At 33.9% G+C, this 63,212-nt stretch overlaps 1 protein-coding gene across 1 annotated transcript; it reads right to left on the reverse strand.

The window, feature by feature from the left end:
- Positions 1–12,771: 12,771 nt before the first annotated feature.
- LOC123543111 (fibropellin-1-like) lies at positions 12,772–59,674 on the reverse strand. Its single transcript, XM_053531255.1, has 14 exons — positions 59,615–59,674; positions 59,083–59,170; positions 58,269–58,363; positions 57,508–57,576; positions 56,246–56,393; positions 55,475–55,597; positions 54,432–54,542; positions 53,922–54,035; positions 52,931–53,041; positions 47,344–47,454; positions 44,109–44,245; positions 21,303–21,399; positions 16,088–16,249; positions 12,772–13,428 (listed from the first exon to the last, which is right to left on the reverse strand). Exons 1-14 carry the CDS (start codon positions 59,672–59,674, stop codon positions 13,166–13,168), a joined length of 1,689 nt encoding a protein of 562 aa, XP_053387230.1. The 3' UTR covers positions 12,772–13,165.
- Positions 59,675–63,212: the final 3,538 nt, after the last annotated feature.

Raw genomic sequence — 63,212 nt, forward strand, 5'->3', positions numbered from 1 at the left:
ATAAATTTATGTTATTTTTTTCAGTAGGCACGCAAGAGCTATAACTTCTGCTTCTGTTATTTTAATCCAGTCCATATAATATAGCGTGTCTCAGTTAATCAATTTCACGCACGAGCAGTTCACGGATGTGGTCATTTTGGTCATTTTATATTTTAAACCAATTCATTCATTTACAAATAACTAAGCAGGCAAATCGACACTTCGTGTAACAAAATACCCACCCTCCTCACCTCAACAGTTTTTGAAAGAATTTCTGCTGCCGTGTTATATATTTTCAGCGCTAATACACCGGGTCATGCCACATACTGCCACGCCGATATACAGTGCCTTTTATGGGTAAAGACAATTATTCCTTTCAAGATGTCAAAATCTTGCAACAAAGTACTTGAAGGCTTCATTATGGATTCTGTGGATTTTGAACAGTTAAAAAGACACTCGTTATTTACAGAATATCAGAAACTTTCAGTCTGTATAATAAATACAACCTCTTTTCACGTGTTCTGCAGTAAACACGCGGGCAGCAGAAGAATTGTTTATTTTGCTGCAACATCTCGTCACCTTAAATGCTAAAATATCATTTTAAAGACTTTAGTTTTAATTGATAGTCGTGACTTTTGTTACCATCGTGGCTGATATATTACTGCATAAACATGATACAAACTATGGTCCAATTAACAAGTGCAGGAGTAGTAATATCTATTTGGCAGTTTTATTTTAACTAAAACAGTAACTGATGTCCGCCCGTTACATGTGAGCTTATAAATAAGAGTTATGATCCACAAAATTGGCTTGCCTTTAAATGACTTTTGGTACAGCGGCTGTATCGCAAAAAAAATGGAAGCTCACTTCCTGGGTTGGCCACTAGATCAGCATTAAATGTTTATCTTTCGACTGTCCTTCACTTATCATTGGTGTTAAGGGCGTGCGTTCTTAACCATTAGAGGGGGCCTAGACCTAAAGTGTCGGCCGTTCAACAGTGTTCCTCGAAGTGACTTTAGAACATGGATTTACATCTCTTCGGCCAATTGACCATAGATCCGTCGGAAGTTACAAGAAGGCATTGTACTTATAGGTATATATTTGTGGATCACTTTGCTTCAAACCTCCAACACCTGGGTCTGTCGAAACAGACATTACCCCCATGTTTGTTTTTGTTGAGTGTGCAGGTAAGTGCAGTCATTTGCTTGGATGGTTAATCACTGCGTGGCACATGATGCCCTAGCAACCAAGTCCGTTATACAAATAATACAATGATGGATAAAAATGTATTAATGCATCGAATACAAATGTTAATTTTGCAGTCACGATTTCAGTGTTATAATAATGTATTCTCTTGCACTTGCGTTGGATTCACATATTTGTTTCCCTTGAATACATTATTATTATATGAAAATTCGTTGAGCATCTGGCCTCAGATTTTCAGTAGCTGCATTTGCCTAGCACTATGCATTCTCCTTGCATTGTCTGGTACATGTGCGCTTATCATAAATAGAGCTTCAGCATCATGGCGTTGTCTATTTTGTTGCTATGCATTTCTGCCAGAAATCTATCATTTCATGCTTCATTTCATGATCTTATATGATATACCATTATATTTCATTATTTTTTTGTAATGATATTATACTAATAAAAGTCACGGCCTTATCCAATTCAATCATCATTTGTTATTTATTGTCAGAAGCGACAGACCGCTCTTGCTGATACATGGTTTAAATCAAGGTCACTTCCCACCATGGTTAAAACAACATACCTTTCAGACTGCGGGCGAGTCTGTCGTTGTTTAAATTCATGTCCTACTGATAAAATAATTATTACTTGTTGAACTTATAATTGATGGCACACTGATTTTACTGTTTTTAGCACAATTATGCTTATCAGATCGATAATTATGTAATGCAATGGATGCTTTATTATTAATTTTGGTAAGTCATGCATTAAGACAGTTTGAAAATATGTTGTTGGATTTAACGTCGCACCGACACATGATAGGTCATATGGCGACTTTCCAGCTTTAATGGTGGAGGAAGACCCCAGGTGCCTCTCCGTGCATTATTCCATCACGAGCGGGCACCTGGGTAGAACCAACGACCTTCCGTAAGCCAGCTGGATGGCTTCCTCACAAGAAGAATTCAACGCCCCGAGTGAGACTCGAACCCACATCGATGAAGGGCAAGTGATTTGAAGTCAGCGACCTTAACCACTCGGCCACGGAGGCCCCCAGTTTGAAAATAATACGAAAAGATTAGTAATACAATGTGCAAGTTATAATGTATAAGTTTAGTCAAGATTGTTGAGCAACACAAAATAAGAAAAATTTACACTCTTATGTGGAATCAGTTTACATGTCTATAAATGCATAAAGCGTCTCTGAAAATGCTACAAAATGTCAAGCATATACAGGTCCACAATGATGTAAAACAGGAACTAGCTTACAGAAAATATAAACTTTGTTATCGTAACATACTGTTAATGTGACAAGCCCGAAAGTGCTACTGGATTACCTATTTAGTACTTTTATGTATACCTTTAATGAATTGCAACACTAAAACACTTAAAAGGAATCATTATTATGTAGAAGATTAGAATTATTTGCTATATACACCATTTACTAAATTTATTGGACACAATGTGACCATGACATAATGTGACCATTCAGAGATGAATCCCTGGAACATTGTAAAAAATAAGCATAAATATTTAAAGTCACATGCAAAGCAAAATACATTATTGTGGTGCATTTCCAGTCGATTTCTACCAAAAACAAACCTGTTAAAATGTATGAAATGTGTTTTTTTAGAATTTTAAGCTCAATGTGACCACACTATTTCAAGAGAAAATCACCGCTTCGAAAATCTCTGCAGGGTAAATGGAAAAACAGCAACACTCACATAGCAAAATAATACATCGTTTGAACCGGAATGTTGCTCGCTGGAACATGGTCGGTAAAATATATTCAAATATTATGAAAAATTGCAGAAAAATATTTTAAAAAACTTCTAGTATAAGGGGGGGCAGTCATTAAGGTGGACAACATGTGATCATAAACAAAAGCCAAGTGATCACTCGCCCTGGTTAAATTGTCAAAACATTTTAACAGGCCAAATCTGCAGGTACTGTACTTCAACTACAACTGACAGGAATTCGTCACCTTAGCGCAAAAGGGAATAAGTCATTCTTTAAGTCAATGGAGTCATACGCTTTTTATACTTATTTATGTAAAAACATTAATAGCAGTTAATTTTCGGAGAAATTCTAGTATTTATATTTAACAGATTTTTTAATTAGAATTCATATGAATAATAAGTTGTTAGCGGTACAACCCAGCCCCGTTTGAAATATTGCACTTATAATTGTCATGCCACTATAACATGTGTCATGGCATTGGAAATACAAGACTGCGTCATATAATCAGCGATATCTGAAAATGTTTTATGTCACGTCGAAACAGTTTAGATCAAAGCTTCAATAATAGTGAAAGAGCCAAATTGCCTACGTTCACTATTTCTGATACGGACGAACACTTCGGTAGAACAACCGACCTTTCGCCAGCCGCCTGATAGCTTCGCATATGACAATGCAAGCTTGACTCGAACCAAAAGAGGTGTGTGGTATTTCGAAGGTACCTAATTTAACCTCTCTGCCACGGAGGAACGCCGTAAATCAATACGTTTTAATGTACTAAGAGATTACCTTTTTAAGTTTTATTATCGAGTAATTGTGAAAAGTAGATACGGATGTACGCATTTGGTTATATTCATACGTAATGTATCTAGCAGATTTCAACCATTTACGATGCCTTCAGATACAACGAATATAAGCAAATATGTAAGAATAAAGAAAAAAAAATTTCGTTGGGCCATCTCGTCAAACAAGTATCATGACACATTCAGCAAAAATGTTTATTTTTCATAGATCTAGACTATACATGGAGATGCAAAGAAAGAAAGACATTCCTTTACCAGTTTAATCCTTTCACTGCCAACGGAAAATTCAAAAGATGCCAAAGTGACGTTGATGACGTCGAAAGCCGTTAGGGAATCCTGATGTCAGAGGTTATGTTCATAGTAATTGATGCCTTAATTAATGTGTTTTACATTGTGTATATAATGTTGTTTCGTTCTATTTTTTTTTGGCGGGGGGGGGGGTTATTTTTCCTTTTTTTTTATTTAACGTCACACCGACACATGATAGGTCATACGGCGACTTTCCAGCTTTAATGGTGGAGGAAGACCCCAGGTGCCCCTCCGTGCATTATGTAATCACGAGCGGGCACCTGGGTAGAACCACCGACCTTCCGTAAGCCAGCTGGATGGCTTCCTCACATGAAGAATTCAACGCCCCGAGTGAGGCTCGAACCCACATCGATGAGGGGCAAGTGATTTGAAGTCAGCGACCTTAACCACTCGGCCACGGAGGCCCCCGGGGTGGGGGTTAGAAAATGAAACTTTCATAAAGCCAAACATATAGAAGATATATCTTTTTTTCAGGGTAAAATTAAAATATCTTCCACGAGCGAACACCAAATGCAAACGATATTTTCAAGAGTGGCTTAGTTTCCGAAAATGTTTCAAGCCCGTTTCTAGATATAAAGAACACATTCCTCTTCTGTAAGAGTGATATTAGATTTCGAAACAAACCTTTATTTTTCAGTTCTTACATCAAAAATAACATAATATGTTTAAAAGATATTTGGGATACTGGTCGTTATAATTTTATAGGTACAGATAATTTATTAGATATATTAAAAGATAGGCGGAACTGGATTGCCGAAAGGCAAATTATCAAATCAAGTATTCCAAAAATATATATTAATGCTTTAAAAAGACAGGAATGTAATTCGGAGAAATCTCCTATTTACTTAGAAGGCCGTATATTAAAGACAAGGTCAAGAACCGTAAGAAAGCCTGAAAACATCAAATTAAAATAAATATCTCAAGTCTGGATTAATAAGGCAGGCAAACTTTAAGTTGATTTTAACTGGGAGAGTGCAATTTGCATAATTTTATCATGGAGAAAAATATGGGCCCAAATTCAAAACTCATTTTTCTCTTGTAAAGCAATACAATTTCAATGGAAATTTATTCATAATGTTGTTTTTACTGAACAAAAACTTTGTCATATGAATCGGTCTGTCGGGAAATGTTGTATATGTAAATCAAGCAGAGAAACCTTAGTCCATTTATTTTGATAATGCACCTTTCTAAGAAACATTTGAAAATCTACTGAACAAAAACTAAATACATTGTAATAAAACTTTCAATTGTAAATCTGCGATACTTTTGAAGACACTTACACCAGCAGATTGATTAACACTGTATTCTTTGAAACAAAATGGGCTACTTGGAAATACCGCAATAACTGTAAACATAATGATATATGACAGCCAATGCATTACTTTTTTAGAAATTTGGTTATAAAAGATCAAATTGAGTATAAATGTAAAACCAGGGATAAGCCTGTCGCAGACTTTCTCAAATTTTTCTGTTGTAAATGATTATAAAATCACTTATACGTTATGCTAATGAAGGGACGCAACTCCAAAAGTTTCAATACAGATACAGTTATGTTTCGTTTTTCACAAGTCAATGATTATTATTTGCTTCGTATTGATTACATCTATTTATTTTCCTATAGTTAGAACGATAAATGATAGATATCTTTTTATTGAAAAATAATTGTTATATAATTGCTCAAATGCTCAATTGCAATTAACTTGTGTACAGAAGTACACAGAATTACGGACGTACACTTATTCACATTTCAACGATACGTTATTGTAATTATCATAACAATTAATTGTTTGTGTTTATTCTTATTTTTACACGTTTCATTGTAAGGCTGATAGGAGGATCCTCCTCTACCCATATCAAGCTAATGACAAGGAAAATAAATGGGGTTACCCGTTCACTGGGGGCCTGATAAAAAGAGTGACTTAGCCACGAGTGATACGGTTTTCATGATTGAACGATATTTTGATATTTACTTGTAAACTTTTTTTTTATTTCATGTTAATATACCCATTTTATAGTTTCTTACCGCTGAAATTATATTTGATTTATTTTAATACCAATATATTTCACTCTAATATTTCGATAATTCAAAACTAGCAGTTAATTCCGTATGGTCAGCAGTTTCTCGGGTCGTGGGTTCGTTTTTGGGTAAATCATATACAGTCGAATACCGTTACCTCGATATTCAAGGGACTGTAAAAATTGCATCGACGTATCCGAAGTTCGACGTAACGATATCGACTATCTGGGACTACTTTGTACTTGTGTCAGACGTCTATATTGTCATTATATCCAATGCTTTTTTAAAATAATATAAAACGTAAATACGGTTTTAATTTCATTTACAAATAAAACATCTTAATTAAATACATACATACAACTTTTTTATTTCTTCAAAATATGCATTTAAACATTACCATTTTTATTCCTTCCCTTAACAAGCCTGAATGCAGCGGTAATGTTCCTAGTTGAGTAGTCATTTTGACAGTGCTTTGATAGCGAAAATTTGCCAGTTAAATACGAATATTGTTACTCAATATCCTAAATGGCAGATTTTTACTCCGTCAAACAGAAAATATTTCATCAAAATTAGTTGTTACATCGGAAAACAGCTTTCTTGCTTGCATGGTGTTTTATAAGAGTAATTATTGAGAATAAATGCAAACTTCCAGACATTTAAATTGGATTAAAGATTAAATAACAAACAAAACAAACACACAAACTATTTTGAATATGATTAATACATCGCCGGACAACAATAGGTTGATTTTCACACCTTACAAATAATACGGATATTTTTGACATGCTGTGATATCGACGAAACTAGGTGTAAAAACAGTACAGGTAAGTGGACGGGACTGAAAAATCTCATCGAGCTAAACAAAATATCGAGCTAAGCATATCGAGGTAACGATAAATAATTACTTTAAGATAAATAGGGAAAAATCGGGACCGACTCAAATACATCGTGCTAACCGGAGTATCGAGCTAACCGATATCGAGGTAACGATATTCAACTGTATAATATTATAACTGTCAGCTTCAACATGCATATTCCGATCACTCTCAATAATATGGAAAAGTACAGACAATGTTTCCCTTTTGTGAGATATCCGAGGACATAAAACTTGACAATTTACAGAAAACAGAACAGATGCGAATGCCGATAACTCATATATCTGATCCGTTGAATAAAATATATTTCGTCGGGATATTTGTATGGCGAATAAGAAAAAAAGGTTCGGACAACACAGTCAGGACATTTTGTTTGCAGTGCATCGTAAGTTGATCGGATTTTACGTTCAATACTAGTTTATAATAACGTTTTTTTTTGTTTGTTTTTTTAAATGCTAATTTCAATACATTTGTTGTGGCAGCGGTGTAATTTACAGAGACATATTGCCACATTTGACATCCCCTATCACGAAATATGTCACCGAAACTCATTCAAAATATGTCCGCTGCTTTTTCGGATGTTTAGAATTTTGAATAACTTCTATCTCCGTATTAGTTGTGCATTTGAAAATCTCACCTTAAGGTTATTTCAACGTTCGTCACAGATCATTAGTATTTTAAGAATGATATACATGCAGATAATTAATTCTGTTTACCATCATATTTTTATTGCGCGTCTAAAGAGAGAGCTTTTTTCTACACTGTACATACTGCACTGATCTTTTTGTTAGGAATACTGTTTGGAACTATCTCAATCGTTTAAATTTTACTTTGTACCAAGAAAAGCACTTTCTGATTTTCGAAACTATTTACATAAATCTGGAGGCAAGCCCCTCAAAAGCATACAATATATTGAAAACATTTATAGTTATGACACTAAATATATAATTATTGTAATTAGCATTAACACCTCCATTGCAATCATTGTCAACATAATATCAAATATGACATTCTTAGCTAAATAAAAAGATACCAACAAGAGTAATTACTTTCAACATACACAGTACTGATATTAAAACTATTTTTATGATTTTATGTAATGTTATTTTCCAGAAGCGACCTAGTTACAATTGTAACATTAATGTTTTTGATGGGTTTTATCGATATTTTTCAGCAGTATTTTAGTTACATACGGTGTTTCTTTACCAGTACTCCCCCGATGTTCAGCCGATCACCACATGGAGCATACGTCTCGCCCATGATCCGAGCTCCTCATCTGAATATAAATATAGAGCTAACCGGACGAGCATAATGTAAAGTAAATACATGCCATTGTTCTCGCCACAAAAAGCAGATATGGCATTTTTTTTTCTTTTTAATATGTCTGAAAAGGAAGAAGCTTAAATGCTTTCATGTTACAATAAATGATAATTGAATATTTTAGACATGCTTTTAGGGAATTATTCCGGTTAAAAACAGTGACGGGCTTGAATGTATTTCAGACACGTTGAGCAAGTTATGTGTCGTATCTCTTCATAAGTTTTGCATACCTACACGAAATATTTCTCAATTAAGCAATCGAGCATTTTATATTATCAGCATCTTTCACTGGATGAAAGTGCGGATGGTAATATCTATATCTCTCGGGCAACTGCCCGGTTGAATGTGTGGATGGAAATATATGGCTCTCGGATAACTGTTTAGGCGGTAACGAGGCTCGGATACCTGGTTCGAGGGTTACTGTTTAGGCGGTAAAGAAGCTACTGTCAGGTTACCGCAAAACAGTTACCTGTGAGCCAAAAATTTCAATCCACACCTTCAACTAGTGATAGATTCTTCTTCCTGCATGCCGTTTTCTTCAATTGATAGCAGAAATTAGATAAACGAATGTTTTTCTATTAAGCACTATTTTATTGTAGTAGCGTATGAACTTACGCATTCATTCATAAATTGCAGCACGTGAGTCAGGTGTAATACTATAGGATCATTTACTGGTTGAATTTGCTGATGGAAATATCAGGCTCGATGGCAGCTGGTTAGGCGGTAACGATGGTCTGCCGACTTACCGCGAAACAGTTACCCGAGAGCCAGATATTCCCATCCTCACCTTCATATAGTGATAGACTCTTTCTCTTGAATACCGTATTCATAAACTTAAGTCTTATAGAAGAAATAAAATAAAGTAAAACAAATACTTTTCTTTTGAGCGTCATTTATTATACTGGCGTATCAATTTACGCATTCGTTCATAAATTTCATCGGCAAAAACACGAGAAAATCTTGTCTGGCATACAAGAAGAGTTTTTTAGCCCCGACAAAACACGGAAAATTCCTGTCTGATATGCAAGAAGTGACTTTCAAGCACCGGTAAAAAACCAGTAAACCCTGTCTAGCATGCTTATAAAGGCATTCCGTACAGCATGTGACTTCCCTACGTTTGCAAGTAAAAGTTCACGAACTGTGCTGTTACATTTATTTTTATCACTATAACCTGAAAGTAAAGAACTACTCTTTTAATCTTAACCCAGCAAAGTGAGTACAAGTTTCCCTCTACACGGGATTCACGTGGTCAAATTGTGAATGACCGTTGTCTAAAAATGTATACGTTACTTGTTTGTATTTCAAGAAAGAGTCATGAAAGGGAAGTGAATCACAAAAACTAATACGATAAAACTATGTTCCGTCATATTAAAAAAGCTTGAAAGGACTTTGGACACTTTCTATATGAATTTGCCTACTCCAAAAGTGAAAAATAAACAACCAAGAAGTAAGTATTTAATTACATATACCGTCAAAATACATATTTGAAATTATTTCTTAAAGTCAAATTTTTCAATATTTGTTTCATAAAATGGTAACTTTTGCTCTAAATAGAATTATGTACCTTGTTATACACATATAAAAGCTATTTTGCTTTAAAGAACATTGTTTCCAACCCCCCCCCCCCCCCCCCCCGTGCATCAAAACCATATTTGGCCAGCATATGTAGATATTAATTATACACATTTTCTGTGACTATTGTGTTGATGCAAGGGGTGGAACAGTACTTTTAAACAAACAATATAACTACAGGGTGTTCCCAAATGTATAATAACCAATTCTTTTTATATTCATTTTTAATAACTTGATAGTCACATATTTTTACATCTGTTTGTAACTCAAATACTATACAAATGTTTGAAAGGGCACATATAGGCATGTTATACATGCATAATAGTGAGAGAAGCAAATACTGTGAATTCATTATTAATCGTTGGGTTAAATTTTCATTGGCTTATCCTGGTTGTTTGTTGCACTAGATTGGAAAATGTGTGCGGTAATGTATGTCCTCCTTGCGGCGCGCACGCCACTAGCGATGAGGATTTAATTTGTTTTCCATTTTGTTTTTATTATTTTTTGTATGTCTTTCATATATCTTTCATTTCTTTATTTCTTCATCTTCTTCCGTGTATTTATATTTATTTCTTTTAGACACATACTACATGTGACACGCATTCATTACTTCATGTTCTTCCTTCTGTGAAAACTGAATTGAAGATTGTTCTTTGCGGCGGACTAGGCGTAAACAACACAACAAAAAAGAGACAATATGTGCACAGCAGTTAATCTGATCCTGACTATAGTCTATCCAACAGAAATTACGCTTGGCATTGATATGCCTGTGATGCTTAGGTCAAGAACAATAGCTTTTTGGCAGGTCATATCAGTGACGGTTTCACATTCAGTGTGATGCCACAAAAGTGGTGTGTCAAGTTGTTTTCCATGCAGATGGCATATACAAATACGGCTAGACGTAAAAACGAACTAAACGGTCCAGCCGTGTTTCCGGTGGAATTTTTATGCAGCGACCTGCTTTTACTTTAGCCCTACAAATGACACATTTCTAATATGTTTTGCACACAACTTCAGCCCTGAATAGACAACATTATCTATAGATGGGTTGTTGTCAGACTTATCCCGATTTAACTGTTTCCGATCCAGCAAGCCTCAGGAAGAACTGTCTTTTCGGATACATTTTTATCACATGTTTAAGCAAAATAAGCCTTACCATGAGAAAACCAACATAGTGGCTTTGCGACCAGCATGTTGATATAGAAAGTTTGATTGGAAACTACAATCTGTGCACTTTACCATGGTATCGAGAAATAAAATTCTTCGTTTAAAATATTAGATACAAATGTTTAGAAATGCGCCCTGATTTTGGATATTAAACTATTGACATACACAAATGGCAACGTACAGTTGATACAGTACTGGAATCCTAAAATAATCTTCTCCAAAAATGTAATGTCTATAAAAAAAAGTCTTATTACATACTTGTCTTTTAGTTTACTAAGTATGCCATATTAATAGGTTTTTACACTAATTTAATCATTATCTAAATCATAAGTCTAGAATCTAATGTTAGTAATTATTATGTATTCATGAGACAATATCTATGAAAGTAACATTAACTTTTCAGTATTTGTTTCGTAAATAAAGATGTGATATGAAAACGCCAATGCGTATAAATGATATTTGTTTTCAGGATACGGTAAGAAGTAATTAACTGGTATTACTACCAATGAATAATAGGCGTAAGTAAGTAGGTAAGTAAGTAAGTAACGACTGTATTTCTACAGGCTACACATATCCAACAGTGCAAGCGTGATATATATTTTTAAAAATGAAAATAAAAACAAATAATATTAAAAGGAATATGTAGTGTATGTAAACAATAACCGTTAATTTCTTATATACTTTATACCATTCCAATACAAGGTTTGTACATTATCTAAATATTGAAAGACAAAAGAATAATTATACGAGGGGCGTTCAATAAATAATGCTACTCCGTATGTAGTTCTGTAACTGGTGGTTATTTTTAAATGCGGTTTTCGGCACATTATTAAGCAATGTATTGGAAACAAAAAGCCATAAAAATGATATAAATCGGTAGATTCAAAGTAAAAATATAATCATTTGAGTGAGGTGTGCTCAGATATACTGGACATTTTATGTCCAAAATATTGAGATTGTAATATGCAATTCCTTGAATCTACTATTCAAAAACTAGAACTGTATTTCAATTTTCAGTCTAAGCAACTAAATCAAACCATCATCTATACATATACATTTGAAAATTAAAATTTAAAAAAAAAATTATAACAGTATTAGATGGAGTGTGTATTGCTTTACTCGGAAATAATGATGAGTACAATAAGCCTCTGCAATTTTGTCAGGCGTGATGTTCAACTTTTTTTTTTTGTATTTTAAGTTGATACTAATTTCTTAATTCTCGATTGCGAAACAAGTACTTACAACTTTGATAAATCGCTCTGGAGACTCATTCCAGGGCCCAGTTGTTCGAAACTTTAACCGGCTGTTAAACTAACGGCCTGTTAAATTTTGATTAAAAATATAAGGCATGATGGGAACCACTAGCAGGATGTTTTAATTTTACTACAAAGACAAATCTTAAATTATAATGTGTTTCACTAAGTCTTCTAAGATGTCGAAATGTAACTCTTAAAGTTAACCGACCGTTACCTTAATCGCCTGTTAAAGTTTCGAACAACTGGGCCGAGATGAATCAACCTCGAGGTGGGATATTTTAGCTGTGCTGTAAAATAAAAAAAAAACGCAATAAGTAGTTAAAAACAAACTGAAACTATTCGCAAATTGCTGTAGAAAACGATAGAATTTTGTGTTTTTTCAAGTTATTCTATTTTTCTGAGACCCTGGTTACCCAGGTCAAACTTTTTTTTTTTTTTGCTATGGTCCAGTATACATGAGTACACCTCACTCAAATGTTTATATTTTTACTTTGAATCTACCGATTTTTATCATTTTTATGGCCTTTTGTTGGTGTAAACATATTTATTTTTCCAATATGTACATTTAGATAATTAGTCAGATACTTAAATTTTGGATTGGACCGGAAGCCAGGAGGTTTATTGAAGTCCTCTCTATCTTTCCAATAAATTGCTCAATAATGTGCCGAAAACCGCATTTAAAAAATAACAACCGGTTTCGGATCAACATACTGAGTAAAATTATTTACTGAACGTCGCTAGTAAGCCAATGTACATGTTATCTAGAGGTTTCATGCACTCGGAATCAAGACTTATTAGTACAAAAACATTCTTTCCCAATCTGAAATATACTTAGAACGCGTGGTTTCACTTGCGTCGAATGTATGTCGTAAATAATCAAGTGTTAATGTCCTAAAGGCTTCGGAAATGATAACTGCTTCTGAGTAAAATTTCAAAATGTGGATTTCAAACTCGCCGGAACATCATTTTAACGGCTTTTAGAGATAAATGACCTTGAAAATCATAGTAGACCATTCCGCGCCATGTGTCGCCTGATCGATCTGTTCCTGGTGTTACATAGTCTCCATTCAGATTGGCGTAGACGCAATAGGTGTACCACCACCCACCATGGCGCAATACAGCGCAACTTCCAGAAGGAAATGAATCACGGTCAACGTCGTAGGTTGAAAACTGTTCCCGATTATTATACGACAACCCAAAGCCATCACCTGTTGTTACAAAGGGAAGAAAGAACGGGTGATAAAATTAATCATAGCTAAACACTTTTGAAATGTTGATTAGGTCACTAGAATGTGATAGTGTAAATTGCATTTGGTTGTTGTTGGTGGTAGTTGTGGTGGTGGTGTTCAGAAAGCCACATTTAAAATTCAGATGTATCATTTTTACTTTGTAATGATCTATATTTTCATGTGCTACCTTCTACAGATAAAGATGTTATAAATATTATTATTATTATTATTATTATTATTATTATCTTATATCATGATTATTATTATTAATATTATTATAAAGATGTAAATATTTCGAGAATCCTATGTTACTTATTATATCAGAGTCACTACAGATAAAACTATAGCAGAAAACGTCGTAGTCAAGTTACAAAAACGAACCCAATAGTTTATTGAAATTCGATGGAAATTTTACTGTTTAAGATAGATTTGAATATGAATGGTGTATCATTTTGAAGGTCTCAAAAGCTTTTAATAAGGGTGATTTTAAATTAATTAGGTGTCATAAACGTGGTCTCTGGGACTTTTGATTGAAACTCCTGGAAGAGTTTCGAATTTGCTGTGTTTCACTGCTAATTAAAACACCGTGTCTAACGTATACGTCGCATTTACGGCGGGTGCGCTACATACACGGTATATTATACGTTCCATAACCGGCATTTCCTGTTGATTTTGTCAACATCCTGCATGGTGAGGTAAGAAAAGCTACTATATTCAGTTGCTATAAAGATAACGCCCTTTTTATATGGCGTAAATCTGTAGACGCGCCGTTTCATGGGGCGTACACCGCTAATTTTGGCATAAATCTCCTCTAAAACATGAATTTACGCCATGATATATATCTTTATTTGTAACTTGTTATACTATTCTCGCGTTTAACAGGTGAAAAGTCAACAGAATGATTTTGAGAGACAGAAAAGGAACCTGAAAATGAGCGTCCGAGTTTGAAACCGACTTCACACGTCAGTTTACTCGAATGTTTGAAGAAACTAGCTAATAACTGGCCAAAACCATATTACCATGGGGAGCGTGAATGATCTGCAGCTCGTACTTTATATATCGCTTCTTTAAACACGTTGAACTTCAATGAAAATAAGTAGTTTTTCTTACCTCACCATACAGAATGTTGACAAAATCAACAGGAAATGCCGGTAATGGAACGTATAATATACCGTGTATGTAGCGTATCCGCCGTAAATGCGACATATACGTTAGACACGGTAAGAAAAAACGTACACACGTTAGGACTGATATTTTGATAGATAACATACATTATTTCATACATTTTGGGCGGACGGATAGCTCAGTGGTTTGCACACTGGCCTTCCAATCTTGAGGTCGGGAGTTCGATCCCCGGCAGCTACTCGGGAATTTTCAGAAACGCTTTTCAGTGTTTCCCACCCAGCTAGAGGTGTACAGGTCAAGAACCCAAGCAATCCTTGCGTGTATCAGTGCTATACACTGGGCACGTTAAAGAACCAGGCTGTCTATTTGCAACGAGCTAGGCTAAGTTAGCCGGGCAAGCCTATATCTGATATCTGATTTCCGATCTCTCTGTCGTGAGGGCTTTGTCTCACTCTGTCCCTCTGGTCAGATCGCTCTGTGTTTGTACTGTACTAGTAGACGATGAATTATGCGCCCTGTGTGGCTGCATTTGAACTATGTAAAGCGCCTTTTAACGTGATATTGATCATGAAAAGGGCGCTATATAAATCTGGTATATTAATTTATTAATTATTCCACGCCTATATATTTTAACCAATCGGAAGCTTTTCTTTCTATCACGTGACAATAAAACAGAAACCAGTATTGTACTGTGTGTCACATTTTCTTAAATATATAAAGTAACATCCGAAGTCTACAGTCCACAAACTCCGTATCTTTTTCATATTGGACTCCAGTCCAAAATATCCATATCTTTTTCATATTGGACAGGACAACTCTTCCGATTCCTTATCGATTCCTTATAGGGAGATTTGGAATTACTTCCCCTGTATATAGCGACAGCAGTAATATTTGAAATAAAATGCGATAACTTTCTTATTTTGGAACGAAACATGTTAGTGTAAACACTCAATTTCTTAGTCACAGCGTTTACTATCCAATTATCATGGTTTCGGTTCGAAATTTCACGAAAAGTTGTTTTCGAAATTTTTTGCACCATTGGTAGATCAAAATGTATGTTTTATCAGAGAAGAACGTATTTTAAAGTAATGTGTGTTGTTTGCGAGTTAAAATGTATGATGTTTTGTTTTCTACATCTATCTTTTATATTATGGTGTGAAATAAAGAGGTAATTTAACAGTGTTGAGTACAATACTGAATTCAATTGGACTTGTACACAGCAGTAATAACCCATATTTGAACTCGGCATTTGCCTCGTCCAGATATGGATTACTACTGCTGTATGCTCGTCCAATAGAATTCAGTATTGTACTCAACACTGTTAAATGACCTCATATAATTATGTGCTATGATAAAATGTTCCGTGTGATGGTATGCATTTGGTGCAGCATAATGTATATAAATTGTATATTTTTCTTTTAGTGTAAGATCGAAGAATCCTTTACTCACTGAAACGAGATGCAAAAGAAATTCACGACTGGTGTAACCAAAATGTCAAACTGAAATTAATTACCTGCGGTACCCTTTCCAGGATCAATGTGGAGAGTATAGTTTGAACCCTCGTCAAGGTAAAAGTTCTGGAATGTTTCGAAAGCAGTTGTGCCATCAGCCGCCGTTAGATCCAGTCTTAATTCAGTTTTACCTTGAGATGTCATTTCCTGGACATTTTTAAGACCTGCATGATAAAGAAAATACCCTCATATTGTAAAATGAGTTCTGTACATAACTGTTAATACAAGCATTGTGTCTCTGTAAAAATTGGGTCAACGACGAAAAACCGTCACAGGATAATAGTTGTTGGGTCACTGTTGGCCCAACAATGATCAATAAGCATTTTATATACAGCTGCTGGGCAAACGTTGAACCAACTGTAAATTTCGGTCAGAGATATTTGCATTGGCCCAATATTGATTTTCAGTGAAAGTTTTACACAGAGAAAACATAGTTGGCCCAACGTTGGCCCATCAGAAGTGATAATATAATAATTATATATTTTACAATTCATTGTTTTATTACAAACCCCTAGAGGTAATCACGTTGTGTATGTGAAACATTTAATTAAATACTTTTCTGCGCCAATTCGTAATCATAGTTTGGACAAATTAAACTTGATACTTATCTGCAGCCGTAATGATATTTTTCACTTGTTCAAATCTACTACCTGAAGAGTCTAATTTGTGGAAAAAAATATTGAGAAGAAGAAAAAACGATAACAAATATTTAATAAATACATATTCTATCATATTTTTTTTACGATAAACCTGTCGAATATTCCAGAACATGAACTCGAGTTATGTAAGAAATCCTTGAATTAGGGTTAATTTTACTCTCTAGGCGAGCTTTCTCGCTGCATAGACATGTTAAGTAAAGGGTGAAAATAATAATAAGTAAAAGAAACTATTGTACATGTAATAGATCTAGATTTAACAAAAGTCCTGTCCACTAGCTATAAAATGTAATTAGATTTTTTTTTAAATATTTTTGCTAAAGATGTGGAATCTTATAACGAATTTCTTTTTACAGCCTTTATGCATGTAGTATCCATGTAACTTGAACATATGTTGAATACTTTTATTTAAAACTTGTGGATGGCACTAGAGTTGAGTATTTAATTCTGTAAATAAAGTAACTCATATTCTCGTTAATTGTAACACGTTTTTCTCGATTAAAGGCAAAAATAAATTTCATACATTTTACGCAAGTTTATCTCCGGGGTTTATTTGCATTTGTATAGTTATTGTTAGGCCAACGGTGTACCAACCGTTGGACCAACGTTGCGCCGCTTAGCTCAGTAGGTAAGAGCATTGGTCTACGGATCACGGGGTCGTGAGTTCGATCCTCGGGCGGGGCGTATGTTCTCCGTGATTATTTGATAAACGACATTGTGTCTAAAATCATTACTAGTAGCCCTCCACCTCTGATTCATGTGGAGAAGTTGGCAGTTACTTGCGGAGAACAGTTTTGTACTGGTACAGAATCCAGGAACACTGGTTAGGATAACTGCCCGCCGTAACATGACTGAAATACTGTTGAAAAACGGCGTTAAACCCAAAAAAAAAAACACGTTGCGCCAATTAGCAAATTGGGCCAACGGAGGGTCTGCTATCTGGGTTAATTGTCGGCAACAGGTTCTTTCATTGCTTATAGGTCATCAGAGACATTTTCAAACAATAGTCAAAAGATATTATTGCGTGGAATATCCTGTTATAATGAGACTGATAAAATGATATTAATTTATGAAGTTTCTATGTTGCCTACTGACTGTGTCAAAGTCAAAATAACTTACTGAACAAGTTCAGCAAAAGAAAACGTTGCACTCTGTAGGCTAGCAAAATATGAATATTATAAAATCAACGAATACAGTATAATTTGATATCAAGTATATGTTGCTCACTTAGAAAATGTGTTACTAACAGTTTGATCAAAAAACAACAAAACAAGAGGAATTCTTCAAGATCGTCATTAAGGTACTCAGGTATTCAATCCGTAATGACAACTGACACATTTGTATTCTCCGTAAATGTATGTGATTTTGTCATTATCCAGAAAGCCGAATACGCGTTGAATTCTGTTAACGTGCGGATAATGCCGAAGTTTAACGAGATTATGCAATCACAAAGAAGTACGAGTCTACTACTTTAAAACGAGTGAAGGCCTGCGTTCAAAATGATCATGTATAATTGAGGAGAATTTGCAAGTCAGCAAAATGATTAAAAATTACAAGAGGGTCATGATGACCCTGGATCGCTCACCAGAGAAATATGAGCTACATGTTTCAAATGTCAAACTGATGATTTTTAGAAATTTTTTGGAAGATTTTCCGATGTACAATCAAATAACCCCTGGGGCGGGGTAAATTTTACCCTGGAGGTCATGATTTGAACACATTTTGTAGAAGTCTACTGGGCAATGTTACATATCAAATATCTAAGATCTAAGACTTCTGGTTTATTTTTAGCAAATTTATTAAGTTTTCCCTATGTACAATCAAGTAACCCCTGAGGCTGGGTCAATTTGACCCAGGGGGTCATGATTTGAACAAAGAATGTAGAGGTCTACTAGGCAATGCTACATGTCAAATATCTAAGCTCTAGGGCTTCTGGTTTATTTTTAGAAAATTTTTGAAGATTTTCCTATGTAAAATCAAGTGACCCCTGGGGCGGGGTCAATTTGACCTTGGGCGTCATGATTTGAACAAATTTTGTAGAGGTTCACTAGGCAATGCTACATGTCAAATATCTAAGCTCTAGGCCTTCTGGTTTATTTTTAGAAATTTTTTGCAGATTTTCCTATGTAAAATCAAGTGGCCCCTGGGGTGGGGTCAATTTGACCTCTGGCGTCATGATTTGAATAAATTTTGTAGAGGTCTACTAAGCAATGCTACGTGTCAAATATCTAAGCTCTAGGCCTTCTGGTTTATTTTTAGAAAATTTTTGAAGATTTTTCTATGTACAATCAAGTAACCCCATGGGGTGGGGTCAATTTGACCCTGAGGATCATGATTTGAATAAATTTTGTAGAGGTCCACTAGGCAATGCTACATGTCAAATATCTAAGCTCTAGGCCTTCTGGTTTATTTTTAGAAAAAAACTGAAGATTTTCCTATGTAAAATCAAGTGACCCCTGAGGTGGGGTCAATTTGACCCCGGGGGTCATGATTTTAACAAATTTTATAGAAGTCCATTAGGCAATACTACATGTCAAATATCTAAGCTCTAGGCCTTCTGGTTTTTTGGGGTTTTTTTAATTTGAAGACTTTCCTATAGAAATCTATGCAAAATCAAGTGACCCCTGAGGCGGGGCCAATTTTGACCCCGGGGTCATGATTTGAACAACTTTAGTCGAGGTCCACTAGGTAATGCTACATGTCAAATATCTAAGCTCTAGGGCTTCTGGTTTTTTAGAAGAAGATTTTTTAAGATTTTCCTATGTAAAATCAAGTGACCCCTGGGGCGGGGCCAATTTTGACCCCGGGGTCATGATTTGAACAACATTGATAGAGGTCCACTAGGCAATGCTTCACACCAAATATTGAAGCTCTAGGACTTCTGGTTTTTGAGAAGAAGATTTTTATTTTTTTTCCTTTCGGTTGCCATCGCAACCAGAGTTCTGCATGGAATTCAATTCTTTGAACAATATTTAAAGCAGATCATCCAAGGAAATCCCTGTGAAGTTTCATCAAAATTGGCCTGTTGGTTTAGGAGGAGATGTTGTTTAAAGGAAAGTGTGGACGGACGACGGACGTACAACGGACGGACGGACGGACGCCGGACGGTAAGCGATCACAATACCTCACCCTGAGCACTTTGTGCTCAGGTGAGCTAAAATAAACGAAAATCGCATATATGAATAAAACAGTGTTAAATGAGTATCGTTTAGGCAGTGGACGCGTGATGACACTCCGTAAGATAGGCTTTACGATATTTTTCGTTCGTAAATATAGCTCAACGTACACATAATTTCCGTAAAAACCAAAGATTTCCGAAAAAAAAAGCATATGGAGATTTTCGGTTTGACATTATGAATAAACATGTACTGCTTATTTATATATTTTCGGAAGTTTTGCCGAAAGATTCTTAGAATAAAGTAATGGCTTATTTAGGGTATGCATGCGCCCACCATTTAAATGGAAGGGAATCAGAAAGCGCTATGTACTCCTGGCCGTAAATGTGTATGTTTTCATGTGTGTGTTCGTGCGTTCTTGTCCGGTCTAGAACTTTGTCATGTTTATTTGGATTTCAAAATAGCTTGGTAGAAATGATAAAATTAACAAGAAAATGTGTCATGTACAAGATCTTAGTTTAAAGGTATAGGTCATTATTAGAGGTCACGGATCTAAAATAATTTGTTAGTTATAGATGTAAATAAAGACATACACGCAACATACAGGTATGCGCTCCGGTGTAATAAAATGTAAAAGAAATCTGGAAACTTTATAGAACTATCTTACGGTTTTTTAACATCAATGTCGTGACGCAACGACATAGTGACACAATGATCATATCTACCAATGTATCGCTCACACAAACCTCTGACTGAAAGGTCAAGGTCACACTTTGACGTATTATTTCTGGTTCAGTAGAAACTTTCTCTACGCATGAATGTATTCTTAAATAAACTGATACAAGCATCTGATGTATCTGATTAATATGTCGCATACAAGACACAGACCCTTACTTGAATGGTCATGGTCACATTTCGAGACCTCAGATTCTTTTTTAGACTATAACTAGTGTATACATAGATGGATATATTCAAACGATTTGGCAAAATCTTTAACATAACATTGTAATGTTTTGCGTTTGCTCGAAGTTCACTGTCACTGACTCTGTAAGGTCAAAGACTTTACGTCATTTTTTTCTTTTTCTTGTCCGGACTTTAACATTTGTACGCACGAATTGGTTGGTCCTGTCTAGAACTTCTCTATACACATGATAGATATTCAAATAACTTGGCATAAACATTCAGTTTAGCAAGACGACATGTTCCTTACAAGTCATAAAAGCCTTGCTAAAAGGTAAAAGTCACCTAAACCGGGTTTAATCTTAATATTTTGTTGTCAAAGTGCCATTACTCACAGAAAATAAACAAGTTTATATTACCAAACATATGAGGGGCATCCGACATTTCAGTTTATTTTTGACCTATTTCACTACGTTCTCACAAAAGTTTTATATAGAGTATACAAATTTGTACACATGGAGATCGCTTAAAGTGATAAAGCTTACCTAGCCAAAACTCTGTTTCCCACTTTCCGAACCCTGTCTCATATTCCGTAAAATTTCTGTAGAAATCAATACTTCCATTAAAGCGATATTGGAAAACCTGTAAATTGAACGAAAATCATAGTTGTAAGTTTCCGATTTTTCTCAATAGCACATTTCACACCATTTAAGCAAATTTCTTAAATAACTGCTTGCATGTACACCTTTATACAAATTGAACGATCATTTGCGGGTTAAAATTAGTTTAAATTATAACCCCCATCAGATAAAATCTCTTTCCTTTTGGTTGTTTTAGATAAATTTCTTTCCAGCATTTAAGCAATAATGTTTAATTGTCCCTGCAATTTTTTTCTTCACAATTCCTGACCGGTCCATTACTCCGTCATCTATGGAGGGATTTTAAAATTTGGCACAAATGTTACCCATAATGAGACAAAGAATTAAGCGCAAGACCCAGCTCAAAGGTCAATTTCACACGTTTAGAGGTTATCATTGTCTGGTCCAAATCGTAACTCTGCCATTCATGAAGGAATTTTGAAATTGTCTGGCACATATGTTTCCCATGATGAGACGATGTGCCATTCACAAGGCTCAGACTCCTAGCTACAAGATCAAGGTCACACTTAGAGGTCAAACTTAACACTGTCTGTTTTGTGCCCTGACCATTTTCCCATAATTAGGCAATATGTCGTGCACAAGCTAAGAAGTCACTGCCACACTAGGAGGTCACAGGTTACGAGCATCAAATTCATGCCCGGTCCGCAACTTTACCATTCATCAAGGGATCTCAAAATCACCTGGCACAAATGTACCCAGGAATGGGACGACGTGTCGCGTACAAGACCTCGCCCCTGTCTTTAAAGATCATGTGATATTTAGAGGCCAAAGAAAATAGGTCATTATTTGGTCCGGTCAATAGCTTTACTTTACAGCGACGGACATTTAAGTAACTTGGCATAAGAAATAACTATAACAAATTTATTTGCCACATGTACGACCAAGAGCAAGGTCACATTTGAAGATAGAAATATTTGATAATTTTTGGTCTGTTCTGTCACTTTTTATGCTTGAAATTACTTTGTTTTCAAAATGTATGATATGATCTTTTTCATCAGTTTTAAGATAATTTAAAAATTGATAAACTTCTACCTCAGTTGCCACTGATACGCTATACATTGCCTGCATACATGTATTAAAAAGAGACGACACAAATAAAACAGCACTACAGTTTGAACCACTAGAACAAGTTCTTGTCAAACGTCATATTTTTATCCGATTAGAAAATGAACATTTTGACTCTCTATTGTTAAAATCATCTATGAAAAGCAAGTATGAAGGTGACCATCAAAAACGTACACAGCTGAATAGTGACAAAGGTAGACCGACTGGTTATGACCGGTATAGAAGATCTGGTAGAAGATAACTCTTCAGTAGATGTGACCGTTAGTGTAGGTTATAAGCCGAATGATTGTGCACTTTGTAGAAGAGTTTTTGTTTTGTATAATTCTTGCGTAATATATCATAATATTACAATTCTGATGTAGAACCCATAGCTGCATGAAGTATTTGTCAAAATATAGGCCGATTTTTCCAGTGGAGGTTTTCATTGTACTCGGCATAACTTTTTTTATTTTTGTTTAATTCTAAAAATGTTTTGTACAAATATTTGTCTTTTAAATGACGATGCGATACATGTATTTGTTTGATGTTTGTTGCAAAATTACTGAGGCGTGTCGAGTTTTATTGATTTAAGCAACTCTGCATGTAAAACATGTACACATTGACCTATTTTGTAAACATGCATGTAAAGAACAAGGTTCAAGCCGTGCCAACTAGAATTGATACAAAAGTAGATAAAATGTCAATGTAGACATACGTATACTTTTCGTAAACTTTTTAATTGATAATTTGATAGCAATTTTCTCATACAATGTTCTGAAGCAAATGGCAAAAACCACTGGACCGTGACAAATTGTATTCATTGCTAATATGCACGTATTCATTTGTCAATATTGAAAATCACTCTTTAAAAACATGCAGATGATAGTCAATAAGACGTTCATTTGGAATATTGCAAAGCATTAAACAAAGAAACTATTCACTACTCAAAAGAATAAGGAACGAATATAGTAACTCGCCAATTATGCCTCTGTGGTCACACGAAAAGTAGTCCATATCAGTATGTAGTGATATTTGCACGCCTAGTAATTTTCTTGCCAGATATAAGCTGTATTGAAACCATGTTGAAAAGACAATAATGTATTGAAATAAAATTGTTAAACCTTTGACATTTCTTCCGGGTACGAAGGAAGTACGAAGGTAGTAATTCGCTAGATATGCCTCTGGAGAGACGTTATTTGCCATTCGCAGCGTTTGCTTAAGAATGTAACTTGCATGCTTTTCCAACCTATTTCTAGAATTTTTCTTTGAAAAAAAATGTTCCAAAAAATTTTCCACCAAGCTGGAAAGTTCTTTTAAAATTGATAAGTAACTTTTAGCAACCGGATGTCGTTCTCTCTTCACTGCAAAGAAAACCCTTTCTCGCCAACAGCTGCGCCTTGTTATCTTCCAGTGAAAGTTTTAAAATTCATCATACGTATGAAAGCTTTTACGTTACTCTGCTAAATAAGAAATTAAATGTATCCTTCTATCGCGTTCTATGTATCTTCATCAGTTTGGTTTTGTCACGTTTGCGCGCATGTCAAAACAACACACAAAACTTTCAAAATCTTGTTCTGGTGTGTTGGCGACACAAAGAAACGTGTTCCATAAACCGCGCTCAACAACACGAAACATTCTAAATTAGCCACCAGGGATAAACTAACGAGAGCCTTTACACCTGACGACATGCTGAAATTATGCTGAAGATACGTATACCCCAATTTTACATTTTACCCAAACTACATAAATGTAAAGATAATACTTTGCCATTAGGATATCCAGGTAGGCCAATAGTATCTGCATGCAATTCCTCTACTGATAACATATCTAAATATCTAGACTATGTATTACAACCACATATGCAATCATTGCCTTCGCATGTCAAAGATACTACAGATTTCCTTTCAAAACTTAAGAACTGCAGTTCATCATCCAACAGTTATTTGGTGACATTGGATGTAACCTCTCTATATACAAACATTCCACATGATGAGGGTATTGAAGCCTGCAGATTTTTCTTAAATAGGGACAAGAGTCTGTCTGATACTAGTTTGTCCGTAGAAAGTATATGTAAACTTATTGAACTTACACTTAAGAATAACCATTTTCAGTTCAATGGTGATAATTACATTCAAACAATGGGGACGGCCATGGGCAGACCGTTCGCCCCTACCTATGCATCATTGTTCATGGGTAAGTTAGAGCAAGACTTTTTACAAAGCCAGCAGCTGAAACCTACATTGTGGCTTCGATTTCTTGATGATGTTTTCATGATCTGGGATCATTCACTGGACGAATTGAATAACTTTCTTAAAGCCCTTAATGAATTACATAGCTCTATCAAATTCACGTATGAAATTTCAAAGAAACATGTGTCATTCCTGGATGTCGATCTTACGAAAGATACCAATAATAACATATGCACCAATGTACATGTTAAAAATACTAACATCCATCAGTACCTTCTCTACTCCTCTAATCATACAAAGACTTGTAAAGACAGTATTCCCTACAGTCAGGCTAAGCGATATCGTCGTATTATATCTGACGATAATCAATTTGCTAAATCTCTGGACACTCTACGTGAATTTTTCATACATAAATACTGGGATTTATTTAAACTATCGCAAAATGTCTCAGTCCAACAGTTGCATTCCTCTAGACCCGTGTTAGCATACAAACGTGGTAAAAATCTTAAAGACTTTCTTGTAAAATCTAGATATTCTGCAATGCCCCCTACCCTAACCAGCGCCCGATCCAGCAAATGCAACCGACCTAGATGTACACATTGTAGCAAGATAGTAGAAACTGATGAATTCGTTAGTTCTTCTAATTCTTCTATGTATAAACTTAGGTTTAATACAGACTGCACATCATCAAATGTCATTTATGTCATAACTTGTAAAAAATGCAACATGTGGGTCAAACACGACAACAGGTTTCTAAACGTATGAACAGTCATAAATTTGACATTAACAATTTCAGCGATCCTGCATATGCTAGTAGCGTGGCTGCGCATTTCAACAGTACTCATCACAATTTAGATGATTTCAGCTTTTTACCAATTGATATTGTCGATAATGATTTAGATAGGTTATTACGTGAAACGTCCTGAATACACCGATTAAATACAGTGCACCCATTTGGCATGAACACCAGCGTATTGTTTACTGTGTGAATACAGTTACTAAGTAACATTTAATTGGGTTTTATATACTAACTTTTTCATAAAATCCCTACAGCTTATATATTATCACTGTATAGTATTGTTTTTAGGATATTTTCTAACTTTAAAAATAATATTAATAACTTATATTAAAGTTAAGAATATATCTGCTCTATTTTCCAGCATTTTGATACTTTATTGCCGTTTTATTACCTCCCCTTATTACTGTTTCGGTCCCCTTTTCCGCCGTTTGACTGCACTTTGTCTTTAAGTCGTATTTTAATGAAGGTTTTCAAATTATTTTTTTATTGTTCCTGTAATTATATACATCTATGTGTGGTTAGCTTTTAAATTAATGTTATTTTACTATATTTCTATCGATAATTCTCGCTTATGCTTCACATGTATACTTCAAAATTTGTCATGTAGATATGTTGGGTTTTATTTTTTCTCTGCTTCATATTGAATAAATATGTTTTCGATAAATACCCGCCGTATCATTATGATCCGTATCTATATGTACATTAATAGAAATATATTCTATACAGACCTGGGGTCAATTACTTTAAAATGTAATTAATTAAATTACAAATACATTGCGAAATGTCCAATTAAATTACAATTACCATTACATGAAATTTAGCAATGTAATTAATTAAATTACAATTACATTCTAAATTGTAATTAATTACATTCAATTACAATACCAAATGGGGTGCTTCTTACATGAACACTGTAGCAAAGTTCTTTACTTTGTACTACATATACATGATCATTCACCTGTAAATTTTAAACTGATTTCAGTTATTTCAAAATTGAATTTAAGCTCAAAGTAAAATGTGTGTTTGCAGGAGAACATCACTCAGTCTTTGATATTATTGCAAAAGGAGCTAAAAGTTAGCCCTAAATTAATAGTTAATACATTGTCAAGGAGAATTCAGTTAGAAGATGCATGTAAAGTCAGGTATTTCTCTGAGGTCTGAATTTCTCTGAAGTTTATGTAATCATGGTTCTGCAATATGTTTCAAATTTAACTGGTATAGTTCAGTATTTAATCATTTACATTTTAAACATATATTTAAAGTTTTTATCCTTCACACTACATGTTATCCGAAGGACCACATTGAATATAAGTTGTAAAACATTCATGAGCCATCCTAGAATAACTATGTCACTAAAACTGTAGAATACTCATAATGTCTACAATAATAATTATATCTTTTATCTTGTACGACAGTGGTGTCAAATGCTATGTAGTTTGTATCATTTTATACAACGAATTTTATCACAGATAAAAAAATGATTAAACTAAATGCTAAGCATTTTAATTTTTGCTCCGATGAAAATGTAAATAATAATGATGCATATAACAGTATCAAATCATAATTTGATCATTTTCTTCAAAACGTAGTGACAAACACCATCAAAGATTACCAGCTGGTTCTAATAAAACACTTATTACAGAACAAAGGAGCTATGTCCAAGGGAGTTACACCTATTATAATATTCTATTGTTATTTTTCACAGCTATGAAATGCAAATTAGCATGTTAAAGTGAAGTGTCACTGGTAATAAACATATATATACTATTTGTTCAAGAAACTGGATTAGCATGTGCCATGTCTTCTTCTTCTTTATAATCTTCAGTAATGGAGAACCGCTATATGCGTGCGCCTTATTTTAAATCCAGTTGAATAGAATATACGTTTCACAGCTCTTGACACTATTAATTCCACCACCATAGAACGGAAACAGGAATTTCTGATCACTATTTACTCTGTAGAATCTTAAATAAAAATCCTGATAGGAACATAAGCTTATGTACAGGTGCAGAAGGGAAGATAGTCCTTGACCCTTTTAATAACATTTACTGCAGTATTTTATAACATTTATTTTTAACATTAAGTTTCAGTAAGTTCATTCTTGCTGAATTCAGAGGAAAGTAATTGGAAAGTAATTGAAATGTAATTGTCAATTAAACCCTAAAACTGCTCTGTAATTAATTAAATTACAATTACATGTAATTGATAAATGACCCAATTACAAATTACATTCAATTACATAGGAACTGTAATTTAATTGCAATTAATTACAATTATATTTTTAATTACCCCAGGTCTGATTCTATATTTGCGCTTTTTGTCACGTTGAGGTTCGCATCCAAACGGACGTGACGTCGTTTGTATTGTACGTTGTTATTTCTGACGAAGACATAAAGGTCGAAACTAGTAAAGAATGTGTTGTCTTGGTATTTTTAAATCCTTTTGCTGAAATTATTACGCATACAAGAATTAAAACATCACGTAAAATATTTGAGGACGAGTTTCAGATTTAATCATCGACGAAATGAAATTTGTTTTAACGGGCTGAATGCGAAAAGACGAAGATTTAAACAAAAATATATACATCAGTTGGTATATTCATGCCTTTCGCATGTATTAATCATGTTTCTTTTATAAGTGACGATAAAATGTGAAGAACATGAAAATGTGAACAAATAAAAGGGCCATAACGCCTCGCTAATCACCTGACAACTCATTTTCCAGATTCTGGTTGACATCCGTTTTCAAATTGTTTTTACATTTAGCTCAATATATGCATGTATGGAGACAAAATGTGGAGTCCTGCTTTGAGGCGGACAGAAGAAATATGTCTCATTGTCAAATGAGACATATACAAATGGCGTTAAAACAATATGAAATGAAATCCGATTAAAAGTAAGGTAATACCATGAAAACTGTACAAAGGATACCGCATTCTTTATATAAAAACAATTATAACTGGTTAAATACTTGTGAAAAGGAATAAAAATGTCAAAATGCAATTCTTCTTAGATGACATTGACCTTTATTTTGTTTGCTAGAAACACTAACAATATGTTCATCCACTAAGTTTATAGAATATTGAAATAGCTAACATAGAATTAATTTGATATGAAAGTATCTTACGCGTCATTTTTTCAAAATCGGTGACATGACCTTTGACGTCGAAACAACAAAATGGGATTTCGATGGCTCTAAGCATCTGTAAAGTCATATTTCAAACGTTACAACGCAATTAGATTGTACGTGTGTAGATCGATAGAGAAATTTTTGACATCTTCTTCTATAACAAGACATTTTAGACTTTGCGTTTTCGGATATTACAAGATTATTTTTTGCCGTTGACTCCTGATTAACTTCAATTTAAAGCATCAAGTATATAAAATTGTTTTATTTAATGACTAAACCTGATCAAAATATTTTTCTTCAAACGATAAGCTTACATTAAGGGAAATTCTAATATGTTTGTCTCTGTTAAAACACTCTTACGCTAGTATGACGTCACGTTAACGTGCGATGACGTCAAAGTTTTTGTTGCGACCAAGAAAGAGCGCTGCTATATTTTATCTACTGTTTAGATTAAGGGCATATTAGAATCGAAATAATTTATAGCACAAGCGTGTTTTAACACTATTTATGCACTCGGGTGGTAATACGTCGTCCAAATAATTTCACTCGGGCTGCGCCCTCGTGAAATTATTACGCCCGACGTATAACCACCCATCGTGCATAAATAGTGTTAAAGCACACTTTTGCTATAAATTATTTCTTAAATCGTAAAGCCTTTGTAATGATGACAAGCTTATGGCTAATATTTATGTTTATATGATTCACTAGCCTTTACATCTGACCTTGATCTGAAGGTTTAAACCTGTTCTTGCAAAGCTGTTAGATATTTCTGTACTCGTCAAATGAAATGATAATTATGTAAATTTAAACACATCTGAAATCGCATTGCGGAAGGCAATAATCTGATAAATTTGTTAGGACATTGACAAGTATACAGACGGACAGACAGACGGTCTGAAATATTGAATATGGAAATCAATAATTATGGGTCATTTACCAGTCATTTACCAGTCATTTACCAGTCATAAAATGTGATCTTAAACCAAAGCATTATCTAGTTATTTGGGAAAAATGTTCTGCTGCTCCGGGTCAATGTGACCTTGACGTTTGATCTACTGACCTCAAAGTAAATATGGGTCACTTTGCTGGTCCTATTCGATCTTCGTATCAAGTTTCGTGATACTAGGTAAATGTGTTCTCAAATTATAACCCAGAAACGGTTCAACTGTTCAGGGCCACTGTGACCTTGATCTTTGACCTACTGATCTCAAAATCTACAGGAGTCATTTGCTGGTCATGATTAATCCCCTCTTTAAGTTTCTCGATCCTAAGCTCAAGCTTTCTCAAGTTATCACCCGGAAACGGTTGAACTGTTCTGATTCATTGTGACCTTGACATTCGATCTACTGATTTCAAATTCAACCGAAGGCATCTACTGGTCATGATCAACTATCATATCATGTTTCGTGATCCTAGGCCTAAGTGTTCTCAAGTTATTGTCCGGAAGCCGCTGAAATGTTCCAGGTCACAGTGACTTTGTAGGTCATTTATCATAAAATCAATAGAATTTATTTGCTAGTCATGATCAACCATCATGTCAACTTTCAAGATCCTAGGCCTAAGCGTTCTCAAGTTATAGTCCAGAATTTGCTTAAGGATGTACGAGCGTTTTATTTCAGGATATCCGCCATTTTGAAAAATGTTTCTTCGAATATTGCTTTCTAACAAAAGTTTTGCCAAAAATTAATGCTAAATAATTAAAATATGGCTAATAATGTACCATTTAACCAAATATATTATGCTTTTTGCGAAAACAAATTTTTCACCCTTATTTTTGGCTGGCATTTGCCTAAAATTGACGTTAGATTTACAATGGGGTAGGGGTAGGTAATTTCAAATATCTATTAAAGTAGATCAGGTTTGGTTTTGATATTTTTCTGACTGATACATATAATGTTAAGCTATAAATAAAATAAAAGTTTTCAAGATAACACGTTATATTATCTAGAAAATATAAATTAAAACAAAAATAACAAAAAGTATCAAAATTCACCACTTTTTAACAGTTTTTTCTTAATAAATCTCTTAGATGCGCGGTGACCCCAACTTTTTTTCTTTCCATTTTGAAGCATTTTTGTGTGTCATTAATGCTGCAAAATATTTTAAAAATCTTAACGTCAGAATTTTTTTTTGTAGATCTAAATATGTTTTTTCCATTGAAAATTAAGTAGGTGGGGTATTTATGTCAACATGTAAAAATTACAGAGATTTGTTAATGACATTTATGCTTATATAATACTGACATCACCATATATTCATATTAATCTGTAAGACCTGAAATCCCTATAAGATTAAGTAGGATATTATAAGTTTTATAAAGTACAACATTTTTTCAATTTTACAAAATTTCAGAAATGCGTAAACAGTGGGTGAAGAAAATACCCTTTAAAATTAAAACAAGTTCGGTGACCTATGTTTTTTCTGCTCTTGTTTGTCTTAGAAACTAATGTTCTTCAAGCTCACAGGGTATGAAAAAATTCTTAACGTTAGAAAAAATTCGCTCGTACATCCTTAATTGTTCTAAGCCACTGTGACCTTAGCCTTTGATCTACTAACCTCAAAATCGATAGAGGTTATATGCTGGCCATGTTCAACCTTCCTATTAAGTTTCGTGATCCAAGACCTTACAGTTTGGAAGTTATCATGCAGACACCGTTTCACTGTTCCGGATCACTGTGACCTTGACCTTTGACCTTTGATTTTAAAGTCAACAAGGGTCATCTGCTCGTTATGACTAACCGCCTTGTTATGTTTTTTATGATCCTTGACCCAAGCGTTCTTGAGTACTTATCCGGAAACCGATTGGTCTACATACCGACCGACCGAAAGACAGACCGACCGACATCTACAAAACAATATACCCCTCCTTCCTGGAAATAGGAAATACAAATAGAGTTTCACTACCCATGAGCATATCCTTTCCTACCAATAACATCGTTTTCGAAAAGATAGCTGAACCAAACTATTCAAAAACCAAACGTAAAATGTACCATTAAAAATTGTGTCCAATTTTTCTATAATTTGACAAATTTAATGGTCGTAACACTCATATATTACACTGTTTTCTTTTCTGAGTACCCAGAATGACTAATAATTTCCTCTGATATACATTTCGCATAAAATGGTTCGACATTTGTATTACATAAATAAGTATATGGTGGGTTTTGTATACCAATGCCTTTTATAAATGATTTCAAGGGACAAAACTCTAACCCTTATAATTTACCATAAAAAGGTTGGTTCTACATCTAAAATGTTTTGTGATAGGTAGTAGCTATGTATCAGAAAAAGTTCCAAACTCTTCTAAAAAGTGCACAGTTTGAGCGTATTTAAAGTGTTATAGCCTACACTACTATCAGGATCGGTCTATAGATGATGATGTTACTAGAAGGAAAACGTCAGAAGATGTGAAACATGGTGGCTCACTACAAAAAAAGGTTGAGAAAACCTGTTGTAAATCAGTCCAAATGTAGAGCGTCGAAAACAGAAGATATGTTGGTACAAATCTGTCGTCAAGGATACTAAACGAGGTTCAGCTTTCGCTCCTTTCACAAGGATTATCATTTGTAACAACCAGACGATTGAAGGAATAGTTTTATGACAAAGAGGACACTAGTCTTATAGTTTAAATCTCGATGAAGAGCCATGGTGTGAGCAGAAAAAAGTGACTTTTCACCAGAACTTGGAAGAGATAAATATTTAGATGCTTACATAGAAAAGGTAAAAAATGTGATGATCAATGGCATCCATAGTCAATGCACATCAAACTTATCCAAGTCAGAAAGAAAAGCGACAAAAACACTCCTGAATGACAACAATATAGGTATAAGACCGGCAGACAAGGATTCAGGTATCGCAATCGTGAAAGCAGAAGATTATATAAAAAATCTAGAAAAGGAAGTAAAGGACAATGTTTCTAATATGGAAACTGATGAGGGAGCACAATATAGAGCGGTAAAAAGTTAAGAAGATAGCCAACAAAAAGTGTAGAGACGGTCTGATTTCCAAGAAGTTAAAATATTATATAATACAGAAACATCCAGGTACTTGCAAACTGAAAGGAAATTCAAAAATTTAAAAGAGTGAGAATCCACACAGAAAGATTGTAACTGGAATTTAATATGAAAATAGCCCCAGCTATTTAAAAGATACCATTGATTTCTAAAACAAACTGAAACTGATTCCCCTACCTATCCCAGATGGAGTGATTTTGTTATGTTTTGACGAAGTCAGGTTATACCCATCTATACCCAGGCGAGAAGGATTTGCAGCATGTGAAGAAGCCCTCCAATGCAGAACTAACCCAAATGTCTCAACAGAAGCGGTTATGAAGATGGTAAATACGGTACTGACAAACAATGTTTTTAAATTCAATTATAGCGAGTATGTCCAGATGGAAGTCGTGGCGATAGGGTAGAACAAAGGTTGTAATTTTGCTTGTTGCTAAATATGTGAGTGTGACTAGAATTTGATCGAGAATGAAGAAGTACCAACGTTTTACAAGCGTTATACATGTATGTGACCATTTTAGACATTTCAGATAGAAAATAGAAGAAAAAACGAAATGATGGCATTTAAATGATGATCTTAGTCAATGAAAATTCAAAATGCATGTTTTTAAAGCATGAAAAGAATATTTAAAAAAATGAACATTGATAAGATAAGGATTCTGGTTGGGTTTTTATATCTATTATTATTATCTTAATTAAATAAAATGTGTTGATGATTTTCTTAAAAAGTCCAACCGTTATCAATTATCAGCTTGGGGAATATTTATTCGTAATGATATTTTCAAATACACCCATCGCCCTTTACTATGACAGTATTGAAAAAGCTGAGAATTTCGTTTGATTCCTATAAAATTTCTAAGTTTATATTTGCATTTGATAGACAATGGAATGAAGCAAAATGCCAAAATGCAATTTTAAAAGTATATTTGACTTCCGAATTCATTTATTTGCTGTCTGTCTTGTTTGCGCAACAAAGAGGAGATAAAAAAAAAACTTGAGTTCCTGATAAACCTCTGCTATATCTGTAATTATTAAGGTTATGCTATGTTAACATTTAATCTATAATAAATATGATGTCATAGTTCTAATAGTAGGTAGGTCAATATTTTTATTAGGTATTTTCGGAAATTGTTAACTTTTTCTCAAAAATAAATACAAATAAGGGGTTTAATCCTTTAGATCAACTGTAAGTTGTTTTTTTTTTACATCACTGACCATGTTTAAAGCACAACAAGTGCAGTTTTGCAACTTGAAAAAAAATCTTCAAGGCCTTAAAAACATTTAGGGTCGGGCCAAACATTTAGGGTAGGTCGTGATACTGGAAACAAACAATTTTAGGCCTAAATAATCAGGTGTTAAAACTTTGAACAAATTCGTTACTTGATAAAACAAGAGGGCCAAGATGGCCCTATGGTCCGTGGGCCAAGGCCAAAAAATTTGAAAGTCGTAACCCAGAAATTAGGCAAAGGTTGAGCTATACCATGATGTAATACTATCATTCAGGAAACTTTTAAGGGTGGATGTCGGTCTGAGCGACATGTCAGTAAAATTTAATGACGATTTTAAAAACGTTGGTGTCTAATAAATACGATTTAGCATTGCATAGGGATATCGCTGATTTGGATGGTAAAAGAGACATTTATTCGACATTTCTTATAACAAATCTTATCTTTTAATGTCTGAAATAATCAATAATTTACTTCTGTTGTCAAAGAATGCTACGATATGTATTATATACTGAATAAAATGTAAAAAGTAGGGGTTGATGTACCCCACCCACCACATTAGTACATATATCGTTAGAACTTTTAATCCTTTATAAAGGAACAGAATCCTAATGTTTACAGTAAAGAAAACGAAATGAATGAATAATTGACTGAAATTTCAGACACCTTTACACTTTAATGTCAGTTGGTTAAACCTATGGTTTATGTTTTATTTCTGGGCGAATTGCATACTGACAGACCTATTCTTTGCTAGTGCAGTAGAAATCATGGAAGTATTGCAAAAACTAAAACGACCGCAAAAGTTTTATGAAAGTTCCCTATGGAGAACATCAAAATGGAAGCAGATCCAGCAATATAAGTCTTTATTCAAGATGACAGCTATTTCAAATTAATCCAAAATTATTATACTGCAACAAAAGTTTTTATATTTTGATGACTTTAGTTCTCTTCTATGCTAGCTTAGGTCTTCTTACTAGTCATTTTGTACGTAGTTATTAAATCACCCAAAGTTTATGTTTGTTAAACTACCAACAAATTAGGTTATTTAGATACGCAGACTATACAAATTAAGACGGCCACCACTCTCCAAATTTCCAAATAACTGCTTTAAATTTGATTAAACATGCACATATGAAAGAGGCGTAGCTCTTTAAGAGTCAAAACTATAACACGAATCACTTGATATTGATTGAAACATGTTACAGAGGATTTTACCGGTCACAAAATGACCACCTGAAATCGGCTACATGTACAAATATTGATGAGCTACTACTGTTTAGATATTCAGTATTATAAAACAAACCAAATAAGTTTCCAAGGATTGAAGTTTGGTTATCCAGATCAATCTATGAAAGATACTGTCCTGTCATTTTCAAACTGGTCGCCAAAAGTAAGTTTGCAAACATACATATGGATAAGATTTAAGTAATCATTGATGTAATAGAAGTTAAAATAATTTCAATTGAAAACTACGTTACCAATATGAACTACTTCTATTGTTTTAATCAAGATGGCGCCATTTTCAAAATGCGTACCATAAAAGACATAACAGTAATATGATTTAAATACTGCTTTTATTTCTTTTAAATCTAAACATGTTACTCTCAATTTTCATTCAAAGGATTTTGAATGTAGTTAAAATGTAATACTAATTTGTATCAGAATGGCTGCCTGATAGATGTTACATATACAGTGTATCCTAGTAGAATAATGAGAAATGGAGAATGGAACATATAATAAAATTGTCACTTTCTTCCGAGGTAGCGAAAAAGATCATTGTACAAACACTTATGTCTTTTTAAACATTTAAAAGGATTTATAATGTTCAACTGAAAACTACGTTACCAATATGAACTACTTCTATTGTTTTAATCAAGATGGCGCCATTTTCAAAATGTGTACCATAAAAGACATAATAGTAATATGATTTAAATACTGCTTTTATTTCTTTTAAAACTAAACATGTTACTCTCAATTTTCATTCAAAGGATTTTGAATGTAGCTAAAATGTAATATTAATTTGTATCAGAATGGCTGCCTGATAGATGTTACATATACAGTGTATCCTAGAAATGAGCATATACAGTTCTAAACCTATCAAAGCAATTTAAGATGCATATATATTGATGTACCTTTAGGTTGTGCTTGAAAGTTTTATCTGTTTTGTTTGAAATAGAAATAGTCAGATATATCATACATCATTCAACAAAATCCTTTCAATGCGTATTCCTCTGAAATAGTGCCAAACTGTTATGAATATATCTGTAGTCATGCATTTGCTTGACATAATGAACAGGTAGTACAGAGCTTCGCAGCTATAAATTGAGCAAGTCCTGGAATCAAAAAGTCGTGTATCGTATCTGTTTTTTTTTTTTATTTGGTTGTATGAGCAATAATTATTGGTATTGTTGTAATTAATATTTAAAGTAACGTATGTTTCAATCCCTTTTAGGATGTAGCTTAATGATTTTACTACGGAATAAAGCACTTAACTAAAAAGAGTTTTTACAGGTATGTCATGAAGATATCAATATACCACTGGCGTTTTCCAAGCAAATAGTACAGACTCTGTAAGTATGTACATATGCATTTATACGTGTATTATGAACTTATTCTGATACCGAAGAGTGACTCCCCGCAACCTCTCATATCAAAATTTAGAGTATATTTCTGTCATATGGTGTATATAGGTGTTATAATGTGTCCTCTTGTGTAGTTCTGAAACATACGTTACCGAAATTAGATTAAGGTAGTTACTAGGCTTAATGGTTGAAACACAGTTACATACCAAGGTAATCTAAATGTAACAGTTGAAATACACAAATTTTTGAACGAACTAGTTTCTTTGTATTTGTTTTTAGTTTTGAAAATAGAATATTGAATTTTAGTAAGAACGCAGAACTGACAATAATGATACCACAATCAGGATATGAACAAGGAGTCTTATCTATGTTTCCGTTAAGGGAATGTAATATGAATTCGTAGTTCAGTAATTCCGTCCCACATTTTAAGTGATATTTGAAAAGCATCATGGTCAGAAACAGAACTATTTTAAAAAGCATGTTTTACAAAAAGTGTCATTTGTTTCACTACATGTACCCATGTTGTACTGTATATGTATGATGCTCCATAAGTTCAAAATATGCCGTGTTTATTTACTTCAGGAATTATATCAGCAACTTTGAACACATAATGCATATAAACCGATAATTTCAGTGATGAATACAATCTTACCTTCCGTGAATATCAAAACAACGCATTAAAATATAAAATCCTCTGTCTTGAAACCGCCTAAGTCCATCGAAACCCAAAACTATAATAGCTTTAATGTTACTTAATGTAGCTTTAATATTACTTAATGTTCTGTGTAATCTTGGTAACGTATGTTTCATAATATATTATTCATTTCATCTTTGTAATGCTGTAAAAACTGACTGAGTTGGTACTTTGCGATGCCAGTAAGCATGATTTATGTATTAGCCTAGAATAATTATATATGAAATATAAAATTGAATAGGTGACCTTTAAAACCTAGGCAGGAGCGGTGGTCTAGTGGATAAGGTGCCGGCCTCTCAATCCAGTGGTTCTGGTTTCGAGCCTCACTAGGATCACGACCATGACCTCTCATATGGCACCAGTATTGGTTTCTCCAGGAAGCGGACTCAAAGAGTGGTTTCAAAAGGCTTGAAGTTTTCATTACAATCGAGCTATAACAAATAAGTATAAACTAAAACCTAGGTAACGTACATTTGATTCTTAGATACCCTCACGTTCTGTATTTATTTTGAATGAAAGACAAAAATATTCAGACCGCGTACAAACTGTAACCAAGTCTATTGTTAATTATCAATATGCTATCTTTCGAAGCAGAATCCATAAAATGCTATTAAATCTATGCTATCTTTACAGTGATGCTGAAAGAGGCACCGCTGTTTTACTGTAGTTTGTCGACATCCTATAATTGAGAATAGTTACAGGGTTATGTCCAACAAAATTATAACGGTCATGTGTGCATAGTTTATTTTAATTAAAAGCATACAAATGCAATTGCTGGAGTATTTTCAATGTTGCTAATTCTTCAAGGTGGAAAATTTGAGTGGCGGCTGTTACGTATGTTACATTTTAAAGTATCTTTATCAAATAAAGGTTAAAATTATACATGTAAGCTTACTTTGACATCTAAAATAGAAGAAAATTATTGGTACTCAAAACCTTTCTGAATGAAACACAAATAGGCTTGATTTATTGAGAAACAGCATGTGATTTATATGTATTACATTTGCATGCACGTTGTCTATAACCTAAAGTGATTGCAATATTTTATATTTTCTCATGAAAATATATAAAATTGTGAATCTTAACACAATTATTTGATGATGTCTTATTAAAAAATATAGTAATTTTGATAATTTTATGAGTTATTTAAAATGGCAAAAATGTAGCTCGGGGGGGTGGGGTATTTTGACCCCCTAAATTTTGGTAGAAATCGTCAAAATTTGGAAAACATTGTTACAGTGAAGCTTTAATTGATTTAGAACAGTTACATAAGCAAAACCCTAATATCTGAAAGTCAGTATTGAAACAATCTGTTAAGAATTCGTGTGTAGCCAACAATACTTTCAAAGAGAGAGAATTCCACATTTTTCATACACAAGGTTTACTAAAATGAGTATAATTTTTATTTGACATACGGTAGAAAGCGACATCCGGTCTTAAACAATCCCGGAATGAATGTATTAATGGCTGAAGTGGATGAACCTTTGCCTAATTTTTGGGTTACGAAATCGAAAAACTAGAGGACTTTCAGAAACTGGCCCACAGACCACTAGGTCGCTCACCTGAGAAACAGTGAAAACATGTTTGACCTAGTGATTTCATGGAAACAAATACTCTGGCCAATTTTCATTAAGATTGGACTTAGAACTTGGTCTTCTGAGTTTAAACAAGTATTTTCTTTGATATGACCTAGTGACCTAGTTTTGATTCCAGATAACCCATGTTCAAACTCGACCTAGATTTTATCAAGGCAATCATTCTGACCAACTTTCATGAAGATCAATTGAAAAATACTGTCTCTATAGCATACACAAGGTTTTACTTTGATTTGACCTAGTGACCTAGTTTTGGACCCAAGATGACCCATTTTTAACTTGGCCTAGATTTCATCAAGGTAATCATTCTGACCACAATTCATGAAAATCAATTGAAAAATACAGCCTCAATCACAGGCATGTTTTATTTTGATTTGATCTAGTGACCCCAGATAATCTATATTCAAATTTGAACTAGATTTCAATAAGGCAATCATTCTGACCAAATTTCATGAAAATCATTTAAAAAATATAGTCGCTAATGCATAGACAAGGTTTTCCTTTGATATGTCCTAGTGGCCTAGTTTTTGACCCCAGTTGACCCATTTTCGAATTTGGTCTAGATTTTATCAAGGTAATCATTCTGACCAAAATTCATGAAGATCAATTGAAAAATACAGCCTCTATCACATACATAAGGTTTTTCTTTGATTTGACCTACTAACCTAGTTTTTGGCCCCAGATGACCCATTTTCAAACTTGCCCTAGATTTTATCAAGGTTAATATTCTGACAATATTTCATGAAGATCAGTAGAAAAATTCAGCCTCTATCGCATCACAAGCTAAATGTTGACAGACAGACGACAACAGACAGACAGACGACGGACGCCGGACATCTAGCGATCAGAAAAACTCACCTGAGCAATGCTCATGCTCAGGTGAGCTAAAAAAACTGATTATTTACCTGTAAGAATGTGCCAGTTCTCAAAGGTAATTCACAATTGTTTCAAGGTTTGTTTCTTTGAAAACACCGATGTATATAGGGATTATTAGGTTACTGTCTAACAAATGTACATTTATCAAGCAAATCGAAGAAAACAAAATAGTCATGGCTAAGCCGAAACTTATATTTCTTCGTAGACAAGCTTAATAAAGTTAGATTTACAAAGAAAGTAAATTAAAGAGACTTCCTATTGCTATTTTTCAAATTCACATATATGATAGGAAATTTTGCGCTAAAAAACAATAAACAAACAAAACCAATGTGTCACCAGGCTTGTTTTTGTGTAAAATTGTTTTGAATATACCCACTATGGCTGAAATTCCTAGCGTATTTTAAAAATACCAACAAAAACATTTATCAAGGCAGCATAAAAGGGTTTATTCTTTTTACGGATTTTATTATATACTTATTCCATATCAAAGTCATATTCGTAAAACTATATCATTAAAATTATAGGTACAAATAAAAAAAACCGCTTGTTTCATATTCATTTTGTAAACATTTTTCATTGAAAGATGCTCATAGTAATTTTTCATTTTTTTTTTTAATTTTGAAAAAAAAACTGTTTCATAGATTTTTTCCTTTTTTTTGTGTGTGTATAGATAAAAAATTGTATTATTAACATAAAAACGGCCTAAAATGTATGGGTCACCAGGCTAAATTTTATGTTAGGACCGCTTGAATACAACACCTGTTCGGCGAAAATGGTCTGAACCTGACCAAACTGATTATATCTGCTAGATGTTTTAAAATATTATAATCCTTTCTATAATTGAATACTAAATGATCTGAAAGGAGCTATTGTCTTATCAATACAAAGTTTATTGTCTAATATTATATGAACAATAGTGCCTTTGTACTAGGATACGCTGTCAAAACACAGCCACAAATGGTAAGTTGCATGATACGTGTCAGGCATGCTACATATCCATACAACATAAACCAGTATCAACATTACTGATACAACTTTTTGAAAATGTTATTTTCATACAAGATTCCTCATATTTAAGATTGTCTGTCACATGTTTCATAAAAGGTTGACTTCAATTCAATTTTCCATAGATAGTATCAGCTGCGCGGAAAGATGCGCATAAAAAACTATAGGAAGTCCTTTTAATGTTCTATTTATACTACCTTCAAATATAAAATCATTTTGTTAATTAAAATAAACCACCGACTAAGTATATGTTTGCATTAAACAATAGTGAAATAATTTCTAGTCACTAACGTATGTGGCCAATATACTGTCTTACATGTATTTGGTAATTTGGATTGAAACAGCTCTTCAAATCGCTACTAACAGTATACAGTAAAAGATGTAAAACACTAAGAATATCTAATTTGCTGTCAAGTTAGGTTTTACCAACCCTCACCTAGCAAACCTTAAGCCTGAATTTAAAAGATTCAATAACATTACTTTCCGGATGTAATATTCCTTGATTCAAGTTCAAAAAGCTAAACTCATGCATAAACGATACGATATGAATGACTGACAAGTAGAAGAACAATATAGCATAAGGTCCACATTGATGGCCACAATAAGTATTACGTGTAGACGTTACTTTCAGACTTCCAGATGCAATCTTTGATATTTTTGCGGACTTTTGTTCTATGTTTCATTCTTACATACCACTTATTCCGCACAAAATGTTTATGCTGGAATTGGTTCAATCCCAAAAGTTACAATGACCGGCCTATGTAACCAATTGAAATTCATGACAAAGATATACTTCAGCATATGTTTTGTCATTACTTTTGAATAAAAGATATACGATGAAAACACACACACAATGTTGAATCATTGAGTTGATATATCGATGCAGCCATATACATGCGATAAGGCGCAATGTTCCCTAATATTTTGTTATATTTGTACAATACAGAACAATGCAATATTTTATCTAAGTTTCACTTTTCATGACAGTACACATACATTCAGATTCCTAAATTATCCATTAAATCCTGTCCATAAGAAATATGAGACCATATATTACAAAAACACAGTGACTAAAAATAAAACATTTAAGTATTAAATGACACTGTAAGATGATATGTATTCAAGGCTATCCTTTTCAAACGTCAAATTGATGACCATTTCATATGAGTCTCTGGGTAAAGAAATAAACTACTTATAATCTGACTGCAGTCATGACCATTTCATATGAGTCTCTGGGTAAAGAAATAAACTACTTATAATCTGACTGCAGTCATGACCATTTCATATGAGTCTCTGGGTAAAGAAATAAACTACTTATAATCTGACTGCAGTCATGACCATTTCATATGAGTCTCTGGGTAAAGAAATAAACTACTTATTATCTGACTGCAGTCATGACCATTTCATATGAGTCTCTGGGTAAAGAAATAAACTACTTATTATCTGACTGCAGTCATGACCATTTCATATGAGTCTCTGGGTAAAGAAATAAACTACTTATAATCTGACTGCAGTCATGACCATTTCATATGAGTCTCTGGGTAAAGAAATAAACTACTTATTATCTGACTGCAGTCATGGCCATTTCATATGAGTCTCTGGGTAAAGAAATAAACTACTTATAATCTGACTGCAGTCATGACCATTTCATATGAGTCTCTGGGTAAAGAAATAAACTACTTATTATCTGACTGCAGTCATGACCATTTCATATGAGTCTCTGGGTAAAGAAATAAACTACTTATAATCTGACTGCAGTCATGACCATTTCATATGAGTCTCTGGTAAAGAAATAAACTACTTATTATCTGACTGCAGTCATGACCATTTCATATGAGTCTCTGGGTAAAGAAATAAACTACTTATTATCTGACTGCAGTCATGGCCATTTCATATGAGTCTCTGGGTAAAGAAATAAACTACTTATTATCTGACTGCAGTCATGGCCATTTCATATGAGTCTCTGGGTAAAGAAATAAACTACTTATTATCTGACTGCAGTCATGGCCATTTCATATGAGTCTCTGGGTAAAGAAATAAAATACTTATTATCTGACTGCAGTCATGGCCATTTCATATGAGTCTCTGGGTAATGAAATAAACTACTTATTATCTGACTGCAGTCATGGCCATTTCATATGAGTCTCTGGGTAAAGAAATAAAATACTTATTATCTGACTGCAGTCATGACCATTTCATATGAGTTTTTGGGTAAAGAAATACACTACTTATTATCTGACTGCAGTCATGCCCATTTCATATGAGTCTCTGGGTAAAGAAATAAACTACTTATTATCTGACTGCAGTCATGGCCATTTCATATGAGTCTCTGGGTAAAGAAATAAACTACTTATTATCTGACTGCAGTCATGGCCATTTCATATGAGTATCTGGGTAAAGAAATAAACTACTTATTATCTGACTGCAGTCATTAAACTGTACATCAATCTTCTCTACTTGTAACACCTATCTGAACTTAACATGACCCAATAAATTTACTATATACCCAGCAGAACTTTGGATTATACACAAAGTTTGGTCTAATCTATACAATAATTATCAAATTAAAGAATCATTCTCTATACGTGCTTGCTAATTTATAACCTTAAACCCATACCTTAAACCCAGCAGAATGTAAATGAAAACCAATTCCTACCATTTTAACTACAGATACCTAGATCTAAGACAGCAACAACAAACACTGAGTTACATCAATTATTTATTATAATTCAATGGTCTTTGTTAGAAATATATATCAAATAATGTTTAAAAAAAAAACTTATCTTTAAAGACAACACTGACCCAATCTTCACATTATAAAGTGGTTCTTACCTCACTGACCAATAATCCCTCTGGTCTATATACTAGTTAATAACTCTACTCTATAAAATCTTCTTAAAATAATGAAAATTTACAACATTTCAAAATACCATTTCCAGTAAAAAGTGTGTATTTATATTGATTGGTAGGATTAATCTAAAGGTGATTCTTATGTTTTGTTTTAATGCATTTTATACATACAATGTAATTAGTTATGTAATAAATATGGCTAGATTATTCGCCGCGTCTGAAAACGGATAGCTTTAAATGGCGCAAGCTTCTTTTTTTTCATTGGTCTAGTGGTAACACGCTTGACTGTCAATCCAGAGGTCCGGCGTTCGAATCCCGGTCAAGGCACTGGAAATTTCTGAGATGCTTTTGAGTGTCTCCCACTTAATTAAGAGGCCTGGTTCTTCCCGGAAAATACGTATTTGCGTGTATCGGTGCTATACACCGGGCACGTTAAAGAACCAGACTGTCTGTTCACAAAGAGCTGGGCTAAGTTAGCCAAACAGGCCTGTATCTAAAAAGGATTTCTCTCTGTTCATGGGGCTTTATCTAACTCTGTCCCTCAGGTCAGATTGCTATGTCTGTACTAGTAGAGGGTGCATTTCGCGCTCTGTGTGGCTGCGTCATCTATATGTAAAGAGCCTTTAAACGTGTTCATGTAATGAAAACTAGATAAAACTTTAACAAACTATTAAATCATATATAGATTCATACCGTCCAACCACCCCCATCTGTTGTCATATCACAATACACTTGGATCTGCCGATTGTGTTTCCATGTTGTTATATTGTAAACACCATCTTGTGTCATCTTTCCTTTATGGAGAAGGTCAAAACAGTCGGAAATGTTACCTACAATAAACCAGTACAAGTAATAAATGCAAGTATCAATTAAGTAGCCTCTATGTATAGTGTTAAATAGTCGAAAATCGCCTGCAACGAACAAATACAAGTGCCAAATAAGAACCCGTCACCGAGGGCGTCAACAGTCAGTGACATTGCCTGGAACGTACAAATGCAAGTTACAATTATGTATCTTTTATTAAGGGCGTCCAAACAGTCGATGAAACTGCATGGAACGAACAAAGACAAGTAACAAATAAATATCCTTTATTGTGGGCGTCCAAACAGTCGCTGAAAATGTTTTAAACGACCAAATACAAGTAAAAATTAGGTTTCTATCATGGATGTGCAAATAGTCGATGAAATTGAATGAAAGAACCAAAATACAAGTAACAAATAAGTATCCTTTATTGCGGGCGTCGAAGCAGTCGGTGAATTTGCGTGTAACGAAAAATTACTAAAAAATTATTATCCTATATCTGTCTGTGAAATTGTCAGGAACGAAAGAATATCACAAATATCAACAGAGTTTCCAGTATGGAGAACATCAAAACAAATGCTTAAATTACTATACATGTACCTTGGTCAAATTTAATGAATACAAGTAGTTCGTGCTCATATTTCAAATAAAGTTATGGGACTATTTGTTATATTGTTTTTAAAGCGTGTAATCAGTCTCAAAACATTTAACAGGCCAAATTTGCATGTATTGTGCTTCAACTATAATTGATAGGAATTCGTCGCCTTAGTGCAAAAAGTGAATAGGTCCTTCAGTCAATGGAGTTATCCACGTTTTGCTTTTGCATTGAGGTGACTAATTCTGTTTGCCCAGTTACGAATCTACAGATATACATACAAACAATATTTATGAGAAAACATCATTAATAGAAGTTAATTTTCGGAGAAATTTTAGTATTTATATTTAACATGTTTTAATTAGAATTCATATGAATAATGAGTTGTTAGCGGTACAACCCAACCCCGCGAATCCTATTGAAAAGTTGCATTTATAATTGTCATGCCACTATAACATGTGTCATGTCACTGGAAATGCAAGACTGCGTCATATAATCGACGATATCTGAAAATATTTTATGTCACATCGAAACAATTGAGATCGAAGTTTCAATAGTAGAAAAAGAGCCAACTCGCCTACGTACAATATTTCTGACACTGACGGACACTTCGGTAGAACAATCGACCTTTCGCCAGCCGCCTGATAGCTTCGCACAAGACGATGCGAGCTTGTTACAAACCCAAAGAGGTATGTGGTAAGTAATTCGAAGGTACCTAATTTAACCTCTCAGACACGAAGGAACGCCGTAAATCAACAAGTTTTAATGTACTAAGACTTTATCTTTTTAAGTTTTATTATCGAGTATTTGTGAAAAGCAAATAAGGATGTAAGCATTTGGTTATATTTATGGGTAATTTATCTAGCAGATTTCAATCATTCACGATGCCTTCAGATACAAAGAATATAAACAAATAAGTAAGAAAATGTGAAAACGTGATAGACTGAACCAAAAAATGTAAACTGAAAAAAAATCTCGTTGGACCAGTGTGTGTGCGTGTGTGTGTGTTCGGGTATAACATCCTTTTCAACAATTTTTCAGTCATATAAACGACGGTGTCTACTTGTAGCAGTGAGCACAATGCCCAACTTTTTAGTGCTGCCTCACTGGAGCATCACGCCGTAGACACGTGACATGATACCCCACCCAGTCACATTATACTGACACCGGGCTGACCAGTCCTAGCACTACCCTCTTAATGCTGAGCGCTAAGCTACTAGTACCATTTTTTACGTCTTTGGTATGACGCTGCCGGGGATTAAACCCACGACCTCCCGCACTCGAAGCGGACGTTCTACCACTAGGCTACCTCACCGGACCATCTCTTGAAACAAGTAACATGACACATTCAGCAAAAATGTTTATTTCTCATTACTCATTACGGCTCATTACTATTTTTTTCTGTCGTCGTAAGGTTTCTTTTGATGCACATTTGCATTTGAAACCACATACTTATGTACTTCATTTTCATCAGAAAGAAGTATGGCATTTAGATTGTACAATCTGTACGTTTAATTTCTGATTATATTCATTCTAAAGGCAATCCTTTGATGTGTTTTTGATGCACTATATTGTATAAGCAATAAGGAACGACTATCTATAGAACCTATTTGTGTATAGTTAATTGTTTGTAATTAACTATAGAGTAAAGGAAAGAAATAGTTTATTTTCAGACGAACGAAGTGAGGGAGAAAATAATTAAAAATGACCATGGTACGACTTCTTACATACAATGTCATATGTTATAACCAGTAAATACAGGGTTTCTATGCTATACCTACAATACACACATGCTGACACGAGCATGTGTAGTTGTGTATTTCATCAGGTACTCACTTCAGACCGAGCAAACAGTCATCTATATCTGTAGGTAATGACTGTGTGAATCAGTCAAACAAATTAAAGGTTATGGTATGGCAATTTTTCATAATTAGTGGTACAGGAACATTCAAGACAATATTTCAGTCAGGGAAGGGTACTTTGGTTAAACAAACGACCTGTAAGACAGCAGTAAAGATTCTTCACATGACGACGCGAGATGGACTTGAACCTACAGAGGTAAGGGTTCAATTGTTTGGAAATCGGCGACCTTAACCTCTCAACCACGTTCATTAATAAGTAAAATTAAGTACCAAGTTAGTTTTATCATCTGGTATTCTAAGTATATAAAAACGTAAACCAATTCTTTATTTAAAGGTGCCTCAATTAGCTGATCGTTCTCGAGGCCCTCTGATAGAACCACTGTCAAGAAATGAATAAGAATAAAGAACATTTAACACCCAATGACAGAATATTAAATGCAAAGGTATTAAATCTTCTCTACTTTGCGGCTATCTCCTTTAAACCTATTTCATGACATATAAACCGAAGACAAAATAAGGACTTGCAACAACTGCTTCTGAAGCCTATTGTGCGAAATCTTTATTTCTTTCTCTAATACAAATAGTATGAAAACATATAAAGATACTTGTCAATGACAATGGAACGACTATACTTCTACAGTGTTGTATGTTATATCAGTAATAAACCTACTTGTTTCGCAGTGAATCCCACTAAAGCCAGACTGACACGAGCATGTGTAATTGTCCACTTCATCAATACAGGTACCCATTCCACAGATACCAGGCAAACAATCATCAATATCTGTAGACATCGAATTGGACAAAGTTAATGTTAATCAATCCTGATAATGATCTTCAAGTACCAAGTTGGTATAATCATCGATTATTTTAAGGATGTAAGAACTGCTTTAATTATACGTGACTTATTTGTTGTCTCCAATCGTTCTTGAGGCTCTATGATAGAAAAATACAAACAGATAAGTAAAAGTAAAGAGAATAAGATAACACTATCACAGACCCAAGGACGGAACGTAATTGTTTTTAATCTGCGTGACGATTTTTTCTACAAACATAATTTCATCCAAAATAAGGACATTTCAGCATCGCCTCAGAATTAGAAGGGCGTAAGTGAAAAATCATAGTTTTCGGAAAAACGAATAAAAATGTTTATGTTTTGGAGATGCGCCCTTCTAGTTCTACAAGGCGTAAGTAGGCCCTTCTGTTACAACATTTGTGTAGATACGTCCTTCTATTACTATGATTCTGAAAAACATTTTACTTATGCCCTTTTATTATTGGTAATGGGGGGTCCCAGTTAGGTGTCTGCGCAAAATGTTTTTTTGATTTTCTTTATATTTTATGACAATATACCTACATGTATTAAGTTTCATTCACAAGTGTTACTGTTATCAGTTTTGACTTACTTTTATAGAAATTCACATTTTAAGCGGGTGGGGTAATTTGACATGTAACCAGACAGGAACACAATCTCTGCCGCTTTTTTAAAAATGGTTCAAACTTTTTACCTGGAACTTTCGTGATAAAGTAACTATGCAATGGACATTTACACAACATGTTGCGTTTTAAATTGTCTTGAATACCTTTTTCAACACAGAGCCACAAAGTGGCCTAATCAAATTTACTGATTTTCAATGGACGAACTTCACCAAAAATCTAAAACATTTTTTATTAGTTGAGATATTCAGGTGTTATTTTCAGCAGATATTGTTAGCTAAATAAACATTGAAATGACAATATATCAGTACACTCTGATTAATATTGGAAGATTGGTACACTCTCAAACTAGGGAAAAGTGGGTGGGATAAATTAACATGCACAATGCAAATTTCCAGGAAAGTTTAAAACAGCCAAAATAACACCAATTTATAAAAAGCATTCAAAATCTGACAAATCTAACTATAGACCAATATCAATACTTCCAATATTATCTAAGCTTATTGAAAGGCATGTTTCAAATCAAATAAAGGATTTCTTGGAAACTTATCATCTTCTGCATTCCAAACAATCAGGCTTTCGAGCAAATCACTCCTGTGAGACTGCACTTACAAATATAATTGATGACTGGATTAATGCCATTAATAAAAACTCTTTTGTTGGCACTATATTTCTAGATCTAACAAAAGCGTTTGACCTTGTAAACCACTCCTTGTTAATAGAAAAATTATACCTGTTTAAGTTCAGTGAAACCTCTGTTAAATGGTTATCATCGTATTTAGAGAACCGCTCTCAACAAGTATGTGTATCTGGACAGCTTTCTTCTCCCAAAGAAATTTCTGCGGGAGTTCCACAAGGGTCTGTTCTTGGGCCTATACTTTTTATACTATATATAAATGACCTTCCTTTACACACACATAATTCATCCATTGACATGTTTGCTGATGATGCAACAATGTCTGCATTTGGTAAAACTGTGACTGAAGTACACAACACCCTGCAATCTGACATTAACAAAGTAGATGAATGGTGCAAAGAAAACTCAATGCTTCCAAACATATCTAAAACTAAAACTATGTATATCACAGCCTCTTATAACAACAATAAAATTAAAAATCACATCAGTTCTAATAGCATACAAATGCAGGGTCAGCCCCTATCATATTCATCACATGAAAAGCTGTTAGGAGTACATGTTGATGAACTTCTGAACTGGAAGATCCAAGTTGAACAAACTATGAAAAAATGCAATTCCAATTTATATCTTCTTTTACGAATAAAATCTTACCTGAACCTACATTCAAGAAAACTATTTTTCAATTCTTACATTTTACCGCACCTTGATTATTGTTGTACTATATGGGGGAACTGTACTGATGAGCTTCTAGAATCTGTCTTAAAATTTCAAAAACGTGCCGCAAGAATCATACTTGACAAAGAATATAATGCTCCATCAGCTGAATTGTTTAAAGAATTAAAATGGATGACTTTTTCTGAAAGAATAAAGTATAAAAAGGCAATCCTTGTTTATAAATCCATTAAAGATCACTCTACTGAACACCTTGGTTCAAAATTTATTGAAAAACAAACAGTGATCGCCAACTTAGATCAAATGAAAACAATGAAATTAAAGTACCAAAGCCAAGAATTGAATTCTTTCGTAAATCATTACAGTACTCTGGAGCTGTAATTTGGAACAACATTCCTATACATATACGCTCCTTAGATACGTTAGAAAAATTCAAAAGATCATATCTTCAGTGGCACTTCTCTGTTATATATAATTAGAATACAAAGCAATATTAATAGTCACATGTTGTCATATTTTAAGTTTTTCTTGATTTGGTATATTTTATATGTTTAGGTTGTACATTTTTACATAAAATTGATTCATTGTCATTGCCTTTTACTTCTTTCCATATTATAATGTTCTCCTTTCAGGTTTGTTATATCTGTATATAGTTTATTACATGTATGTTTGATGTTCTGTACATAGTTATACATTGTATACAGTGGACCATATTGTTAATCGGTTTTGAAAAATGTATCCAATGCCGTATATGTTATCCACTTTAAATAAAGTCGTTACTACTTCTATCTTAATTATGCCCCTATGAGTGGTGGGGGCATATAGAGTTGGTCTTGTCCGTGCATCCGTGTGTCTGAGCGTCCGTCCGTCGTCCGAAGTTCTTGACGCACCTAGCTCAAAAAGTATTTGATATAAATTGATGAAAAATTGCATGAGTCTTTATCGTGATATGTACTTGCATACCTTCTATTTTTTGTCTGGCTACGCCCCTTATTTCCAGTGTTATGGCCCCTGACATAGTCAAAAACACATATTTTCACCTTGTGACACGCCTAGCTCTGAAAGTATTTGATATAAATTGATGAAACCTTGCATGAATCTTAACCATGATATGAACTTGCGCACCTTTTATTTTTCTACGGTCTCTTCACCCTTTCACCAGAGTTTTGGCCCCTGAAATAGTCAAAATGCACATTTTCACGTTGTGATGTGGATAGCGCTAAAAGTATTTCATATAAATTGATGAAACCTTGCATGAATCATTATCGTGATATAATCTTGAGCATCTCCTATTTTTTGCCTGACTCCGCCCCCTATTTCTAGAGTTATGACCCCTGAAATAGTCAAAAATGCACATTTTCACCTTGTTGTGCACCTAGCTCAGAAAGTATTTCATATAAATTGATGAAACCATGCACGAGTCTTTATCATAATATGAACTTGTGCACCTCTTATTTGTCGTCTGGCTCTGTCCCGCATTGCCAGAGTTATGGCCCCTGAACTGGTTCAAAATGCACATTTTCACCTAATGACGTGCCTAGCTCAGAAAGTTTGATGTAAATTCATGAAGCACTGCATGAGTCTTGATTATGATGTGACCTTGCACACTTGGCATTCTTCTTGAGAACCTTAGCGCTTATTACAGAGTTATGGCCCTTAAAATAGCCAAAATAGTGGATGTTTTGTTTGTGATGCTCATAGCTCAAGAGGTATATGGCCTAGAATAATGAATCCTTTGTATAAAATGTTTGTTGAGGCTATATCCCCTTAAAACTGCAAACATGAATCATTGAATTATTGCCCCTTATTTGTGACAAATGTACCAGTGGGGGCACACCATGTGACCTACAGACACATTCTAGTTTTATTAAATACAGCCTTGGGTGATACCTTTTCTGGAACTTATAGTGGCTTATTGAGTGCAACTGGTATATGTCCCTACCTGGAACTAACAATACCTAGATTGCTGTATGTTCCTGCCTTGGAACAAGTGTAGATAATGTGTTTGTTCCTTCCTTGAACTTACTTGATGGGTTCCTTCTTGGAACTAACAGTGTCAAAGTACAAAATTTAATGTAATTACATGTGTAAGTATTTGTTCCTTCGTAAAACAAAAGTACTTGAAGCTTGTTGCAGATTTATGTTTCTGTCTAGAAATTAACGATCAATATGTTATGTACATTCAGGTAAATGACCACTGACAGCAGTGCCTGTACTGTATATTATATGCTGCTATTGACAAACCATATACAATATTAAAACTACCAGCACTAAGGCTACCTAAAAGAGACTGTCAAAGCTACCAGTTAGAAGACCTATATCCATGTATATTCTAAACTACATTGAAATTACAAATGCAAAAAATTTAATCTCAACTTTAACAATACCATTCCTAATAATATACTGCCTCAGGCAAAACTTTTTGTTAAATATCTTGAGCTTTCAGGGTTAATTTTGTTTGTCTACATTTCATGTTCAAGGTCTATGCTTTTTTCCATGACACACATGTATATAGTGGACAAATTTGTGTTTAAGTTTATCACCCATGGCTGTATTTAATACAATTAAGAGGGTAGTAGACAATCTGAGGCCATTTCTTAACAAATGCAGAATTTTTGTTCAAATAATAGTGTTGCTTCGAATGTTTATTTACCCCACCCACTTTTTCCCTGTTTGAGAATGTACCACTCTTCCAGTATTAATAAGAGTGTACTGATATACTGTCATTTTAATGTTTATTTAGCTTACAATATCTGCTGAAAATAACACCTGAATATCTTAACTAATAAAAAATGTTTTAGATTTTTGGTGAAGTTTGTCCATTGAAATTCAGTGAATTTGATCAGGCCACTTTGTGGCTCTGTGTTGAAAAAGGTATTCAAGACAATTTAAAACGCAACATGTTGTGTAAATGTCCATTGCATAGTTATTTTACTACGAAAGTTCCAGATAAAAAGTTTGAGTCATTTTCAAAAAAAACGACGGAAATTGTGTTCCTGGCTGGTTACATGTCAAATTACCCCACCCACTTTACAAGTGAATTTCTATAAAAGTAAGTCAAAACTGATAACAGTAACACTTGTGAATGAAACTTAATACATGTAGGTATATTGTCATAAAATTTAGAGAAAATCAAAAAACATTTTGCGCAGACACCTAACAGGGACACCCCCCCGCCCCCCCCCCCCCCCCCCCCCCCCCGCCCCCCTCTCACCACCACACACACACCCTTTGGTCGTTACAGCAGTTAGTAAAAACTTTTTTAATAGGATTATGCCCCTTGGTATTTAGTTTCAAAAATGTATAATTCATAAAAGGGCGGAGCTAACACTTACGCCCTTATCATTCTGGAGTGTTGAAAATCTAGATCTAATTCATTCTGAACCCTAGCGTGCAAAATCTTCATTTGTCCCAGTAATATAACGTGATACTTCAAAATTGAGATGGTAAGACTATACTTCTTTACAGCGTTATGTATTATTTCAGTAATAAACCATTTCTGTTTTGGACCTACTTGTTTCGCAGTTACGTCCGCTAAATCCAGACGGACACGAGCATGTATAATTGTCTGCTTCATCAATACAGGTACCCATTCCACAGAGACCGAGCAAACAATCATCTATATCTGAATATATTGAAAAGGGAAAAATTATTCCTAATCATTTATAATTAACAAATATGTTTTTACAAATATGGTTTTACATTATAAAGAAACATTTGAGGTCATATGGCGACCTTCCAGCTTTGATGACTGAGGTAGATCCAAGGGGCCCCTACCTACAAATTTCAGTCACCGGAAGTCCTCTGTAATCCAGATGGATAGTTTCCTCACACGACCCCGGCTGAATTCAAACTTATAGCCGTGGAGGACGAAATTTATTGCTAGGTCTCGGAAGCATACCGTAATTCAAGAAAGTAATACAAATTTGAGTAGCAACTTTTATTTTTAAGCATTTTAGCTAGTAACGAAGTAAGTTAACGTTTTTATGAGAATTTTATAGTCCACTCGTTCAAGACACCATCTAGTCCAACGAAAAGAAATTAGCAAGAATCAAGCACAAATTCATAGACAACAACAGAACAGGAAATGAAAATGATATCAAATATTCCCTACCTGGTGACCATCACTACAAACAAATTTCATGGCATATTCTTTTCAACAAAAGTAAGGTCTTGCAGCAAATACGTTCCTCAGAACCATAGCGTGCGAAATCATTATTTATCAATCATTAGATAATGCGATTTAACCTATGTGGCTATATCACTGAAACACTATCATATCAGCTACTTTTCTAAAACGTTACCAGACATGTATCTTGATACAAACTATTCAAAAATAACTGAGTGCGGTACTTTTATACTGCACTGTAATTGTGACATTTTCTAGAGTGACTCATGATAAAATACAAACCATGGACAAATCCGTAAAAAACAATAATCTCAAATTGTACCTTCGGGAGTCATAGGGATTGATTAAAAGTTGATTATGATGTTGATGAACTGACCAGTTTCGCAGTTAATTCCAGAAAATCCAGGCGCACATATACATGTGTAGCTATTTAACCCGTCGTAGCATGTACTACCAGCAGCACATGGTTGTGATATACAGTCGTCAATATCTGAAAGCAGACAAATAAAAATTAAATGTATCAAACAAAACATTTCGTTTATTCCAACTTGGAATACATTTTATATCTTACTGCCTTAAATAAATGAAACCTTGACAAATTAACAAATATGGGACGATATTTTCTGTAAATGACCAAAAGCTTAAACAGTGTGTATTCTGCTAGTAAATAATAATTGCAATCTCAAGAACCACTATGTTCACAAACGATCTCAATTAAATTAGAAACCACCAAATTTCCATCACACTTTAAACCATATGACTATCACCAGTTTTTATATTAATATCTCGACAGTATATCGGTCTCTGGAGCTGCAAGTCTGCAAGTGTTGGATTTCCTCACAAAAAAAAACTACAAAACTAGAGCTAAAGTTTGGACGCTCCATACTTGTTAGGCAGTTTGTTCCAGTGAATCCCTTGTCGCAAGAACACGTATAATTGTTCACTCCATCTATACATGTACCATGTCCACATATACCCTGGATACAGTCGTTTGTATCTGTTGAAATACATCATAAAGGGGGATAATACCATACATCTATTCCTGCGAAAGGGCAACGACAAAAACCAAATAAGAAAGGTCACGTTCCTAGAACGCAGCCTTCCAAGATCAGAACCATAGAGCAGTGTATGTATGATTGACAGAAAGCTCATAGACATGGAAAAACATTCAAACAACAAGGACAACACAAATAAAGGAGCACTACATTGGATCAGTCACTGGCAAACCACAACCAAATAATGGTGCGTACTTGACCCTATTCTTAAATCACTCCTTGTTCAAAGTTGCAGGACAGTGTCAACTAAAATTTACCCCACCAGGTGAATCCCTAACATACGTCATGTCAAAGAAGACATGATATGTTAACAATTACAAGGCTTGTAATACATACTTACCTAAATAACGATAAATACATGCCCTCAATGCCTTTGCATATGTTACTAAATATACTGTTCTTGTGAGTTGATGTGCCTAATATCAATATCAGGTACACTTCTGACGATGTCTCGTACACTGCCAACTTCCAGATTTTATACTTCCTCTGACAGGATGTCAAGTATTTACAATCTTACAACTCCATTAACAGTCTGACGAGACAGGCTAGTAAACAAGTATCACAAAAGCCTAGTCCCAGCGGACTTTAATATTTACATATCATAAATGTACCTCTAAATAACACGATTTTCGTTTTTACAATAACTATTTGTAGTTTCAATTCTATAGTTATAAACGATGATAACATTTATTTCTTTGTTCAATGACCTCGGAAGAAACTACAAATCGAGGTCTCGCGTAGTGGCATTTTTACACGAAAAAATCACCTTAAAATTAAAAACCGTTATTACATTTCAGTTTAACATTTATAATGTACATGTTTAGTGTGTCACCCGTATGGGAACAATATTAGACAAACCAAGATGGTGACTTACTTTTTTCACACCCAGAGCCTTCGTATCCGATATCACATATACATGTGTACCTGTTAGGACCTTCAACACAGGTGCCATGTGAACCGCATGGATTTGTGTTACATTTATTTACAACCGTGGGACCTACAAGAAAGGAAAATATAAAAGCAAACACAAAAACTCAGTAACATTAAAAAAAGAAAAAACAGTAATAAATTTTTCAAGAAAACATTGTCACAGTGATAATAAATAGGCTATTAACGGTTACCGGTTGTAAAAAATTGTATTCAATACAAGTAACTAAGACGATTGTCTTATTGTTCGGTAATGTAACAAAATATATCAAATATAGTGTAGAGCGAGCTAGTGATTAAGTTGCCAAAATGAATACTTAGTCTAGTAAACATTACGAGACACAACCATCACCAGTTTTGCGGATCTACAAATCATAGCAAGAAATACGTGAAGCCTAAACTATATGATAAACATAACAGAAGAGCAACAATTAACTATATGATAAACATAACAGGAAACATTTATCAACAATTAACTACATGATAAACATAACAGAAAACCACTTACCAACAATTAACTACATGATAAACATAACAGAAAACCACTTACCAACAATAAACTTTATGATAAACATAACAGAAAACCACTTACCAACAATAAACTTTATGATAAACATAACAGAAAACCACTTACCAACAATAAACTTTATGATAAACATAACAGAAAAGCACTTACCAACTGTTAATATTATCATAAACGTAACAGAAAAGCACTTACCAACAAGAGAAGTAGCAGTTGAACAATTTCTGTTACAGAGATCATGATCACAGCATAAATCACACGTGTGTTGCTGCGTTCTCTTCACCATAGATATATCACGCTTTCCAATAATTGCTGCATGCTCCCCCTGGTGTTCCTTACATGCCTGGATAATAAATACAACCTAACCCAGTGCATTTTATGCTAAACTAAAAAAGTTTCTTCCTTCCTCTTTTATCTAAATTTAACAGGCTTTTGGGAAAAACCATCACCAGGGCAAAGCCAACATCTACTCGTATGCAAACGCTCCTACTTTGCATCATAAAACGGCAGTGTCTTAGAAACTTGACGGTATTTACATGTTGCAGTGACGCAAAATGCGCGTCTATCAAATCTAAAGAAAACATTGGCGTTGAAATATGTAAAGAAAAAAATCTTCAAAACAGAATTGTAACTCGAAAGTGAAATTTAATTTGTAATATAAGAATTAAAACGTTTCGTAATCCCACTGATTATATACGAGGGGTGTTCAATAAATACCCTGGAATTGCTCTTATTTCTTCATGTATCATCTAAAATGAATGAATACTGAGTTGATATGTCAAAATTATATTTTTTATAAATAATAAATAAATGCTAGTCCCCATGGCAACGTCATGTGACGTCACCCGGCCCGATTTTGTCTCTTTTTCTATTTTAAATGCGTTGAAATATTACCTACTGATTTTTCAAGCTACTTTTTCTCAATTTAAGTGAATATCAATGTGAAGTGTAAGCGTTACGCCAATAACGTAAAATTATAAATGAGACATCATTAAAATGTTTGGCAGGCATTGTGTTGGTGGTCATCGCTTGAAAATTAGTGTTGAACGGATCAATGAGAAAAAAATTTGTGTTTTGAATCGAAAATCAAGGAAACAGACAAATGTTATGCTGCAAAAGGTTTAAGGGACAATAAATTGAAGAAAGCGGAACGGGACATTTAAAAGTGGTCAGTAGAATATTGCCGTAGTACAGACATGAAAAACAACTTGTGTGATATGACAGCGTCATAATGACGTTGGACCGCTTTTGAGGTAGTGACGTTGCCTAGGAGACGGTAAATAAATATAATTGTGCATGTTCTGAAATATGTAATCTCAATATTCGCATTTGATGTGTTCATATCTGTCATATTTTCAAAATTTAGCAAAATGGGACCAGAAATAAGGATATAAGAGCACTTTTCCGGGTATTTTTAACACCCCTCCTAAAGTTACCAAAAAGGAGTGCTGGCTTACGTGTTTAGATATACACTTGCTCGTAAACACTTCGCTTGAAAACAGTTGTCTTCCAACAATGTTACATGTCTGAAAGAAATACCAAGGTGCACTATACAAATAAGTATTTTAAATGTTTTCAAAGTACTCATTTGCATTCTTAAAAACGCCAGATGAGCGTGAAGAACGTGCTTTCCAAAAACTATAGTTTGATACAATGTCTATTCTTAAAGAATGGATATTAAGCAAGAGAAAGGCACAGTCGTACAAAAAGAAAGTCAAAAAATGACACAATTGTATTCTTTTGGAAGGGAAATCAAGACAGAACAATTTACCTTCTTACAACAAGAAAATAAGATATAAAGATACATGAACAAACAACGTGCGTTCTTAGAAAGAAAATACAATATGTCGCAAACACATACAATCTTTAAAACCAAAGTCAGCTTTTTATTTCAGACATAATGCATGAACATTGCCATTAGCTGGATGAATAAATAGAACTTTGAAGGCAATATGAACAAATTTAGACAACGTTTGAGCAATTATTCTTTTGCGAATAAAGGTATGTCATAACAGAGTAACAATAAAGATAAGATAAAGATAAGCTAAGGTCGGATAAAGATAAGAAAAGATTTATTTTGTGTCGGTAAGACTACAACAAATAGACATAGCTCTTATGAGCTTTTACAACCGACTATAAAACTTATTTTGTTATGAAGAAAGAGAAAAATAGTATTTACTAATGCTGTGTAATGCTGTTAATTATGCTGATGGGTTACCTCGTCTTCCAGACAAAAGTCTATACCATGACATGGCCCTGAATCAGTATGTACTGCGCAGTTATAACAAATAGGTCCTCTTTTCGTAGGATAGCCTGATGTACAAACAATAGTGTTGAGTAAGTTAAAAATAATCAATTTTGTTTATAAATTAATACAAAAAATATTTTCATTTCAATCTTTTATTCGAATTATATGTACTGCATTTTAATGATAACTTGAATGCTCGACATCAGATACATTGTATGACATTTATAAGGTGCAATATGTAATAATGATTGAAGAATTTTGCAGAAAAGTTACTTATTTGAATATAATGTTACAGTAGTGACAGACATATTTTCTATATTTTCACTGGTTTTCCGGAACTATTTTAGTACCCTTGGGCAGTGAAATTGGTATCATTTGAATTGAATAAACATGTATACGGATAGTGAAGCAAACAATTTCAAGTAAAAATACAGAATTAAAAAAAAATTAAAGTCGTGGCAATCGTAATACTACGCCATGCACACTTCTTATTTCACTTAGTAAAAACATTTCATTCTCATGCGAATTTGCAAAAACTATCCATATCTTCAGATGGCATCCCTATGGTGGGGTATCATTCTACTAAACCCGTTCCGAGACAGGGTTGATTTGTTCCCAGTCTGTAGTGAGCATGCATAATGAGCAGGGCAAAAGCTGTTTTCACATATTAACAAGACCACAACCTGTGATTGGTCAGTTACTTACAGATAGAAGATATGATAAAATTATGACCGCCTACAAACCCTACAGCTCCAATCCAAAAAAAAATTCATTATACATATACCTGGTTCTCCACAAGCTTCAGCATTGCATAGGCTGGTTTTGCAACATTCAGAACATGACTTAGCTGTAGACGTAAAATTGTCACACACCTAAAACGTGAAAAAGGCAGAAAATAATGTGCAATTTTCGGTAGATTTCCTTGAGCTGTAGCTACAGGCAAAGGAGTATAGCATTATGCAAAGAATTCAGTATTAATACGGAAAAAACAGCGTTCATATATGTACAAAGATGGTCAGTATTCCATGTAGATAGTTAATGTCTTAATAACATATGCTTTTTGTGAAATATTCTTTATAACCGTTATAACCGTAAGGCGTTTCATGGAGTCTGTAAAACTGACTTTTTAAAACCATTGTCAAATTGATAAATGTTTACAATACTAAATAAATACTTGATATAAATAAGACCGTTCAGTTTTATGATTTATCGCGTACACCTTTCCTAATAGAAAAGCTTATTCAGCTAAGCAACTTCGGTAATTTTAAGTGGCCATATTTATAACGTATTAAAATATATACAGTAAAATTAATTACCTTCTTTGTATGGCATCCCAGGTTATACACATGTTCCCCAAACTCATTTAAAACCTTCATGGCACTACAATACTACAACCAAATACAATACAACATCTTAGAGTTGACAGTCAATACTTGCATCAAAATTACTAGGCTTGTCAAAGGAGTAGAAATGTTGCTGTTGTTTTTTCAAATGTAATAGATATCTGACAAAGAATCAAAGTCGTTCTACATCTGTATTCTTAAAGTAATGAATATGCTGGATGCATAAAGACAATATACTCGTAGATAGTACCTTCACAGTCTTAATCAAATATGGTAGTATTTTAAAGTTACTGTAAAAGTATTGCAAACCTCTCCGTCATAGCAATCAACAACTTTTGAGCAAAGTCTTGGCTGGGGGACACCATCACATTGCAAACAGGTCAAACCATCCACTGAAACAATATCATACATTTGAAGCTCCTTACTTTAAGTTTCATTTTTGTACGTTCATTGTAAAATTTAAGCATAGGAAAAAGAGATCAATATAATTGCACCTTTACTAATCCTACCAGGTGTTCTGTATTACAAAAGTGCTTCTATTGTGACATTTTGATACAAGCAAAACTGTATTATCTGCACTATAAAATACTTACTGGTATTTCATTTTATTATCGGCTTGTTAAAAGTTATTTTTTACCATAAGTAAATTGACAAAATCATAGGAACCAGTGGTTCAGGGTTAAATCAAACACATATTAATAAATCCTAAACGATTTTGTTGTGCAAAAATGTATAACATTGTGTTTTAAACCGATTTCGTTTTCTACTCTATTGTGTAATTGCAAGGGAAGTAAACTAATAAATATCTCTGCTTTAAAAGTACTAGCCCAAGGCAAGAGTTGACATTCTTTGCGAATCACAACTTTGAATTAAATATTAAAATTTCTGTTATTAATATTAGCAAAACTATCATACATTGCACATTTGTGAAATCATTTTTGTTAATTTCAAGGACTTGAAAATCAATTTCTAGACTTTATTTAATGTATTTCTATCAATGAAAATGTTAGGGTCTATCTCTATAAAATTGTCACAGATTATAATGAAATTTTGCAAAAATGTAGCTGCAGACTACACGTCAATAAAAGGAAATAGATATGAATCTAAAATTCCCGTTCTTAACCCTTGTCATGCTGGACACGATTGATTCTGCCTTTGCGACCGGTGCAGATCATGATCAGACTGCACGGATTCAGCCACTATCTTTTTGGTAAGCATCACTGTACTGTCCAAATTCAAAGATTGACAAATTCATTATAGAAAATCAGCAGGGTAAAGGTTAAGTACACATCTAAATTTCCGACCTGAAAACCTTGATGGAAACCCTGTTTCATTTTACTATATAGCCATTATTAAATGATATTGAGGATTTTAATACGATGAATACCATATCTTTACGTTTTTGTAGTTACTATATTTATTGTTGTAGTATTGGGAAAGAATTTCTGAGTATTTACATTTCATATTCTGAAAATTATACAATGAAATTTTCTTTCTTTGAAAGCTATAAATATAATTTAGGTAATTACTATATTCAGATAATTTACCGAAAACATGAAATAATTGGTTAGTTTCGCAAAACAAAGACGTTTACTGTGTTATCGTGTCGAAAGCAATAATTTTATTCTCACCTGCGTAAACAGTAACAAATGTCAGCAATGCAATCTGAATCCAATACATATTGTATGTGTTTAAAACCGTCTGAAATACAAAGACAAACATTAAATTACATAAATTACAATAAAAATATGAAATTGCAAAAATTTACCTCGAACATATTGTATGCTGATTGGCTGGCAAAACCTGACCAATTCGGATTGGTTTGACTATAGAATGGTAAAACTGCCTCCAATCATGTTATAGACAGTGCTTGAATTCTGCTTTTACATTGGTCAGTTTTCAAATTTGTGTCAGCTACACAAGAACATGCCAAACGATATTTTTACATGTTATTCAACATATTCAAACACTTATAATCTAGAATAATAATTCTGCAGGCGTAAAACCTCTTCGTCGTGTTCAAATATATTAAAACATGGTTGTCTTCTTTAAATTCTCTGAGCTAAAAGTACAGGGTTTATTCGAAATTATTATAGCAATTTATAAAACTTACTAACCTTAGATGTTTTTCACTTTATAATAATGTTACGAATAACTTGTTATCAGACTCACTCATATCTTTCCTTCAACTTGAAGTTGTCAGTTTATCTCTAAAAATCCACAAACTTGACCCATAAGATACTGTACAGAATATTGTAACAATGTTAAACGCAACTTTAACACAACTTTTGGACATTTGGGTGCATTATTTATCATTCCAATATAAAAATGCTTGTACATTTTCATTAAAACGACACCTCGACATATTGTTTGGTGTCATACAGAAAAGACTACTATCAAATTTGATCTTCTATTTTTCATCAAAGATATTTTAGTGAAATGATATAACCGAACTAAATATTAGGCGCGCACAATAACTCATGTCTGCGCAATATTAAATATTCCATGGGACGTATTAAACTCAAAGTTTGATTTTATTTTGGTTTAGTTTGTTTTTTCTGCAGTACTTCTGTTATGTAACGAAGTGAACCTTACTAATATTCCTGGATTCTGTACCAGTACTATCCTGCACTACACAAGTAATTGTCAACTTCTCTATATGAATCAGAGGTGCGGGGACAAAATATTTCAGACGTAATATATACATATTGCATTCTTGAGAGGGCGATATGAAAAAATGTTCACCTCGAAAAATATGGATATCGACCGAGGCGTCAGCCAAGGTCTATATTCATATTTCGAGGGGATTAATTTTACATGCGCGGAAAAACAAAATAATGAATTTGCGCATGAGACTTTCAATCACTGGTGAATATGATACATCATTCAAGTTTAACTAAAGGGAACTTTGCCTTGGGTATTATATGTGACGTACAAAAATGTTTTTTTTTTATAAAATCTTCACGGCGAACATGAGCCTCGCCCTCTATTGAGCTAAGCGGGCGGGCTGTGTTTATTAAAACGCGGTTACATTGATGTCACATTGACCTATATTTGGCCTTAGACATACGCAATGATATAGTGTTTTCCTATTTCATCCACTTGTTTACATAAAAAAGCATTACAATCGGTAATAAAATATAACAGAACCATTTTTAACATATTCAAACACTTATAATCTAGAATAATAATTCTGCAGGCTTAAAACCTCTTTGTTGTGTTCAAATATATTAAAACATGCTTGTCTTACTTCTAATATGACAAACCATAACTTTGTTCAATAAACCACGCTCATGGTGGTAACCTACCTACTTGGCCATAGAATTTACCATATTATATTCACTTTTTTACATATATAGCGTTTAATACATTAAAACACACCAGTTAATTGCGACAAAATAATTACAGTCTGTTCTAACAACAGAATAATCTTAAAAATATCCAATGGGCAGAGTTCACTAAAATATTCTATCTTTAGATATTTATTTCAAATGTACAAAATCCTCATCGAATGTATCTAACTTTACTGAATATACAAATTAAGTTTGAATCTAGAGCTACATTCATAATA

Source organism: Mercenaria mercenaria, chromosome 19 (genome assembly GCF_021730395.1).
Source record: "Mercenaria mercenaria strain notata chromosome 19, MADL_Memer_1, whole genome shotgun sequence".
Lineage (NCBI taxonomy): Eukaryota > Metazoa > Mollusca > Bivalvia > Venerida > Veneridae > Mercenaria > Mercenaria mercenaria.

Excerpts from the sequence above, each read along its gene's own strand:
- LOC123543111 (XM_053531255.1), bottom strand. The coding sequence starts at position 59,674 with ATGAAGGTTTTAAATGAGTTTGGGGAACATGTGTATAACCTGGGATGC. Across the intron at positions 54,036-54,431 it reads TGGAACAAACTGCCTAACAA|ATATTGACGACTGTATATCA; the intron begins GTATGGAGCGTC and ends GTCTGCTTTCAG. Across the intron at positions 53,042-53,921 it reads TGGAATTAACTGCGAAACTG|ATATAGATGATTGTTTGCTC; the intron begins GTCAGTTCATCA and ends CAATATATTCAG.